Below are 71648 nucleotides of genomic sequence, written 5' to 3' on the forward strand. Positions count from 1 at the left end.
CAACATCCCCTCAACGGGGTATAAAAACACATTTATACAGCACCTTGGCTCACCTAATGTAAACACTTCACATGAGTTTTAAAATTTAAAATCTTAAACCATACCCCCTATTTTATTTGTTTTCTAATAAGATTATGCAATGACAAATATTGGTTGCAACTAGCTATGTTTCTGCACTATTTGTTGCATAAATGTGTATGTATGCATTTATGTGAGCCCTAAGTTGCTCTGGATAAGAGATCTCATAGATGCCTAAATGTAAAATTTAACCTTGCTCAAGGGTCACAAAAGCTGCGGCCAAACTAACAGGAAGTACCAATAGCATTTCTGTTTTTGAAGGAGAGTTAAAATAATGGCTCTGTTCACAAACAAAGTGTTTAAGATAGTGAATATTTAGAGGAATGCAATGAACGCAGGCACCGGTAGGCTACCGCAAGATCACACCGACAACCACCACAAGTGCGTTCTGTAATCCTTTTTGTCATAATCACTCCTCATTTGAGGTGATATGGAGCATGACGACAGTGCTTTTAAAGTTCATCCCCCAAAAAAGAAATCGCACGTACACGAATCACTTCTATCCGGACCACTTATGCATATTTTAAGCACCACTAAGTCAGTACGCATTCTCGTACTATGCGGCACAAAGAACATCGTTCGCCACCGGTTTGTGGAGCTGTGGATGTCGCTCCTCTTTGAAAACGCAATTTAAAATTGATCATGCATGAAAAGTAGATATTAACGCACAAACACATAGTGCAGATGCTCTTTGTGTTATATGAAGCCGACAAAACAAAAATAAAACGGCGTGTACCCGCAGTAAATATTACTAAGGGCCAATCAACTGAGCACGTATGCAGTCGTGCGAGGAATCGTTTAAAATTCAGCCTATGAGGATGATGTGTTTGTTTAATGTCTGCGTCTCGTAAATGATTTACCAGAACAGGAAAACTCATCTTTAAAAGGCACTAGAAACGTAAATAGATTATATAGAACAAGGAAATAGCGCAGCCTTTCACACGCGTTTCCTGCAGTTATAGGACCAACCAAGCGGTCCGTTTCATTCAAATCCAGGTGCATAATTTGATTTAGAAAGATGACGCAGTTCTATGGCATTCCATGTCTAAAGTCACAAAATTCATATCACTATCTTGCATGAATGGAAAAGGAATGTCACGAGGGTATGGTTATATGTATTCATTTTGTGATCGTACGTACAGATGTGCGCTCATTAATGCCCTACGTTTTGCAAACTCAAGTAAGACAAACAAAACGCATACTTAATTCGAAAATACATTGCAGATAACAGTTGTTGACTTTCAGTTAGCTGCCAGCATCGCTTGATCTAAAAAAAAAAAAAAAAAGAATAAAAACAGGAAAAACGTATTTAGGAAGAAACACCAGCTGTAGCGTAGCCCATGATACAAAACACTCACTTACACGTAAACAAACTCCTCCTGTGGGAGGGGTCCCGACGGAACTTGAAGTATTTAAAATCTTGCAGTTACTTTTCAGGTGTCCACACAAGAAGCTTGCAGTGAGTTGTCCCGAAAGTGGAGAGACTCCTTTGCCCACATCATGTCTTATTTTGAAGTAAGTATGCCTCTGAAAGGTTGTGTAAAATGCAACTATGTGAATATATCTTTTATTAAATTGATTTTTTTTTTTTTTAGATTTATGTATGCTTAAGATGTAGTGAAGGAAGTTTAATGTATTCAATTTTTTAATTTATTTCAGTTTTCGCTAGTATAAGGCCTATGCTATTTATGATATTTCTAGAACGGTTCAATGTAAAGCTACAGCCTACGTTCTATAACAAGTATTGCAGCAACAAATCACTAAAACGTTCGGTCGTTTTTTGAAGTTGTGATTTCTCTTTTGACATTGTAAGTCTAGGCAAGGGATCATTTACTATACATTCATATAATCGGACGACTATGTTTTACGGGTGGTTTGTGAACTAGGCTATGCAACGAAATCCATCTTCGCTGTTCATTTAATTAATTTGCATTTTTTAAATTTCTTTTTAGCACATCGTGTTTGAGGATGAGTTCAACAGCTCTGAATCTGGATCTGGAGAATTTGAGGTCTTTTTGGAGGAACCCTGTGATCGAGCTCGCAACAGTGAATTTCAAAGGATCTTTCTACCGACGGTGTTTGGAATAATATTTGTTTTGGGCATCGTCGGCAATGGACTGGTAGTTGTGGTGATGGGCTACCAAAAAAAGTCGAGAACTATGACCGACAAATATAGGCTTCACCTTTCTGTGGCAGATCTGCTGTTTGTCCTCACTCTGCCCTTCTGGGCTGTGGATGCCGCGAGCAGCTGGCATTTTGGAGGTTTCCTCTGTGTGGCTGTGCACATGATCTACACGGTCAACTTGTACAGCAGTGTACTGATTCTGGCCTTCATAAGCCTGGACAGGTACTTGGCAGTGGTGCATGCCACCAACAGCCAGGCTCCCAGGAAACTCCTGGTGGAGAGGGTGATCTACGTGGGCGTGTGGCTGCCTGCCACCCTCCTCACGGTGCCGGATCTGGTGTTCGCAAAAACGCAGGAGGCGGGCTCCAGGACCATGTGCATCCACATATACCCCCTGGAGACCAGCTCCATCTGGATGGCTGCGTTCCGGGTCCAGCACATCTTCGTGGGCTTCGTCATCCCGGGCCTGATCATCCTCATCTGCTACTGCATCATCATCGTCAAGCTGTCCCGGGGCTCCACGGGTCAGCAGAAGCGCAAGGCGCTGAAGACCACGGTCATCCTCATCGTGTGCTTCTTCAGCTGCTGGCTGCCATACTGCGCCGGCATATCCGTGGACACCCTGATGATGCTGAACGTGGTCCCCCACAGCTGTGCCCTGGAGCAGAGTCTGCAGACGTGGATCTCCATCACCGAGGCCCTGGCCTACTTCCACTGCTGCCTAAACCCAATCCTCTACGCCTTCCTGGGAGTTAAGTTCAAGAAGTCTGCACGGAATGCATTGACTACCGGCAGGGGATCGAGTTTGAAAATACTTCCCAAAAAGAAAGGTGGACATTCATCAATCTCCACAGAATCTGAGTCTTCAAGCTTTCACTCTAGTTAACAGTGACTTATTATTTGGGGGGGCAATTCTGTTAGGGAGGCTTAAGCTTTCTTTGTACAAAATTGGGGGGGGGGGGGGGACTAGCCAACACGTTTAACTGTAAATAGTTCTGTTATAAAGTTGTTGTTTTTTAAATTTTAATTTCTGTTCTTTGGTCTGTTTTTATTTAAGATTTTCTATCTCTTAACATTCACCCAAGAACGTGTGGAATGTTCAGGCAGAGCCTGTTGGCCATTGATTGGCCATGTCCTTTTTGTAAAATCTGTAAATACTGTATGGATGTCAGCTAAGGCCACTTTTAAAGGAGTACCATGGTGATTTTCACACTTTCTCTGTTTTATGTGCTATTTGCACAAGAGGCATTGAAGAAACACAATGAGCAAAGTATTAAATATGTCCGTTCTGTATTTTTGGAGAAATATGCGTTTTAAATTCATCGTCCCATTTTCAACCGGTTGAGAAAGTTGTCATTTTTCTACGTCACGAATACAGTAACCACTCCTATTTCCACGCCCCGTAAAGAAATCTGACAGGACACACCATCCTGCTGTTCAGACAATGCAAATATTTGACTAACGTTAGGTTCACTTAAATTAGAGTTCCTTTAGATTATTTCTGGTTATATTCATTTAGCTAGCTAGCTAACGTTAGCTAGCTAGGAGGTTTGCTTTCATAAGGCAATGTTATCGATAACGTTAGCTTGCTAGTTCGCTTTTATGAGGACGTTATAGTTGTGCTTTTATCTTAACTTGGCTAGCTAGATAGCAAAAATTGTAACTGGATACAAGTCAACGTCCTTACCTTAGCTATCTATCGATACTTGATATACTACTAAGCTAGCTAGCTTGTGAAAATTCAGTCTCCCAAAGAGAGCGCGTATCATGGGGGTAGCTATGGTAACGGGGAACGGTCTGTCAATCATAGCTAACTGACAGTTCTCATTACCACGCCCAGACGGTTCGGGTGAATTTTTATAGTGGGACATTTAGGCTTAGAAAAATACGTTTTAAAGTACATTGAAATGACTGAAGAATAAAAAAATTATGCACATTTGTTTTGTTGTTGCCTGAAGACAACTGGGAAGTGTCACGTTCAACCACCATGGTACTCCTTTAAATCAAGCACCGCAAAAGTCAACAAAGGAAATCAAGTACTGTTCAAGTGTGGTTGATCAAACAGGCAACACTTCTTCAAAGCTGTGGTCTAATTAAAGTGTCTTATATCCACTTTATGGCACGTGTGAATAATTAGTTGTTTACCCTACTTTGTATGTTAGCACTTGATTGTCTTATTCACTTAGAATCAGTTACTTTTTAACACAATAGTTGACCCAGTATGTTTGATGGAGAGGTTTTAGAAGAGTGCCCAAATCATTTCATAATGTCATTACAACTCAAACATTCAGAATAAAATCCAAACCTAATGATTGTGTCAAGTGTTTTTTTTCCCCCCCTTTCCCCTCGAAAAAACGAGGATTCATCTATACGCTGCCCTATAGAAATGTGACCGTCAGATTTGACCCGAAAGGGGGTTCCCCCATGTTTCCAGCATCTTTGCCAACTGTGCCATTCACAGTCATTTGGTGCACTGAGGCACAGAAGTTTAACCACAATTCAGATCCCCAAAGACATGCATTGTCGGGCTGGAAAGCCCATCTTCCGTACAGCTCACAATGAAACCAATGCTACCTTTTTAAGCACAGGCAGCAGGCATGGGAAAAAAAGGCATAGAGGTTTTCAAGCATGTTCATCAGTCTGTTTTTTTTAAATCAGCTTTATCTGCAGGAATGCAATATTCACCACATGTGTCTGTCACTATGTGGCTGGAAAAGAAAAACGGAATCACACTGCCCTCTGTCATGTTGCTGTGGTAACAGCATTTTTTTTTCTTTTGCTGTCGCACTAGCCCTGAAAACAATAACAACTTAAATTAATCTATATACTAATGGGATTGATATCGATATGATTGATGTCATTGCCCTCAACCTGAATGTGCTCATCTCTAATAGCCACAAGGAAATAAGTCAAATCTTTGATGAATATCAACAGTGCATTTGATGGTAAGCCCAGCAAGTCGTCACCACTGCAGTTGTCACATGAATATACAGATCAACTACCAAACAATGCAGCGTTAGCATTTCTTTAGACTTAAAAAGGTGTCAAGTCACACACTTATCAGGCTTAGATGGTGTCTATTGGACTACAGTGTTCCACTTGCTATTGTATTTCTGTAAGTGGTTGTAAAGAGGAGGAATGGCCAGGTGGCTTTCATTTGGAAATGCAGCATGAGGCTACTGTCAGTAGCACAAAAGCTCAGTGGTATGTCCGTGCAAATTTTTATGCTTATCGTTAAATCTCAATTGAAATCAGCGGTGGTCACTGCTGTACTCTTACAGTAAGACCAGATGCTTTGATCCCAGAACCAATCCAATTTAATGACTTTGTCTGAAGACCCTAGAAACATTTAGTATGATTTGCATGTAAAAGACACTCGATGCTGATATTTTCCCACCAAGATAAAATCTTTGAATGTGCAATGTATACACTTATTTAATCAGACTGGTTTCCTTCCGGGAAAAACCCCAACCCTATTCTGAGAGATATTTTTCTGACTGCCAGTCTTGAGATTGCCCAGCCAATTGGTACCACTGCCTACTGTACAGAAACTATCCTGTTATCCTCTCTACAGCACAACACAAGTGCAAACCAACAGACATTGCATCGGAAGTAGCCTTGCTATAGCCAAGGGGAGGTCAATTTAACAAAGTTTCATACGGCTGGTATGAACACACCCGAACACAAAGACAAAAAAGAAAAGATAGACGCAACATGTGCTTAACAAGTGATAAATAAGTGAACTCCTGGTGCTACAAGGTGCGCTTGAAGAATAAGGCTCTCATGAAGAAGAAATTGGTATAAAAATTAAAAAAAAACTTTATTGCAAGTGAATTAAAAACGGCACAAAAATGCCAACCGGTTTCGACCACAAGGCTTCTTTAGGGCATGACTAGAAGAGAACTCAAATGGATCAACCCGATCATTTATATATGAAGTCATCACAATCGATTACACACCAATGGTACATCATTTGACGTGGTTATCCAGTACAATGCATCATTTTACAAGGAACACATAAAAACAGTCTGAAATCAATTTCTTCAGGCCTGGATATACCATGGCATCAAGTCTAAAATCCAATAAGTTCCTCGCTGTAAAAGACTGTTTAACCGATCCCTGCCTCTGATTTACTACTCTATAAATTCAATGCCTTCAATAAGCCATCATTATTTGTATGTTTATCATTAAATGGCAAGCCATAAGACAATCTAAACTTTGTGTACTAATGGCATATATAGGAGATGTGATTATGAAGTGACTTCCCATTACATTACATTATAGACATTTAGCAGACGTTCTTATTCAGAGCGACTAACACAACTTTTAACATAGCATTTACATTGCATCCATTTACAGCTGGATATACATTCACGCAATGCAGGTTAAGTACCTCGGGGATACAACAGCAGTGTACTACCCAGCAACCTTTAGGCTACAATAGCAGTTTCTTACTCATTACCCAACACTCCCTTCCCAAATATACACAGCTCATCTGTATCATATAGTCTACAATTTCTAGTCTGATGAAAGCCCCCACATTTGCCTCATGAACATTATTTTCACATACGGCACTATGAAACAACAACAATGCTAAAAACATAGCTGAAAGCAGAAATACATGGGGTCCAAGCACACAGCAAACATTAAGCCACTTAAACTGCCAGTGTATAGTGCCCTGATAGTGCATTTCAAAAGGTAATTGTGTTGATCTGAGACATCAACATTGGACATCCTTGAAAGTTTGGTTAAATGTGTTGCCATCATATTGTGTAATTATTTTCATTGCGTAGGACTATGTGAAATCCTTTGGGATTTATAAGCATTTGTGTCATAAGCCAGGATAAAAAATCTGACTGCAGATGAGTGTTTTAATGCATATCCTTTTTTTTTTTTTTACTTTAGCACCTCCTATTGGCTGTTTTTCAGGAAATTTTGCAGGCTGCTACAAGAGTGGAGACAGCACTTTTTGGAGGGAGAACTTTTGTATCATATTTCAATCAGATTTTGATTTCAATACTTTTAATGACAGACCTATATTTTGCCAGTTTGAATTAATGACTAATAGACAGTGCTTTGTATGTGTGAGTAACTTGGCATTTTTGTATGTTGATGTATGTATGTATGTTTTTCATCAGATTATACTTCCCAGTGTGGTTTTCTATCTTGTTGTGAGAGGTTGGAAGCTAAAGATATCAGCAAGACAGGAAATAACTAATGTTTGTGTCCATTAGCAATCAGCATTACCATCTAACTGAGGAATCTGTTGGCTTCACCACAACATCCTTGACTGAATTAGTTTGTAAGCTTATTATTATGAGGACATTTACCCAAGTTGAGCTTTGGCAAAGGGGTCTTACAAAATAATGATAATTTAAAAGTGTTTAAGGCGGTATTGTGAGATGGGGCCCTCAGTAACACAAAAGGTCTGAATTCCTACAGCCTATTGGCCTATTATTAAGGTTTACATTGTTTAGTACAGGAAGTGAGCAGTAAGGCAGTTTCCTGCTTCAACAGCTCCTGAGAGTAATGCTACACACTCCAAGTTCCTAAAGTAAAGCCAGATCCCAAACAGGAGCATCTATATCAAACCAAACATTTATTTAGCCTTTCAGTACTCTTTCCCAGTTTGGTATAAGCTTTTTTCACACCAAGATATGAAAGAGTGTTTGTGTAGTCCACTTATTTTCCTGACATTGGCATTTGTGATCACAGCTCAGAAGTTGGCTACGTGAAAAAAAATAAAACAGGTTTGGAGCATTATTGGCTAAAGTGTATCACAATTTCTTTTGTATCCACAATATGACACGATCAAGTTTTATTCACTCCCCAAATAAGATACATTACAGGAAGATAAAAGTGAAACTTTTTGATTATTTTTGGTGGACCCAGGGAAATAAATGCATAAATATTGTCATGGCTGCAGATGAACAAAGACAAGCAGGTCTTATTAAGTCAGTCTGTGAGCTATTGCAAAGGTCTAGACAGCAATAAAAACAGGCTATAACACTCCCACAGAGGTTGGTGAAATGTTATCATTATTATTATTGTTGTATATGGCATAGGACAACACACAGATACACTCACTGGGGTGCCACTTGAATTGCTTTAATTCACAAACATAATGTTAAACTACATTCCACTTTGCATGAGTACCTAGACTAGTCTAGTTAGCTAGGTAGCTTAATGATTGGACAGGCAAAATTAATGCTTTCGATACCGTAATGCAGAAAGGAGCGCCGGCTCATCAACATGGTTGACAAAGGCCGTCAGATCCGATTGCAACTGACAGAGATGTGAATGTTGTATGATGTATTCCAGAATCTGTACACTATACATTCTTGTGCTTTGTTTTTCTCAGCATTTGGCAATTTTGTTAAAGTGTGTACAAATAACACAAAAGGCTAGCATAAGTTAAAGTTGACAGCTGTCATCCAAAACTGCCCAAAAAAAATGGCACTAAAAATGGAGGAAATCAATGAAATGGGAAATTAATAATTTGAGAAAGTCACTGAACAACCTACGGGCGGCACAATGGACCTTTCTGGGTGGAGTTTGCATGTTCTCCCCGCTTCCTCCCACAGTCCAAAGACATGCAGGTAGGTGAACTGGAGACTCTAAATTGCCCATATGTATGATTGTGAGAGTGAATGTGTGTGCCCTCCTCTTACCTGTTCCAGGTCCCTTGGTTGCCTTGCAAGCTCAAGTTTTCAAGACTGTGTCCTTCTTGTCTGTTAACCATTGGACTGTGGCCATTTCACTCTTAGTCGACCTCACTTTCGAGTGTTTGCACCTCAATCACATTGTTGGGGCCTGGTTAAAGAAATTACAAAACGGAGTCCAGCTGTAGCTAGTTGTTACTATCACTGCTTATTTTTAACGCATGACACTCAATATGTACATAACTGAGGGTGCTAACCTAAAAAGTTGCAGTTTTGAAAATCCCGACGGTTACAAATCCTGTGAAATGTCTCTATACTTTTGTTTCTTTGGTTTCTTAAATTCCTCACAGCCAGCACAGATTAACTCAAAATAATACTGAATGGCAATGATCATTATTGTTTAACCGTAATCACAATAATCAACACTAGCGGTATCCATTTCATATAATTACATATAATTTAGGTAAGGCTTATTTTATCCTGAATGCACGGCTGACCTACCTTTCTCACATTTCTTCTTTTTTCCTTTTCCCCAGTTTGTACTATGTTCAACCACATAGGAACGTAGTGTCTGAGTATCTGTTTCTACAGGAATATACAGGACGTTGTTCCGTTGTGTACCAAATAAACAATTCCTTCCACCTTCTTTCTTTCCCTCATGCTCCTGCAGCAAGAGAGGTAGTGGAAGAAGTTATTCGTGAAGCATTTTGAAATTTAATAGTCATATATTTGATATTTTTATAGTGTAACAGCTAAAGCGAATATTTTGTAGCTATGACTAATGAAGAAATCAAAGGGTAAGATTTGTTTTGGATTACTTTTAATTTGTCTCGTTTGTAAACTAGCTAGCTAGCTAGCTGTACTATTTCTTGCACTTTATTGCATCATCGTAAGTTTGCTTGCTATCAATGAATAACGTAACGCTAGCAAGTTAGCTAACGTTAGGTAGCTAGCTAAATGAGATTTGCTGGTTAACCGATTTACGTGTGTTGTTCATGTAATAGTATGCTAACCTCAAAGAGCGGATTGATGTCATGTGTAGAAATTAGCATGCTAACCTTGGATTTGGTTTACTCTATCTTACAGCTAGCCGGTTGTCTTGTTAAACGTCTGTAATGTTAGTTGGCTAGCCAGCTTCGCTTTTATTGCAATGTTGTTGCTATAGCCCATAAGTGTGCCCATAGCTTTGCAGACTGTTTGTAGCTGTGTAAAAAATCCTGTTTTAGCATTCATCCCGTTGCATGTGGTTCCTTTGCCAAAAAAAACCAACGTTTTGTCTTTATATATGTTTATGTAACATTGGGTATTTGTTTGTTCATCCGACCATTACTACTGAAACGCACATTCTTGGGTAGAAACAATGTTTACATTTTCTCTTTCTGATGATGCAAAGTTGATTTACTTTGAATTAAACCCAGTACTTGCATGTACATGTGTGTTAGTGAAAAAGGTTCAAGCCTCTAGGTCTGACTGAGAGGAAATCCGATCCTGTGGTGCGAGTTTCACTTTGGGGGTTGGGGGGGATCTGCTGTTTAAAATCAAGAGATAATTATTGAAATTAGAATTTGTTTCTGAAACTAATCACTCAGAAATCATTATCGCATGGCCTCTGGGCTCAGATGGTGCTGAATATTAGTTCATCCCTTAAGTCAAATATTTAGGCTAATGCAGCAATATCTGCTTAGGGCCCCGACTCTGCTTTGACAGTTTGTAACAAATGTCACAAACTGTCAAAGCAGTGTGTGTGTGTGTGTAAAGCATGCTCTTGACACCAGCTGTCCTCAGTGCCTGTTACAGTGCCTGCAACACACTGAAGGGCTATGTGACATTCAACAGTATCATACTTTAGAAAAGACATAAGACAAATGTGCATAGGCCTCCAAAACCAAACAAGAATTCAAAGCTGACAGTTCACTTCCAATGGAAACTAACACTGGTGCTGTGGCCATTGTTACTTTGCCATCCTCTTGCCTGCAGGTCCTGGATCTGTGTTTGTGGGTTTTTTTTTTTCCATTTTAGTTTTTCCCAGACTTCCTCCTTCCTCCTTTCAGAAGGAGGCCATACCAGCATTGGCGATTAGTCACTCGAGGGCCATGGGATACTGGAGCAGCTTGAGCAGTTGTGCGATTAACTGAATGGTCTTTGCTCTCAGCAATGCTCGCCAGTCACTCACAGCATGACAAGCACTACAAACTGAGATAGCAACTGCTGAAGCAGCTTTCAGTTGCGCATGCTGTTGCTGAAAACGGTCCTGTCATTTTCTTCACTGGTTATGCGGCCTGAGCGAGGCCTTGGCTGACTCCTGCGTGGTACTACTTGTCCTTCTTTATGGCGGTTTGTAAGGAAGGCAAAGTGCAGTGCGTCAGTGAATGCTGATAAACATGTTTCCAAACGGCCTGCTGAAGCAGCCTTTGGAATGTGAAGCATGTGACCTATGCCTAGATGTAGAGTCCTTGTTCTTAATTAATGTTGCTAATAATTATGCAGATGGAAAAATCTGAAATATTAAGCAGGTTGCAACAGCAACAAGCTTCATTTAAAGGAACAAGCAACAGCAACCAGTGGTTTTCAGATAACACAATCTGAGCCCTAATGATATTAACAGAGCAGAAGTCTGGGGCAAGACATTTGCATTTTACTTCAAGTGGTAATAAATCATTATGTATTTGTATCTTAGTCAGTTTTGATCCTATTACCTACAAAATTAGTATTTGTATACTTTCCTAGAGACAGCAGCCTGTACTTGCTTGACTCACTCTCAAAAAGGATGTTTTAAGGTCCAACACATTTTGAGTTACTATTTTTGAGTTTCAAATCTACAAATTGATGCGTTACAAAGGGAGACCTTTTAACACAAGACTGACTAAACTCACAATGTGTTGTCCTTAACCAGACATGGGGTTGTGTTGACACGTTATGTGTTTTTTTTAACACATCTGTTTTGAGTGTACAACTTTAATCTCCCTGACATGGCTGGACACTTGAGTGTCAGCCATCGAGCTCCAAGCACTCTTTTTGTTTGTTTGAATCTTGCGAAAACAATGGGATTAAAAGGTAAGGCCGACTTGAAACGCTCGCGAAGGCTGGGTGAGGGACAGAATTAATTTTCCCACAGGTTAAAAACTTCCTGAAGGAAGCGTGAGAAACAGACCTGGAAGTTTAGTCGGATAAGCGTTTTGTTTTATGGGGGGGGGCTTCCTGTTTCAGTGCGGAGGCAGAGGAGGACCAGCAGGCCCAGTCGAAGAAAGCGCTGAAGAAGCAGCAGAAGGAGGCGGAGAAAGCGGCCAAGAAGGCTGAGAAGCAGGCCAAGCTGGTCAGTGTGTCGGACGCCCCTCGCCCCCCCACCCCCCACTCACGCCCTGCGCAGCTGCTGACACCGATGGGGGAGGGAAACGCTTAGTGTTTACAGATGAAGGATGTGCATTGTTTCAGGATTCCTGTGCTTGTGATCTGTTTTTGTCATCCAAAACAACGACCTGTTTTTGCTGAAAATCAGCAACATAAACTAAGATAATTGGGTGAAAAGAAAAGTCCACTGTGATATTTTACATTGTTAGAAGTCATTTTATGTTACATATTAGGCTATGGCCTGTCAGTGTTACATATGGGCCTATATTTTCACTGGTTATCTGTGTCATAAAACTAATACAAACTAATTCACAACAAAATGAGGGTTGGCCCAGCACTTCTTGACAGTTATTTTTCTGATTTTGTGAATGGGCCTACTAGGCCTATATTCAAGCATTGTAGATGTATTACATCCTTACTGTGTAAAGAGTTCAAGTAAATATCACTACCCAGCTAAAAAGTATGAAGATTTGATGCTGTTCCAGAACTAAGAGTGAGCACAGACCATATGAGCCATTTCGTTCCCTCACGCCCCGGGTTGTGGAAACAGCCCATGATAATTGGGTGATGAAACTGCTCCTGTTTAAATGGCATCCGACGTTTCTGCTGTATATGAAGTCCTAGCACCAATGCAGTTTGGTTATCTCCTAAATAGCAGGAAAGGCAAAGAATAATGTCCAGCAGTAACCAATATCAAATGCATTCTTTCAGGCAGTATTCATGAGACCACTGCCCTGCAGGTTTGAGGTATAACACTGAGTAGCTAGTAGACATGATAAAAATATGGTAGCGTATTTCACAAAGCAAATTGAAGGCAAAAGGAAACCTCCACCTGTGTCTTTAAGTACACTAATAGGCTACTTGCAGTTCGTTTGTACTTGCGTTCGACTGCTTGACCGGTGGAACATCACCCCCACCCCCTCGCGTGCCCCATGTGAATGATTTTCCACGTTCACTGCCCTGTGAAATTGAGCATAACGGTTTGCTGAACGCGTTCAAATGAGCGCAGTTACATTTTTAAATTGGGTCAGTTGCAATGCGTATCTTAATTTTGTATCGGCCTCCGTTCTGTTCCCGTTAAAGTCTGTTTTACTGTAATACCTGACTGACATTAAAAAGGTCCAGTGAAAACAATACAGACATGATTTTGTAAGTCTATTTATACAATGCGTATTCTTTTTTTTTTTGAAGGCTTTGACTTTTCCCACCAAACTAAACACTGATTTCGCTCTCCAGTTAGGTGTATATGTTATATTGAATGATATGAATATGGAGTTTCCGAAGAGTGGCATCTTTTAGCGCAGAACAGCAGTTTAGCCAATCCAGGATGTCGCCAGACTGGTTGGGTTTGAGGAGCGCCTTCACCCTGGGAGGCCAGAAAGTGTCCGTGAAGCTGGCAGTAGCTGCAGCATTTATGGAATGTAGCAGTGAAAGATTCTTTGTTGATTAGTAGAATAAATGTTGCTACTCGAGTAGATTTCCTCTTCATAACTTCTGCACAAAACCGCTTTTTAAAGTCTTGTGGCCCTCGTTGAGTTGTTTCACTGAGCTTTTCTCTCATTTTGCTTCCAGGCAGCTGAGCAGCCCGGTGCAGATGAGGAGGTACGGGTTCCCCATCACGCATCCTCAAGCAAGCGGAACACACCGTTGACCTTTGACATTTGACCTCTCCCCCCCTTCCTAGTTTTCCGATACTTAGTCTTCAAATGCCTGCTAGTTTTGTAGAACCGTTCCCATCCCTCCAGATGCACAACCTCCACCACTGTGGTTTTTTTTGTATCCATCCATCTCATCTCTGGGGAGGGAGTGCTTTGTTAATCATTTGCCCTGAGCAGGTCTCTCAGGTTTAAGAGAATGCTCAAGCTAATGTTAATTACAGTTGCTTGCTGCATAGATCTAGATTAGCCTGTTTATCTAGATTATAGATTTGTTTCATGTAAACAAGGCCTAAATGCAATCTCTGCTTGTCCTATCTGACTAAATAGCTTTGCTACAGTAACCCAAACGTATTCCTTTACTGAATGGAAAGGTCTGCGGAACATTTACATGGTTGGACTCTGCACACTTCCAAAAGCTATGGTGCACACAGCTTAACTTTCTTTTCCATTCATGCAGGATTTTGCCAAGGACCGGTATGGAGTTCCACTAATGGTCCAGTCCAGAGAGAAACTGGGTCAGTTCTGCTCTTATGGTTCTTGTATTTGAATCCAAGGCATTTCTGAGAAATCCTAAAACGCATTACTGTCCATGTAATGCTTTAGTCGAAAAGCCGTAGGACGCATCAATTATATCTTCGCCATGTGAAGACTTGCTCACAGACACAATTCCTCTCACGTTTGTGTTTAAAAGCTCCCGTAGTGAGACGTGGATAATTGTTTGCGATGGTCTGAATGGGTTCTATTCCACCAGCCTCCCACACTGACACCGGGGCCTGTCTGCTAATTGTGCTCGAGTGCCACAGAATGAAAGGCTCACATTTTCCCAGACAGAAACAACGAGACAGACCAAATGGGTAACTGGCCCCTTTAGGGTGAATGAGATTTCCTAACCTCACACTGGTAGTAGCACTGATAGTAAAGTTAAGCTCCTGTCAGTGCGTAACACAATCGCCTCCGCAGGCTAGAGTGAAATTAGGCCGTGTACACATTTTCAGCTGGATGGCTTTTTGATTAACTGCACCTGCTGTGGCTCAAAGCGAGAACACATTTGCACTTTCAGTATTGACTGCGCTACACAGTCTTAAGTCGTTCTTGTATTCGCCACAGGAAGCAGTGATTGTGAGACTTAACACATTGAACAGTTTGCCAAACCGATAAGATGCCACAGCTAAAGAAATTCCATAGCAACGTTAAAAAAATAAAATAAAATATTTCGCTCCCTTGCGTGGTTTTTGTACCACACTGAAGCCTTGGCAAGCAGCGACACTTCCCCTTAAATGGTCTTGTGTCTCTATGAGCATAGTTATTCTTATACTTAATTACCCTAGGCCCTTAAAGATAACTTTCAAACAACCACTTAATATTAATACGCTGGATACTTTTCTGTTGGCACAAACACTCTCCAAATGACATGTTTCTTAGTACAAAGAAGAAAAAAAAAAACCTGTCCAGCGATGCCAAGATCCAGATTCGCTTAACAGTGTCCTCACAACGAGCTAATTAAAAGCTCAGTTGAAACTAATGCCAGCACAATCCGCGGTGCTGGGAAAAGGCCTCTCCACAGAATGAGAGGACTAACGGCTGCTCAGAGAGCCTTGTGTGTATTTCCCCCCCTGCGAAATGACAGCACACAGTACTGATGATGAGCTCGTTGATGCGCCAGTTTGAAAAACAACGCTTCCTCTCTTTGAGACAGACAGGGTGTTGGTCCGTGTCCAGGACCTGACCCCGAAAAAGGCGGACCAGCTGATCTGGGTGCGCGCCAGAGTTCACACCAGCAGGGCCAAAGGTGAGTCCTCATAGCCTCCTCAACGAGCCAGGCCGCATCCTCTCAGCACAGCCAACTGTCCCAGAGCGTCCCGTCTCAGCCAAACGGAAACGCCCAGACGAGACGCTCATCCAGAACCCTCTCCCAGCCATTACTGTCTCTCAGAGCTCGAGGGCTGGCAGCTTGCCTTGGCTCTCTCTGCAGGGCCACTCCAGGGGCAGGGAAGACTGAACAGCGTGGGGTAGGGGGGGTTGGGCGGGGGAGACAGCCTGCCGGTGCGAAGCCCCGCTTTCTCGCGCGCGTCGAGACGAGGCCGCGCTCGCCTGTCACGTGTTGCTCCGACACCGTTTCGGCTCGTCGAACCCTCGCCCTTTAGCCGCGCCTGCTAGCGCCGCCTCCCTCGTGAAATTTCCTTCAGCCCGTCAGCGCCTTTCCACCGCGCTTAAGAAAAACCGTAGCCCCGACAGCTTGCGTCGATGTCGGCCGAACAAAAGCCGGACCCCGGGCTCGGTTCAGGCGACGGGCGAAGGTCATCGGTTTTGATCTCGTAATCGGGCCGTTCGGCCAAGCCTCAGAGCCTCGCTGCGCGCCCCCGAAGCTACTCGAGCGGGCACGTACGCCGCGCTTGTTTTTCGGGCGCTAAAAATAATGCTAATGATTAAACCATTCCGATTGCGACCCTATCACAATGGCTTCCTTCCCGAGACAGCTTCCGTGTCAGGGGGTGATTTCCTGCAGCTCCATTCAGTCGCTCAGCTGTACAGTGGAGGATGTCCTTGAGGGACGGCGGAGTGTCGTGATTCACGCGCTGGCCGAGTCGCGGTCGCGGGCTTTTGGCGGCCCCCCCGAGCCGCGCGGCTTTAGCGGAACCTGCCGGAAGCCTTGGCCCAGGGTCCGGGGGGGGGGGGCAAGGAAAGTTCCAGCTCCGCTGAAGTGCCTAGCGCACATTGAGTGTGTGTGTCACTCAGCGCTAGCATGGGCGCGTGCTAATTTTGAATAGTGCGTGGGAGTAATTGTGTGTTTGCGTTTGTGTGTATGTTTGTGTTTTAAGTGTGTGTGCTTCAGTGTTTCTGTGTGTACTGGAAAAACCAAAAAATTAGTCTCAACAGTGTTAGTCTTATATTTTTAGACCTATTTCTGTAACTTTTCTTTTGCTAAATAAGATGATTATATTGCCAGATTTGCCAGTGGGGTTAGAAAATTTCACAAGTAGTTACTTAAAACAAGCTAATACGCTGTACTTGAGGGGGGAAAAAAAGACTCATTACAAGACTTTGCAGTGTGTGTGTGTATCAGCTCGGTGCGATGACTCTCAGGAGCAGGCGTAACAGGTGTCTTGCTTGTTGTTGTTTCAGGGAAGCAGTGCTTTCTGGTCCTGCGTCAGCAGCAGTTCAACGTGCAGGGCCTGGTCGCGGTCGGCGACCGTGCGAGCAAGCAGATGGTCAAGTTCGCCGCCAAGTGAGTAAGCGACCGCGCTTCCTGCCGCCCCCCCCCCCGGCGAACAATGGTGGGAAAAAGCCGGGGCCTCGCGAGCGAGGGCCCCATTTTCACACATTCGCGCCGACCCCGTCGGCGGGACAAAAGCGCCGTTTTCCCACCCGGGGGGGGACGCAGCGCCCTCCGTAATGGAGCTGTTCCTGTTAAGAAAATAAACAGCAGATGTGGCTCACGCAGAGGAGCGCTTAAGAGCTCATTGACTTGTCATTACCGAGGGGGTGGATTAACTTGAGGGGGTACTGTGCGTCAAAAAGGAAGATAACGCTGTCTCACAAGAGCCAAGTGCGCCAGGGGGCGTTTCTGTAACCGTCTGCCACATTGTAGAGTAAAATTTATGCCAGATACACAGCACTGGGTTTGCATCGCATATACATGCAGCGCAGTGCAACATAGTGTGTGGCTCTGTACTCAAGCACAGTGGATTTGAAATTAAACCCTTAAAGTACAGACTGTCAGCTTTAATTTGAGGGTATTTACATATCAGGTGATCTGTGTAGGAATTACAGCACTTTTTTATACGTAGTCTCCTTAAATTAAGGGGCCGAAAGTAATTGGACAAATTGACAATCTTTAAATAGTCACCATATTTAGTACCCTGTTGCAAGTCAAGTCTGCAACCCATAGATACACTATATGATCAAATGTATCTGGACACCTCTTGGGCTAGGCCCTTTAGTTCCAGCAAATTTTAATGCAACAACATACAAACACATTCTGGACTATTCTGTGCTTCCCCAACAGTTTGGGGAAGGCCCTTTTCTGTTTCATCATAACAATCCCCATGGGCACACACCGAGGTCTATATAGAAATGGTTTTGCTGAGAACAGTGTGGAAGAACTTGACTAGCCTGCACAGAGCCCTGACCTCAACCCCATCCAACACCTTTGAAATCAACACCTATTCACTCAATCAGTGCTCGATCTCACTAATGCTCTTCTGGCTGAATGGAAGCAAATCCCTGCAGCAATGCTCCAAAATCATGTATAAAGCCTTCCGAGGAAGAGTGGAGGTTGCTATAGCAGCAAAGGGTGGACCAACTCCATATTAATGCCCGTAATTTGGGATGAGATGTTGGATGTTGGTGTCCACATGCTTTTGGCCGTGTAGTGCATCACACTGGGTGTCTTCCCTGCCGATGCTCTGCCAGGCCTGTACTGCAGCCAACTAACGATACGACGGCACACCGCCAAGCAGCCAATTGTCCAGTTACTTTGGTCTTCTAAAATGGGAGGAAATATGTGTAAGAAGAGCTGTAACATGGATCACCCAATATGAACGACTTCAAATTGGAGCTGACAGTTCTGCTCTTTAACCTCACAGTCGTTTCATTTCAAATCCAATGCGCTGTGGCGCTGAGACAAAACAACAAAATTACATCACCGTCCTAACACTTACGGACTGCACCGGTCAGCTTTCCTCCGAAAGCAGAGATTCACACCGCCTGCACACGGGCCGCCGTATCCTTCATCTCCTGTGACTCGGGGAAAGGGGAAGTTGCATGTAAAGATAATGGCCGCTAGCGAAAGGTCACGTGGATGCGGGCGGCAGTAATTTGTCTGGTTTAAGCGCTCCGCCGTTCGTGAGATCTCTGCGGCCGGGTCGCACAAGGGTGTGGGGCGCTGGGTGTTTCCCCACGTGACTTTGGGCGGCCCAGCCGATTTGAGGAAGCTGCCCTCTCGTCGAGCCGAGGTCAGAGAGAACACGGCTCGCCCTTTTCCGCGACCTCTCTTGGAAGAGTCGCGGCGTAACGCTGACGCGACGCGGGCACAGACTCGATATTACAGCACGGTCTTTAAGCACGAGGAAAGTGAATTCTGGAAGTTGCCTGAAGCGGAGTGAAAGCACAGCGCGCTTTAATGGCTGTGCGACGAAGCTCGGCCGCAGATTTCCTTTGGTTACAGGAGCACTTTTCAATACGAACCAGAACCAGAGGGTTTGCTTCATGGTCGTCACACCAGAAGTAAGTAGCAGTGTGCTACTGCGGCACATGCTGTGAACTGTCCACAAAGACGGAGGGACGAGGGACCGGATAAATAAAAGCAGAAGAATTAACCCTGAATGGTTGCCGCTCGACGCTTCGTGCACGATGATGCAACCTGTTTGTTTATGAGGTCAGCAGCGAGCAGCGAAACCGGCCAGTCATTCTACTCGAGTTCAGGTGCTGCACCCTGGGTTTGTTTTTAGGAGAGCATCTGGAAATCGCAGAACCACGGGTTACACGTGCGAAATGGATCCGCTGCCCCCAGTGTCAGATAACCAGCGAACAGACGCCGAAACTTCACACTTTGAATAATGTCAGCGGTATTGCACTCTCTGTGGCAACAATCGCTGCCGTCTGCAGGATGTGCTGGCAAAGTTGTTTACAGTCGCAAGTTAGGAAAATTTTTTTTAAAAAGTATTTCAGGTACTTTCCTGCGGAGAGCCATTCAGAATATCAGTAGAGAACCTGGTGGGGTGTAGAGTGAGCTCTGTCAGTATATTATTTCTAACACTCCTGCCTGGCAGAGCTCCTCGTGGAGAGAGCTGTGTTTGCCCAGTGTCCAGGCTGATCACTTGGCCTACGTTTAACTTTATCAATTGCATCACAGGCATTTAGCAGACACTCTTAGCCAGAGCGACTTACACAACATTCTACTCAGCATTGACATTGCATCCATGTATACAGCTGGATATATACTGAAGCAATGCAGGTTAAGTACCTTGCTCAAGGGTACAGAGGTAGTGTCCTACCCGGGAATTGAACCCGTGACCTTCAGGTTAAAAGACCAACTCCTCGCCCATTATACTACACCGCCGCCCCCGTTATACATTTCCCAGTGTTGCTCATTTGGCGCTATTCTTTATTCTCCTACTCGTTTTTTTAAGTTCCACATTCTGCATCAGCTGAACGGGTTTTATTTTACCGAGAACATTTGAGCTCTTTTTTTTTCCTCCTGTGCTAATTGGCTGGTGTGCCCTGCAGTGCGTGAACCGGCGCTGAGAGTTAGCTATTTGCTAAAGGAAATCCCCCCCTCCATATTTCTGTCAGCTTTAATAAGAGTGAAGTGAGCTGCTTCCGTTTGTGTGTGAGTGTTTACAGTATGCGACGGTGTTTGTGAGTCGCGCAAGCGCGCTCATATCCACGAGTGTTTACTCTCAAACAAACCTGAACGACAAAACAAATTCTCTCTCATAAACGCATTTTTATAGACATGCGTAAACACATGCCAGGAGTTCCCCAAGCACCAGCTGTCAGCTAAATGGTTGACTACAGACCTGTTTGGTGGCCTACTTTTAGATTAGAGCAATCACTACATTCTTTTTACCTTTTTATTTCAATTGAGATGTTTTGCATACAGTACATATTCAAGGTTTGCTAATTAATTCGATATGAAGTCATCTGAATAATTTCTCTAGCTGACTACTTTTCTCAGCAGGCTGACCACTCTACACACTCCACACCTACTCTACACACTCCACACTTACTCTACACACTCCAAACTTACTCTACACACTCCAAACTTACTCTACACACTTTACACTTACTCCACACACTCCGCACTTACTCCACACTGACCACATGCGCTACTTCACACACAGGAGCGATCGGGCGAGCTCACCTGAGCCTGCAGCCCAGCCGACAGTGTGGAAGAGCCTCCAGGGCTCCACCAGGTTTCCGTGGAGACCCCAGAACAGGGGGAGCTGGAACACATGGGTCAAACTCACCATTAAAGGGAGCAACTTAGCAAGCAGTCTTGCAAAATGCACATTTGACTACGAACCTGTGTGTATATGTTTGGTAGTCAAGCGCATCAATAGATTGCGAAAGATTGTGGTTTGTCTTCATAATCATGATCTGTTGATCTACAGTAGCGTGAAGAGGAACAAGGAGTTGTAAACATATAAAAAGTGCAGGATGAGACACTCATTGTAGCCAGAGTTGCACAACACCCTGGCCACAATGTGAGAACTTTCCCAGCAGATATGATCAATGATGCGCTGTTCCTCGCCCGATAACTAATGTGGTAATTTCACGATGTGGTTCAAAGATGCGAAAGTCAGCTCTTTGCTTTTCGAAAGAACCCCCTCTCCATTTGACTATGCCATATCTTAGGGACAGTCTACAAAATGTCAGCGGTGTAGCAATGCTCGATGCAGTGCTGTTAAATCAAGGCAAGCAAAGCTTAGAGATTCAAGTTATTTTACAAGATGGGTCTCAGGGATTGTGAGGTTAACGGTAGTTCAGAGACTAAATGAAATTCCATGTAGGAAAGCTCAGCCTCACTATCCATTTCCGAAGACATTCTAGCATGTTTAATTGGATAGTCGGGAGCCTAGGTCGGTAAAATGGCCTGTTCTCTTCATTATGCTTCCTCACCTTCTTACGCAATGTATATTTATCTCATTTTTCCCACGGCAGTGGACGTGCAATTGCGGACCTGCAGAAGACTGTAGATGGTTTATCCCTGTGGGATTCAGGGTTTTTTTTGTCTTTGGGGTTTGTCACCTTGCTTTGTTGCTTTCCCCAGCATCCCCAAGGAGAGCATCGTGGACGTGGAGGGCGTGGTCAGGAAGGTGGAGCAGAAGATCGAGAGCTGTTCCCAGCAGGACGTGGAGCTGCACATCGAAAGGGTGCGGACATAAATGTTGATAATTATGAACCATGAGTCTAAAAATGAAACGATTGTTATTTGAGTGATAATTCCCCTTGATACAGAATTTCAGTTGTTCAGTGCTGTCCCTTTAGGGGAAATGCTCACGTGAGCACATTGAGAGAGAGCGCGTTCACAGCGAACGCTGTACGGACGCTTGTTGTTGTTTGGGTTCTCAGTTGGGAAATGCGTTTAAAGATGCCCCCCCCCCTCCCTCCCTCTCTTTCTCAGATTTTTGTGATCAGCCAGGCAGAGCCTCGTCTGCCCCTGCAGCTGGAGGACGCGGTCCGCCCAGAAGGAGAGGGGGACGAGGTGCGGAGCGCTAACGTTTTTAACATGAACGCACGCCATTTCACTGCCAGCACGGCAGGCCAAGGCTGTGCCAAGTCTGTCACACTGACCCGCGTTCCCCTCCGGTGCCCCTCCCACTCACACCCGATTCTCCTCCCACTGACTCCCAGTACCCCTCCCACACACCCCGATGCCCTTGCTCCCTTTCATGTTCCCAATATAGCTCAGACTGAAACAGTCATAACTGCAGGTGTTCCTTATGTAATGTTGCAGCTCTTTTTTTTTTGGTCGCACGGGCACACAATCTGTTTTTTGTAATAGGACGGCTACGTTCGGCCCTGTGAGACATCTACAATGGTGGAGTCACTGTTGCGTCCTGAGGCCACATCTGTTAGACTGCGCTACAGTAATCTGTTACAAATAGGACATGTACAGCATGACCGCGATAACATCCCATCAAAGACTGTCACAGACAAAAAATTCTCCCAGCATCCTCTCGGGGATGTTTGTCACCGAGATGTGAGCCCTTCTCAGCTGCAAGTGTGGACCAGGTGTTTTCAGTGGGGAATTGTCCTGTTTTTCAGTTATCGCACCTGCCACTGGTGTGTGTGTGCGCGTGTGTGTGTGCGTGTGCATGTGCATGCAAGAGCGCAAGGGCATTCTTGCGTGGAGCAATGCGTGGAGCCTTGCCCATCTGTGCCCATCAGGTGTCAAAGGGGGAATATTTGAGAAAATTTAGCACTTTACTCAAACATCCAGCACTCTGGATTTGTGAAAATCTTATTTCAAAAATACATTCAGTCCCCCCTTTTTGTGCTTTAAACATCTCTATAGTTATTTTTTGTCTTGTGAATCCATTCAGTCAGAATCTGAACATTGCACCTGCATGAAAGCTGTGAGATTTTCAGGTAAAGTTGTAAATTCACAGACGTTAAGTGGTAGGATCTAATTAAGGCAGTGTGGTTTTCCTTGCGTGTTAAAATATAATGTCGTGTTTCAACTACCTCAGGAGGGAAGAGCGACTGTCAATCAAGACACCAGGCTGGACAACCGAGTGATAGATCTGAGGGTAAGTGTGTTCTGGCCACTACAGGCAAAATCACGCTTTTATATTATTTGCGCGGCTTATTCGCGAGGCAACTAGTTTGTTTTTAGGCGCAGTCCACTTGTTGAGCCAGATGTTTTTAGCTTAAGCGCCAAGCTCCCCGCCTTTTGACGGCAGTGCCCCACCCAGGATTTGAATACGTTAGCCCCAACCTTTCGAGCTGGCGCCTACAGGTTAATACGCTGGTCTCCCCTTTAGCACGTGGGAAGAAATCACGGGAAGGTGCGCGTTGCGTTTGAAGCGGGTTAGCGCGCGACGCATCTGATCCCGAGGTTGCTAATTAGCGCCGTTACAGCGCAAAAGCAAAAAGTTTCCCCCGCCTCTATACGGACACGGGCTTCCAGACAGCGTCTCTTTCTCAGCGGACCGAGTTCGGCGGGCGCGTTTCACCCCATTGTGTTTAACGAACATTAAACCTGCCCGCAGGTTTTCGCAGGCAAGGGGCGTCTGTCTACAGGGCGCAGATTCACCGCGCAGTTACGAAAATTGGTGTTTTTGCCTTCATCTTGCGACACAGATAATGCGATACTAAAGCGGAATGACATTTCCATTGTGTTCGGGCTCAAGGATTCAGTCCTAAAAAGCCCGAACGGCTGACTGACCGCAGGCAAAGTTATAGCTTTTTCCCAGCAATTTTTTATTTTTATTTATTTTTTTTTATACAGCATTTTTATATATTGGTATTGTGACTCGGGCAGGAGTATATCAGATGGCAGTACTCAAACGGTCTGGAGATTTTATTGATTTTATATGCGGTCGGTTATAAAAGCTTATTTACCAGGACGCCGGTTTTAAAACAGCTGCAGATGTTGACGCGCTGACTGACGATTCTGCCGTGATTATTAAGTGCTTTATCTGAGCTGACTATGTGATGTCAACGCACAGCGCGGTTGAGTTATTCAGTGTTTATGGATTCAGTGCAGGCACTGTTTTATCCTGGCAGAATGGTCACACCCATGCTGGATGACAGAACTGTGAAATAGTCCATAGAAATAATCATCAGATTAATGAAAATGGAGATTCTGCCTTCTCCTTTATTTTTCAGAATGGCCTGAGGGGAAAAACTGTAAAAACAAAAAAACAAAACTGAAAAACAGCCTACGCACTGAAGATGAGAGAGCTTTGTATGAGAAAGTGCATGAAAGTGCACCTGTCTTGTGGACTGAAATGTTTATGCTTGATAATTTGCTTAAGTTACCTCCAAAAAACTTCAGTGTGGCACTTGAGCACTTCACACTTTTCCTTTTCCTAAACTGGGAAATTCCCTGTTTACAAATGGGTTTTGCTCTTATAAAACATTCCTGTTAACTATTCTCCCAACAAAAATATTTTTCCATTATAATTGAAACACTTAAACTCTTGTGTACTGCCTCAATAAGTTAACATTTGTCATTTATTAAGATACTTAATGAGCACAAAATTGTGATATAGCAATTTCGCTTCATTTCCATGGAAATATTTGATTAAAAAAGAATAGATAAATAAATCTTTGGTCTGCATTAGGGTTTGAGTAAAAACATCAGGAACTACCATTGTGTGACATAAATGCATTCGTGCAATGTATCAATTTTCAGATTAGTATAATGACTACTTCTTACTTGAAACCTCGTGCAGACATAAAAGGTGAGAATAAGCGTCTCGCTAAATCTTTAGAAATTTGCGTTTCTCAGCCTCGAGCACCCTGACAGGTCTAGACTGTAGCGTTAATTAGCGCGTCGGACGGTATTTTTTGTTTTTGCCTGTGGTCCTCTGGGCGCGTTGTGCAACGTGTGCGGTGACGTTACGGGCGTGTGTGCGCTTCGCTCGCCCCTTCCACAGACGACGACCAGCCAGGCCATCTTCCGCCTGCAGTCGGGGGTCTGCCAGCTCTTCAGAGAGACCCTCACCAACAAGGGCTTCGTGGAGATACAGACCCCTAAAATCATCTCTGGTAAGGCCGGTTATTTTCAGCGCTCATTTTGAGCCCCCCCCGCTCGACATTTCTCTACAGTACCCAGGCCGCGCACCAAGGCCCCAGCTGTCAGAGTTGATTATCACATATTCTATGGAAGTCACACGGGGATACCCGGAGTTGTAAAAACAGAACAGAAAACAAAGGATGCTGAACGATGTCTGAGAAAGGAACGGGTGTCAAGGAAACCCCCTCAGCCCCTGCTGAGGAAGATGTATGTGCTGTAAATGTAATTCTCTCGCTCTAAATCTGGTTACACCCCCCATGGTAATAACTTGGGCTGCTTCTCGTCCACAGCGGCCAGTGAAGGGGGGGCCAACGTCTTCACCGTGTCCTACTTCAAAACCAGCGCCTACCTGGCCCAGTCTCCTCAGCTCTACAAGCAGATGTGCATCTGCGCGGATTTCGACAAGGTCTTCTGCGTGGGTCCAGGTGAGGCCCGCGCCCGTCTCAACAGCGCCCCCCTCCTGTCCTGGCGGCGGTATTGGAGCGCTGGCCGGATCTCGGAGCATTGTTCCGGTTCGCTGAAAAACTACTCAAGGAAAGAATAACCCCCTCCCAAAAATCCCGCATAGACATGAAAAACAAATAATTTAACTCTTGGTTAGTCAATTGTGATTGTTAGAAAAGCAACAACTTCACCAAAAGCCCCTGAAATTTGTGATGGGAAATCCCTTTGAGTGCAGAATTGGAGGGAAACACAAATCTAATTGCCTGGTTTTAATCTTTTTGAAAGAAAATGACTCAACAGCGCCCTCTTCTTGCAAGGTCATCACAGAACAAGTATCCGTTTCCAGTGCACGATTATGAGCTGTTCAAATCCCATTTTCCTCCTTTATTTTATGCCTTAGTCGGACACATTCATCTCAGGTCTTACAGAGTACTGCCCCTGCATAGTAAGATCCCTGCCTGTTAGGCTTTTTCAGCCATTTGCAGAACTTCATTAGTGCTTATTACCTTTCCCTAGTTTCTTTATATATGGTTCATCATCGTTGTTATTACTGTGTACAGAGTAGCTGGCCTAATTCTTCCCTCAACAGTAATAATTTTATTTGAACATTTAGGTGGCATTTGGAAAACAATTTTTTTATTAACAAGTTTTTTATTTTTAATTTTTAAACTTACTAATTATTATCCACTTATCATTAAAGTGATAAGAAGGGAGCCGGGGGCTTATACCATACTGTAGATAGTTATAGCCAAAAATTTGAAATACACAAATGACTTATGTGCAGCTTGGCTTTAACCTCTCAAGAACTAACATTTTGAACTTTCTGAGAAACTGGTTCCCTCTCTTTCAGTGTTCAGGGCAGAAGACTCCAACACACATCGGCACCTGACCGAGTTTGTAGGTCTGGATATTGAGATGGCGTTCAACTACCATTACCACGAAGTGATCGAATCCATCACTGAAACCATGGTCCAGATCTTTAAAGGGCTGAGAGACAGGTAATACTCAAGTCCTACCTGGCTGAAAAGTGAAAATGGAATTTCTTTTTTTTTGGTCAGTGACACTCAAATAGTGTATTTTACATTGTTCTACTGCCATCTTGTGGCGGAAAAGGATCACTGTATGTTTGGCAGCAGGAAAAATCAATGACTGTCCTGGATTCATTTGTCCTGTAGTTAAATGCAATTTGTTTTGTTCTCAGGGATTTTGAGTTAATTTTCATTGACAAGAAACTGAAAATTCTCTTTTGGAAAAAATACTCTGGAGTATGACTGTAGCTATCGTCTGTTACTCTTTCACTTTGACTGAGAGTCTATGTGACATCACAAAGAGACCAAGTACAGCCAGGGGGGAGTATGTTATAGTCAGCTGTACTTACAATCTTATTCAACAGCAAGGGAAACAAATGTAACAAATTGTAACAATAACGGTGACTTCCTAACAGCGGAAGAGTACTCTAGTTCTCAGCGACACTCTGGCTGTGGACTGTGACTACCAATCTCTCGATGGTACTGACCTTTGCCTCAACAAGTAGCTACACGCAGCACTAAACAGGGTTTGATATGAGGCAGAGCCCTGCTGACGGAGTTGTGTTTGAATAAAGGTAACCCTGAGCATATTTCCGGGGGCCTAACTTTGACTTTGTGGTCGTAGGTTTCAGACGGAGATCCAGACGGTGAATAAGCAGTACCCCAGCGAGCCCTTCAAGTTCCTGGAGCCCACCCTGAGGCTGGAGTTCACCGAGGGCGTGGCCATGCTGAGGGAGGCCGGGGTGGAGATGGGCGACGAGGACGACCTCAGGTCAGGAGGGCATCGATCTCACACTGAATTTGCTTCTGAATTCTGCATGTCCTAATTAGAAATTACATTTACATTACAGACATTTAGCAGACGCTCTTATCCAGAGCGACTTACACAACTTTTACATAGCATTTTACATTGTATCCATTTGTATACAGCTGGATATATACTGAAGCAAGTTCGGTTAAGTACCTTGCTCAAGGGTACAACGGCAGTGTCCCACCCGGGAATCGAACCTGCGACCTTTCGATTACAAGCCCAGTTCCTTACCCACTGTGCTACATGCCGTCCTATGATTCTCTGATTCATTTCCATGAGAAATGATTTGTATGTTTGTCTGTATGTAATATACATAAATCATAGAGGGAGTGACCATGGAGGTTGAAACGCCATGAAGTCACTTAACAGAGCAGCGGGTTACCACATGCTGCCACGTGCAGTGAGATATAGTCTGCTGGCATCAGCATTTCTGCAGAACGATTCTATCACAAGAAAGCCTGTTAAATCCTGCCTGGTTGGAAGTGGAGAACTCAAACGTCATTCCAGGATCTCCCGTTCACCCATTCTCAGTTGGGTTCAGGTCTGGTGACATGGAAAGAAGTGTTGTGACGGAAGGGATGGGATAAAGGTTGGTCGCTCAATCGTTAAGTAGTCATAGCCTTGGCCTTGCTTTCCAAGGGGGATGAGCACACTCAAAACTATGGCAGAAAAATGCACCCCCAACCTCACATTTCACCACTGCTGGCTAGCCCTGCACTCTTTTGCACTCACACACGTGCATTAGCACGTAATAAGTCGTTTTTGTGTAGTGCAGCCTCGTTGCAGTGTCCCACTCTGTAGAGTTCTCCACAGACGGCCTAGCTCACACCCTGGGCTGAAATTAGCAAGGCAGATGATTTAGAGTCGCTCACCTTCAGCCTCGCGGCTCAGGCTGATGCACGGACGTCGTGATCCAGGAGTTTGCTTCTTGCCTGTTGCCGATGACGTCCTCCCCCCCCCCGTAGTTCCGTGCTGTCATCACCCTACACGCCGTGGAGCATCTTCAGAGTCTTCACTGACGCTCCTGACAAACGAGCCTGAACAGCCACGCCTCTTTCAGCATGGCTCGTCTCCTGGCCAGGCTAGCCGTAATTACAGCCGCAACCAGGCCGTTCTGTACAGCCAAGAGCATGCTGGGATGGTAATGGGCAAATTGACTCGGGAAGCAGACCTGTGTGGAAGCACTTTATTTCAATGTACTTTGTGACGCACGCACTCACTCAAGTGCCTCCACTTTTTTGGCCACCGCCTGTGTGCAAAATGGTGTCATCGTGGTTTCGGAGCTGTACTTCTAAGTCAGAGGTTGTAGTTCCAGTTTCAAGGTTGTGCAAATGGTTTGTATGTAAAAGAGTGTGAGCTATGCAAATGACTCTGGATTTAATTTAAATGTGAGGTTTGTCAGTTCCTAAGTGATGTTGCTTTTTCTTTTAATGCAGCACACCCAATGAAAAGCTCCTTGGTCGCCTTGTCAAGGAAAAGGTAATCGGTGCTTAGATCTTTTCTATGATTAGGACCTTTGTGAAGTATATGGCAGATAGCAGAAATTTAAAAACAAAGTGACCGTGTCTTAGGATGCAGTGTATTAAAGCCAGTTCTGCATAGTGTAATGATAATGAGGATGGTCAGGCCCTTAAAAAATCTCTGGTCTTACCCCTCAGTACGACACCGACTTCTACGTGCTGGACAAGTACCCCCTGGCGGTGAGGCCGTTCTACACCATGCCGGACCCCACCAACCCCGTAAGTGCGCCTCACCACGTGCCCCGCCTACCTCAGGTCACGTGACCACCGTGTTCCCCGTCTCCGACGTGACCGCCTCCCTTTCGCTTGGCTCCCTTTTTCCAGAGGTACTCCAACTCGTACGACATGTTCATGAGGGGGGAGGAGATCCTGTCGGGGGCTCAGAGGATCCACGACGCCCAGCTGCTCACCGAGAGGGCTGCTCACCACAGCATCGGTAACCACGGGCAACCACCTACTACTCCCATAGATACGCTTACTGCTAGAGATAGGGAATGCTGGGAGATTTTGTTCTGCTCAGATTAAAACCAAGGCTGTTGCAAATTGGGGTAGCTGGCATTGTGGAACAAGGGGAACGTGGAGACTTGGGAAGGCGTTTTTAAGGGGCTCGGAATGCAAGGTGTGACCATGTGACCTCTGTGTCTCTGTCAGACCTGGAGAAAATCAAGGCGTACATCGACTCCTTCCGCTACGGAGCCCCACCTCATGGCGGCGGCGGCATAGGTAAGGCATTTCTCCCTGTAGCTCATATTTACAGAAATAAAGTAAATAAAAACCGGGGTAGTAAGGGAATGGGGGAACTCCTCACACAGAATAGCCTGGTAAAATCATCCTAATTATTCCTTCAAGCAATAGTCCTTTTGAGAGTAATGTTCATTCATTTTGAATTCTGTCTCAGTGCCTTTCAGGTAGTAAATGTAGTTGGAGAAAGTCACGCACCTCACGTTAAAATGTGCATTTTGTTTGAAAGCTATTATTAACCAATGATTCAGCATTACATGCCTTCATTCGGGTGTCCTTACTTTTTAGAAACCATAATAAAATGCACGGTTAATTAGAGAAGCGTGAGACTCTTAGCTCTGAGTGTACAGCATTAACACCTCCCTAGCCTTGGGTCTTGCAGTCCACACCACCCTGTACTTAGAGCACTGAACAGTCACACTGACGTTGGTGCTAAAGATGGACCCCCTCGTAGAGTCATGTGCGGGAAGCCCTAATGACCCGAGCCCTCTCTTCCAGGACTGGAGCGAGTGACCATGCTGTACCTGGGGCTCCACAACGTGCGCCAGACGTCCATGTTCCCCCGCGACCCCAAACGCCTCACCCCGTGAGGTCGCAGCTGCTGCCTGGGAAATTAACCATCGTCCTCACAGCCAAGAAAAGCTCAAGTGCCACACTCATCCACAAACATTAAACCCTCTAACCTTAGACGGAAAATAAAGATAATATAAATCTGACTTAGGAAGTTGGTGTAATGAGTAATATATTATTAAAGGTTTACAGGGAATCTATTGAAGGGGAAAAAATGAGAACTGCAAGATAAGGGCCATAATCTGAGGTGATGCAGACCCATGTGTAATAATGATCTTTTGTTGTAGGTACCTATGTGCTTTAAGGCATCCTCCACTTGATAATTTGCGTCTCACTACAGGGATTTGGTTGTTTAATTAAGGACAAATATTCTACAAATCATCCCATAGCAATAGTTGTTGGTCTTTTTTTTTTTACTAATTTGGAAAAAAAAAAATCAGCAGGGGAATAAAAGTATTTCAGATTCAGCTGCACGTTTGTGTGTTTATGTAAAGAGCCTGCGTTTCATTGGTTGTTGCTTTCCCTTGGTTATTTTTTCTTTTTTATAAGAACTGACATCAAGTAAATATTTCACCAGTTAAGCTGCTTGTATTCCCAACATGTCTTGTCAGTCTATTGTAATAATAAAAAAAACTGTGTTACATCGAAGAAATCATGACATGACAACTGGGACCAAACTGGCAAATGGCCTAAATTCAAGTGGCAACAGGCTGACAATTGACAGTGAGGTAAATGCCATTTGTCTTGTCAGTCATTCTTTGTAAAGTGTATGGTGACGATTCAATGTGTCCTAAAACAGATAGTATGTTTCTGGAGAAACAATACAAAAATGCTATTTTAAGAATTCTGTGTAGGACACACAAAGAATGAAGTCTGTTTTCACTGTGTGCAGTTGGTCTCTTTCTACTGTACACAAAAGTGCAGTCTCTGGGTGTTTGAAATCGCGAATGAAACGGACAGAGTCTTCGGAAAATTAGGTTTGCAGCGCTTTATCCAGACGCTACATTACAGATACATTGGTGCAGATACGCGGATATATGAAGCAATTTCTAACTACCTTGCTCAGGGGGCGGAGTGTCCTACCCGGGAATCGAACCGCGACTTAGGATCGGAAGCCAGATCCACCACTGTGCTACACGCGTCTCTATTGAAGGGCGTAAGCCGACGCTGTGACGGCGCGGTGAGAAAGAGGAGATTAATGGCCGTTCTCCTCAGGCCAAGCGGCGCGAGAAGGCCTCTCCAACGGAGGTCCAAGACGTAAAAAGCCAGGGAAGAGACGGAGATCCAGAGGCCTTAAGCGTACTATTCAGCCGGGCTAGCATTTAGCTTTGCTCCGGCTGAAAAGCGAGGAAAGAAATACGGCACGTAGTCTCCAGCTAACCAGCAACTCTAGCTTCACCAATGATGCAGTAATGTCAAGTAGCCAGGCGTGCCTAACGAAGCAAATTGTCGCTGCAGATAGGTTTTTAGTAGTGGTATGAGTTCAAACAAAAGAAGGCAAAAAAGTAGTTATTCCATTTCCTACAGTGAATATAGAATACAGTGCTTAGGGCAGCAGTGTAGCATAATTGTTGGGCAACTGAACTTACAACTTAGGTTGCAAGGTTGTCTGTTTGATTCCCAGGTGTTGCACTGCTCTTGTGGCCGTGAGAAACTTGACCTAAATTATTCATTAAAACATCTGCCTAATTAAGGGATTCTATATAAACATAAGTTGTCACTCTGGATAACAGCATCTGCTAAATTCCTGAAATGTACATGTAACCAATTTATATTTTTAGGATCATTTGAATTGTGCAGTTTTTTTTTTTTTTGCTAGACTCTCGCACTGAGCCACTTAATGGATTGAATAATCTGGTTTGTGTGTAATTTGAATGCAAACGGGTACGGCGACTGCTAAACGGCAGTGTCTGATTTCCTGACAAGTAACCTGAGGAAGGTCTTGCCTATAACCAAAACGACAATGTGAATTATTAAAAGGAAGCGCACAGGGAGAAAATGACATAGTGGCTTCACGTTTCTTTGAGAATGACTGGGAGCAATGATTCACTACATTACCCACATGCCCTGTGTGGTTAAAGAATCATTGTGTTTGTATCGTTGCAATGTTGTTCCTAACTTTCCTCATGTAAAACCGCTAATACTGCTTGGTCATAACTTAAAGACACACAAGGAACTAGTTAATATTTAGATCCAGGGAGAGACTAAATGATAACATGCTCACATTTGGGGAATTTGTATGAATTCAAAACTACTATTTTCACATGGTTAGATACGCAGTTTAAAATGAAAATGGAAAAAGCCAGTGTACAGAAGACTGAGTGACTCAGACACTGATGTGTGTTTGGGTTGGTGTTCAGGGATGCATTCAGCACATGGAGAATTGTAGTCACAGAAGCCAAGTCAAATTGCATAAACTGAGAATTATAACTCAGGTTGAACTTCATGAAAATTCAGTTCGGCTAAGTCAAAGGGGCACTCCACCAAAAAAATATGTTGTTACACTATTAACAACATATTTTTTTGGTGGAGTGCCCCTTTGACTTAGCCGGACTGAATTTTCGTGAAGTGCAACCTGAGTTATAATTCTCAGTTTATGCAATTTGACTTGGCTTCTATGACTACAATTCCAACAATTGGTGAAAGAACTAATTCATTATTTGTCCAATTTCTAAGGGAACAGTAATGTTGTTGTGTGCTAAATGTAAATTTCAGACTTAATTTCACTCTTAAATTGCAGACGACCATGAATCTGGCCCAAAGAAAAATGTTGTAATAAAGTTGTACCTGAAGGAAATGGAATCTTGAAATTGATTTTGGAGGAAGGGCTAATTAACAAGAAGACAATAATTGGGAAAAAGTCATCCAATGACTGGTTCATTACTTGAAGCGAACACGCTGTTTCCATTACTCCTCATTGCTATACGGTTCTGATTCAGTTGGCCCAGTAATTGGCTGGCAATTGTACCCAAATGGAATAATTGTTTTCCCTTTCCGGGCTACATCAACCTGACAAACGCTGGACCTGAAGAGCTCGGGGGCAGCCAAGTTGCAACAGGAGGGAGCGACCCAGGCGATTGACCACATGTCAGTTCCTGCTGATGGTGAGAGAGAACGGCACCATGGACAGAATGTGGGAGGAGCCACCACGTTCTGCTATAAACCAACACACAAGTTAATACACAGACTTATTTCACAGTACTCCACAGTAGAACACTGATGAATTCAGATTGCTGAGTCGCCGTTGATAATCTTTGGATTTCACGAAGCCTCATTTTTCCATTATTTTCTGGCATGCCAACAATTTGCCCACTTAAACCTGAAAGAGTGACTTTCTCGCTGTCCTTTCTCCAGGCATTTTTCAAATTACTAACAGGAATGAAACATTTAAGACTTTTTAATTATCCATAATAACACTGCGGGGCTAATTGCTTGCACACATTTTAAACGCACTCCGCTCAGGAAGGCTAAAGGTTAGGTAAACGCAAAGCTTTTATTTCTGTACAAAGAACAGGTGCTCCTTGCTCATGTTTTTATGTTCCCATTTCTTCAAGCCTCTAACATGTAAATTTGATAGCAAGGTGGTTTTATTTTAATTTAACAGAGTAATATTTATATATGCTGGACCGGGTCAATGTTTCTAATTTTGTATGTAACGATATCTTGAAAGGTCACAATGAAATCATATGATATCTCTTTGAAATAAATAGCCTGAAATAAGCTTCTCGCTACTTTCTATAACTACATGCATGAAGAATTACAATTAAAGAAAGGTCATGACCAAATATTTAATCACTATACATATTCCCGCCTTTAAATGAAAGCCATTTCAAATGTAATTATTTAATAAAATTACGATAGGGCAACAGATCAGGCACTGCAAGCTGAACATGCACCACAATAAAACAGTACAGTACAGAACAAAACAATTAGCATTTCACTTTCTTGACTTTCTTAATTTAGAAACTACATTTCTGAAAGTGTACATATGAAGGGCACTATATATACAAACTCTGTCAGTAACCAAACTTTGTGTACCTTTTTAAAGGGCAAGGCACCTCCAATCCACACCTCCAAACTCACTGATTCGAACACCTGACTCCAATTAGCTTCTGGCCATTAGCCTCGAGGTTCACACACTGTTTCCAGCCTCAACTGTGAATGTTTAAATCATCCATTCAGTATTGACATGAAGAAGTATATTATTATAACCTTAAGCAAATTGTGTTAGTCTATTATTGTGATAGATGAAGATCAGACCACATTTAAGCAGTTAATACAGAAATCCAGGTAATTCCAAAGAGTTCACAAACCTTTTCTTGCAACTGTATATAATTATACATACATACGCACTCTCACACACATAAACACACGCATCACTTTCCAATTTGGATATCAAGATAAATAAATCATCTCTCCAGTAAGAAGTAATAAAATTGTTTCCCACTGATCAATAGTTATCCTGGCAGGATCAGAAGCTGGATCTTGCCAAGCACATCCAGAGCATATTTCCTCAATATCACGAACACACTTTAGAGAAACATCCGAATAAACACGAATAAATAAAACGAACGCGTCTGTACTTCAGTCATTGCTCGAAGACACCGAAACGATCTGCAGGAGGAACAGAAAGATCTGGACGACGTCGAGGTAGATGGAAAGTGCAGCAAAGACGTACTCCTCAGGGCTAATGGAGTGCTTGCGGTTTCCTATCAGAAGCTGGGTGTGGAGGGCGAAGAACTAAAAAGAAAACACACCGAAATGTCAGTATTCCTTTAACCCGCTGCGGCACCACACACGAGGGAATATTCAGAGCGACTCACCAAGGTGAAAACAATGGTGCCTACGGCTGCCAAAAGCATATCGAGCCACGGGACCTGTGAGTGTAAGGACAAGCCTTAAGATTCAACTTCAATACAAAATTTGAATCAGCTGACAAACAAAACTGAAAGGAGTCACTCCGGCCTGTTTCAAAGTTCAGTGCTATATTTGCTATAAGTATAAGTACTTGCTGTGCACCTTATTCAAGGCAAATAGTCATGAAAGTGAATCCATGTGTATTCTCACTGCCCTTCTGAAACCATATTCAATGCCCCCGTTATGAATCCACTGCAGGCTTACTTTAGCCCAGTGAGAACCAGCCGTTAAACTGGTCACAAGTTCTGATGGCTTATATTCAAAGGGCCCTGCCACTACAGTACTGCAACAGAACTCACTCCTCCAACTCACAGCTGAGCTCATCAGCAAACTCCTGCTAACGCTCCAGCCCTGCTCCCCTCACCACCTCCTCATGACATATCATAAGGACAGCCAGCAATCCTTGTTTCTCTTTTCCACCAATAATACTTTGGGGCCTACTGGCTGTAATGGGAATGATTTGTTTGGAAATATAAATTCAAATAATTTTTATAAGGCCATATTTTAGTCAAATAAATTCAGCCATGAAGAGTCAGCAAACAGACACCATATGACTTTTGGACATTTTGACACTGGCCAGGAATACTTACATAATGAAATGAGAGCACAATGATGGAGATTATTCCTGTGACTACGAAGACCATACCGAGGACACAGAAAAGACCTCTGCATTTAGTAAAATCCACCTGAGAATGGACACATACCCCAGTCAATAACTGACAGTACCCCTATAAACACCAATACTACTACTACTAATAATAATAATAATAACAATAATTACAACACAAATAATAATAACAATAACAACAATAATAATTAGTAATAACAACGATGATAAAAACAACACCAATAACAACACCAATAATAATAATAATAATAACAATAACAATAATGTACCATCTCCTGCAGAAGAGGAGGAAGAGCTAGAACCCTGTCCATGATCCCTCTCTCTCTTACGAGAGTGGGATTACATCACACATATCGATGAAAGGTGACAAAACAAGAACGAACCTACCTTTGTCCATATCACCGAGAATACATATTGTTAGATGCGTTTTAATTGGTAGCTGGCTGACTATGCATCACAGTATTAAAAACAACTATTGGTTTATGCCATAGCAGTAATTTTAACATTTTGCTCTGCAATTAAATATAGTATAATAAATAATTATGGGCCATTTTATCTTCTCTTACAAGCAATTTCAGCTGTAATATATTAGCACGTACACTACAGACTGGCCGTGCACTGCATATATCGGCCTAGTTTGCATGCAAATTCCTTAAATGAGGAAAAACAATATGTTAATATATTAATATTATTATTAGATAATATGTGACAATAATAATAACTGATCCCCAACACAGAGGCTCCCCCTTGGTGGTGTTCTTCAAATCTATCAAATGGAAGAAGTGGAGTCATTGAGCAGATTTATTTCAAGCCACCTTTATGTCTGCTTTGTTGATCTTCTATCAAGACTTATGATGGGTACAGCATGTTAATCTGATTTATTACCTGAAATAGCCTGAGGTGCACTTGCATTTAGAACACCATCTGAATCTGCTTAGTCAGTCTATAAGACTTAATTAAGATTTGCATGGCAAAGTGCTTTTCCACAAAGACTGTAAATGCAACGTTGCGGGTGAGGTGTTTTCAACCGTGGAAAAAAATGCACATCCTTCAAGATTATGCACCTGATTATGCATTTATTATTGCAATTATTTATTTATTTTACTTAAAAAAAATTTTTTTTTTAATTCTTACCTTGGTCTGAAAGCAGAAGACAGTGACTATGATGCACACTATCAGTGTGATTCCAAGAGCCAGAAACACTGCTTTTGTGTCATAATAACTATAAAACAACAGAATGTGATGATTAAATGACTCGCCTGCTCACATACCAAAAACTGCATGAAACAGTAATTGTAGATCTATTAATAATTTTGTATTTTATTATGGACTGAAAAATGGTTAACTGTTAAATAAATTACTTCCTGGGTTGCACGGTCTGAAACAACAATAACATTGGACAAACCTCGATATCGTTCCTGTCATGTAGGACATGGCCAGTGTCTTATGAGGAAAGAAAGGGAAATGTCAGCTTGAAGTTTCACAATTATCGCAGTGAAATCAACAGCTATTATTAACAGGAAACCATCTTGTCACAATTAAGTAAACAAATAAATTCATCACTTTCAGTACACCACAAAACTCCCACTTTCTCTAATACACAAAGAGGCAGTCAGGGATCTCGACTTACGAGAACTGCAAGGAATATCAGATTTGATGGAAAGCGTCTCCTAAAAATAGAGGAAGTGATTTAGCACTATAAGAAAACGCTCTGTTTTGACCTTGAAAGCAGCATTACTATTGTCCAGTGGCAGGGGAGATAAGATTTGGATTAAGCTCACCTAGGTCCTTCAAAGCAGGCCAGTACAATGTAGCACACCAAGTACACAGCGCTGGAGAAAAACAAGCAATTACAGCCGACAGTCGGTGAGCACTCAGAATTGAACAAATGTCTATTTTGAATGAAGTTTTATTTCCCTCTGAAAACAGTCATTGAACGGTTGTGAACTCAATCATGTTTTTCTGCCACTTTAACAAGGAACGCTGCACACATCTATTAATTTAGGCTACAGGGACAACTTCATTCAGATGCTTCGTTTGCACAGCTCGTTAATACGGTTAATTCTGTAGGTTAGGTAAAAAGGATGGTTGAAGAACTTATGTTAAATGGCCCAACCAAATTTACAGAATGTCAAACCAAGTGATCATGCGATACAAGCAGGTGAGAGTTCTTACTATGACGCCCAATATACGCCTGGGTTTCTGACCACGAACAGGCGAACTGGTTCCCTGCACAGGAAAAAACACGCATACATTTTCCACTACATTAACCCTACATCATTCATTTAAGTTTAGCATTTGACCCAGACACATTCAGTAAAACAAATGATTATAGCATGCAATGAATATACAAATGTCTTTGAACACACAAGAGAGCTACTAACTTCAACTCCCAGACAATTAAAAAAAATATTTTTAGAAAAACATCTACAAACACCATTACCAAGTTGATGATGCAAAATGCATGCACTGTAGACATCATGATTAGATTCAGGTCCAACTCGGACACTATTATTTTTTACCCACTTACACAAATGTGAAAACTGCCACAATGGAGACCGTGACGAGAAGTTGAGCCGCCAAAATAAGGTAAACCTATCGGAAGAGAGCAGTTGTTATAGTCTTATCTACTGTGAGACAGAAATACTACTCAAAATCAGTTCTTTTCGAGCTTGCAAAGTGACATGATATAATTGCATTTTTGTAAAAAGATCATAACCTCCAGAAAGCAAGACATGCAAACAAACAAAACCTAACGACATATCTATTAAACATATTCCTGCATATTCATTTATTTTCGCTTCAGATATACTGGAATGTGAGAATTAATTCCAGGGAGGAGCCACACACAGATCACTTATCCTAACAGAAGCTAATATATGGCAGAAATGTCAGTGTCAGATCAACTCTTCAGAAACAAATAATCATGTACATAAGTGTTTATTTACAATCAACTATAAAATGACATGTTCACTGAGGTGTGAAAGCCTAAGAGATTACTTATTACGCTACATAAGTCATTTAATTTAGCCTACATAAATAAAGGGCCACTTACGCATGATATTATGCACATAAGGTGCACAGATATTCCATGTTCTGCCCCCTCTCAAAGTTCAGCATCAAGATAAGGGGTGTGTGTCAATTTGGTGGCAATATAAAAGTGTATTATAGCACCAAAACCAGATATATGGATATCATTGTCAATATAATTACTGTATCCATACAACTACTGCAGTGCCAAATTAACAGAGCAGATCTCAGAATTGAAACGGTGTTCACTATCACTAGAAAAATCATCGTTAATTTCCCGTAATGGCACAGAGTTACGCCCCCGGAAAGCCTGGCGTGAACTCCGAACGAATAAAACGCCGGGACTCTCTCTTACTTTTTGGATGAATGCATGCCGAACAGCCGTGCTGTTCCAGCTGCCAGCCGTGGCGAACCCCTCGGCGTCTCCTGCGGGCCAGAGTAACAGCTCAGTTAAGCCCGTGTTTCTCAATACCGGTTCCTGGCGGAGCACCGGGGGTGTGTGCCGGTACCGATTCATCAGACCTGACCGGGCTTTTAACCGGACGGCGGCGTGGCCGTTACACCACTCGACAGGTTATCAGCTACAAGTTCCCAGTGAAAAGCAATGTGCAGTCTGATATCAGGCTCCAGCAAATGACTTACAGCAGGCAATCATCAAGATATGTGAAATCCAATTCGCAAGTTCAGTAACATTGATTAGCCCTGATTAATTGAGGCCAGCCGAAACTAAATCCACCATAAACAACACTTCCTCAGTAGCCTGTCGGTTCACCAGGTCTAATACTGAGAACCGCTGCAGTGACACATTTCCCTCCAAACACCGCAGATCTAGTCAGACTGCCACTCTCTTATCTGCCGCTTGTATCGTATTATTTCATCCATCAGACTGTGATGGGAAGCAGTTCTGTCTGTTCCCAACGGGATTCAGAAAGCGTGTCTTGAGCCAAAAACTGACTGCTATGTACTTATGGATCCATAATGCTTCTGTAATAGACCTGTGTGATAGACATTAATTCCCATGAGGAAATTCCCATGATTTTAAAAGAAGTAGCACTATGTGTAACCCCCTCAACACATTTCCGTACGTGGACACAGTATGTTGCCCAACGATCAGGCCATATGGATAAGAAAACAACTGTAATAATAGGAATCATTTTGATCCCTTAATTAGAGATGCATGGAAATGACACCTTCCTCATCCATTCCACATTTTGGCCACACTAATGGGTGTGTTTCATGGCATAAGTATTAGAGGCAATTATTGACACATCTATCAGTATCACAAAACGTTATTGCAGAGATCCATATTAGACAAAAAATAAATAAAACATCATAATGTTAGACGGCATTTACCGGAGTCTGGGTGGGTGGTAGGTGTCACTGGAGGAATCACTGGGGGCATGATGTGTGGCATTCTGGGGGTTTGGTACCCTAGGTCCCCACCCCGCCAAGGCTGAGGGTACAGGCCTGGTTGGGCTGGGTACGGTGTGGGATGCTGAGGCTGGGGTCCAGGGGGGTACGTCCCTGGATATGGTGGGTACGGCGGGTACGGGGCAGGCTGGGCCTGGTCTTCATAGGCAGGGGGAGGGTACGGTGGTGGCTGCGGGTGAGACCCAGCCTGAGGACCAGGCCAGTCATCGTAGCTCGGGGGCAGATCCAATTTGGACATGGCGGCCTGGGAACTCGAGGCACAGAGGAAGACTGAAGACAGAAGATGTTTGTTAAAGTACTAAAAATGACCATCACTTCCTATTTAAAAGAAATTTCAGAATGGAAAGTCCTTAGTTCCCCTATCATCTCAAAAGTAAATCTGTGACCCAGTCAGCCTTCTAAAATGTGTTACGCTTGTAGAGTTACAGAAGCATTCCGACAGGGTGCCCTGAGGCGGATACCATCACACATGATGATGAAGATGAAGATGAAGATCAGTTCACACTGTTTTCATGTCAGCACACTTCACTGGCCACCCCACTACCATCAGTCAGCCTTCGGTCACACACCATGACTGCAGTCTGGACAAACTGACTATGCACAAGTTCAGGCAGATTTAGACGGACTTCAAACTCCTTTAAATGGTCCTAAAGCAAACCCTTTTTCTCCCATGGAAGACATTATAAACAAATAAGGAATGTATACGTTTCTGTTTCCTGCGCAGTCTCGGAAAGACTTAGCAACAGATCTTCTCACATGACCGAACTACACAGCTGGACTTTTATTTTTTCAGTCCCACAGTGTGATAATTCTACCATCATCTACCTCAGTGGTCTCCAACCCTGGTCCTGGAGAGCTACAGGGTCTGCTGGCTTCTGTTTGCACAAAATCAGTACCCAACTGAGACCCAAGACACCAGGTGAGTTGAGTTAACTGTGTAATCAACTGCTCTAATTCAAGTGCAGAGTCACTATGAAAACCAGCAGACCCTGCAGCTCTCCAGGACCAGGGTTGGTGACCACCGATCTATCTCTATTAACCATTCTGATTCTCAAACACTTTTATTACTTTTATTAATTCATCAACACTTATCTTCTAGCTCCCAGTAGGCCTAATTGTTGGGAAAATTATTTTATTCTAATCTAAACACTCAAATCCCCTTCTATAAAAATGAATGGGAAAATTAAGGACAAAATAAATGCTTATAAAAGTTGCAAAATAAAAGTTCTGAAAGAAACGGTCAACATAAAATGCATGGTCCGCTAAAGAAACATGGAAACAATTTCACTTCAACTTAATCCGAAGAAAACTGCGCGTGATTGCGACTGCATGTTTATTCGACTATGCGATTTTTAAAATTCAGAAGCCACAAGATTCACAATTCATCACAAAATGATGGGCTCTCAGTGGCAGACCATTACTGGCTATGTGTATTCCTTAGAAAACGCACAATTGTTCGTGTTCGTTTCAATCGTCATTGCAGTTGGCCTACGAAAGAAAAAAATAAACTATATTTGGGCCTTAAATACGTAAGTCATAACATGATAGAACCCTACGCAATTCGTTAATTACGTTCATACAATTCAGCACGTTCCATGAAATTAAAAAAAGAAAGTAAATATCAATAGCATTTCAGTACATAAATAGCTTACTTTGCTGCGCACCTGTGTTCTGTTCTGCCGACCACAGGTGCGCAACCAAATAAGCCATGATGTATTATTAATGAGACCATTTGCAGGTTACGTTTCAGAACGAAGAATGGAATCACGAGTAATCAATTCTTTGAACATTCTTGCCACCTAAACACAATGCCAAAACTACCAAAAACAAAGCCGTATTGATCGTTATTCAAGAATTATCACGGCAATATAACTTTTATGGCGCGATAAACCAGGTATGCTTTTGAAACATAAACCGATAACGCTACTCTAGCCTACCCGAGAAGATCAGTCTCTCTTCCTCGTACGATGCCATAAGAAGTCGTTTTACAGTCAAGTTCAAACCACATATCAGCATTACATCATAACGATTGAACCTACCTGGCCTACTTACAGACGGAAATTTACTCACCACGCGTATGAAATTTGACGGTTCTTGGCAAGGGACAGGTTGACCTTACGCTAGCGGTGTTGCGCTGGATAGTTTGCTGGATAAACTACCGGAGCTGTCCGGTGGCACGTCTGTAGGTGGAGTAACTGGACGAGCTACTGGAAATTTCCCGGACAATGTGGTAAATCACGTGTCATCACAATTACATCGCTTAATTATTGATGAAAAGGCCTAGATTGTATACTCAGCGATGTATTAAATCAATGAATGGCCCACACATGAGATGTCCTGTAGAAGTGACTAAGATTACAATGGTTTCAGAGAGCTGTAATTACGATATAAGCAACGTTATTTATTTACCTCCACCACCGTTTATTCTAATATAGCAGGGGGTTCCCAACGCCGTCCCTGATCCTGGAGCGAACCTCAGCGTATTCTGGACTGGTTTCCGTTCCAAGTAATCACTTAATTAAGGTCATTTGAAACACTGATTTAAGTTCCATAAACTTGTACAGAAAGACATTGGAACACAATACAAATTTGCTTCGTTACCGATCGGTTTTACATCAAGATCAATTTCCCACAAAATGTTTGCTTCAATGATCAGCTGCTGTCCACACTATCAACATTTAAAAAGTTCACCGATTTCAACTGTAGGTCCCTCAACTATTGTAAAACAAATTGTAAGGGCTTTTAAAAGGAACCATTTCCATAGCTCATTACAGAAAATGAAAGCACTTATCTTACTGATTAAAATCTGTAAATTGATATGGAATTGCCATTTGTTAAATTCCTGACATCATAAGGCATTAACAGAGAGAGCCATCCCTCATTAGAATTAAGGTTGGGGAAAAAACCAGGATACACAGGTTTTCTACAATGCCAGAGCTGTGAACCCCTGTAATATATGGTTGCCACTAGGTGGTTGCCATTATTCAAGGTAAACAAACACAAACAGCAAACCCAGCATTTAAGGAACTTCAGATTCATGGTGTATTACATTTATCCCAGACAGCATTATGACCCCAAGTATGTATACAAACAGTTCACATAATGCTGAAGATTATCAGAAGTACTGTCATGCTCTTTGGGTTAGAATGTTGTGAAATAAACCTGTACTAGTGATTATAATTTAACCACAACTTTAACAGATTCCACTGAAATGCTCACAAATGTGTAACCGGGCCAGGAAAACATTTTTACTGTAAAACATTAGCTGCCAGTTCTGATGACTTTTTATAGTGCAATGTTCGTCAGTTTGTAACTTATAATGTTAGTGAAGAGACCGAAATGAAAATGAAGGGATTGATTGGCAGCACAGGAGCTTTGATAGACGGAGTCCTGTCCGACAGGTGGACCTGCACAGTCAGGCCACTTCCTGCCACACAAATATGCTCCAAGGCCATGAGCAGAGGCTCTGCTCAGAGGACTGGGGAAGATAAATTGCCGTGCTGCACGTAGTTTTGAAATACAATCAATATCCCCGCTCTCCACGGAGCAACCCAGCATCCACTGTCCATTTAATCTGTTCACACCATTTTGTCGACTGAACAAAGTGTGCTAGTCACAAGGCAACAAGCAGACACGGATCTCCAGAAAAGTTAGCATCTGCGGTGTACCAAATGCAGATGCATTCAGATATATTTAACCAAGCAGGTACAGTCAGTGCCCTCTACTTTCCTCTACGTCAGGAAACCTCCAGAAGATCCAATGCATGAGATAGTAGTTTTGTCATTTTTGATAATGGCGACATAAAAAAAATAAATTCTGCGGTCGCACTTCTATTGCTGCATACATGTGCAAAACACACCCGAGGAAATGACAATGTGAAGAAAATATTGGATGCTTTTGACCTGAATGAGTTTTCAGGTTTTAAAGATGACAGTGGAGTAGGATGACCCATCTCTTACAGAAGGTGTGGTGTTTTAAAAATTTTATTTTATTAAATTTTATTTATTTTTACAATCGGGCTCTACTGCTGTATTCACAGCATTACGGTTACAGACAAGAGTGGTGCCAGACCAGAACGCTAGGTAAGTCATTGTCACTGAATCTTATCAGGGCAACTCTTCAACAGAATCTCCTTAGTAAACATCCAGATTTATAAATGTGTAAACTGTGATTAGCAAGGTATATCTATTTTGATTTATGAAATTTTTGCTAGACGAAGAGCACACATTTTTAAAAAAAGGGGGGGGGGGGCTTTTACGGCACAGCCAGAACCAGTGTACGGCAAGAATACCGAAAGCGGTCCTCATTATTATTCCCAACCCCGTGGAGGAGCAGCTTATCGGCAGCCCACAGGACCTGCTCGGGCTGAAAGACTCCTCATTAGCACTCCTGTGAAAACCCCTATCATCCCCAGGTCTCACCGCCAGCTCCCTCAGTCAGTGTATCAATTCTGAATATTTCACGGGAGAAAATCGCTCCGTACGCCGCCCTCCACCGCGTGTGTGCGAAATCAAAATATGCCCCGGCTCGCTCGCCCGCTCGCTCTCGGACGGCCTCTTTGAAGTCCGCGGAAGCGGGATTTGCGGAGAATGAAAGGCACGCTAGATTACAGCCGGGGCGGGAGAGAGGCCGGGCGGGTGTCTCTTCTCACAGTCAGGATAAGGAGTCTCCCGCTTCGGATGAAAGCTGCAGAGAGGGGGGGCGGTGGGGGGAGTGGGGCATGATCACCGTTTGCACAGGGTGAGGTCGACTTTACTTTACTCAGAGATCACTGACGCTGCTGAGAGGCTGACTTCAGCAAGAGCCACCCCAAACTACAAGACAAATTATACATTTTTTTCCCCCCAATAGAGGCAGAAGCAGGCCTGTGTTTTTAAGAAGCAATTTTCTTCCGTTTTGCCCAAGAGAGAGAAGGTCTTGCATTTACATTAGGAAGGAGAGGGCTGTCAAGACTCCAACCTGTAAAATGCAAACGAGCAGTAATACCTGTGCAAAATCCACAAAGTTGTCCTGGACAGATTCTGCCTGATTTGTGCCCAGGTTTCAGTCGTTTGTCTTTTTAGTACCCCAGACCTGTTCTCTGCAGCTCCAGAGCGGGTGCAGCATCGGGGAGGAGCAGGGAGCCAGCCGGTCCCTACTTACTGGAGCTGCACAAGGCAATTGGGCTCCTCTAGGACTTCTACACGGACAGAAACCAGAGTTCTGGTAGAGCTCTGGAAGTGCAGAGAGATATACAAGGATGGGTAGTGACCCTTTCCTCTCCTGCAGATCACCTGGGATTGGGATTAGTCAATTTCTTTTTCCAACACCGTTTTCTCTGTGGTTTTTTTACTTTTTTTTTTTAGAACGCCCTGCAGTGTGCTAATTCTGGACGTATACAACACCAATATGATACCCCATGCCCCAGGATGAGACATGACACACAATCCTCTCCAAGGCCACCACAGAAGACAGGCAGCTGTGTGTGTTTGTATATACAAATATTAATAGATATATGATACATTACAAGCATTACACTCTTTCTAGCTTCTACAGCCCTCACCACTTAATCTTGTCTCTAAACCAAGAAACTGAAAATGTCACAGTATGGCATCTGGAGTCCTCAACAGAAGCTGTGACTTCACATACAACTGCTTCTCGTCGCCACCTAGTGGTTAATCTTGCAAGCTCATTTTGAAAGATTATCAAATCTTTACATGCAAATGCATACATTAAGTCTGTAATATAATGTCTTTATATTCAATAGTCTTAATTCCAGTACTGTAACACATCCTAAATTCATAAACTAATTTACAAATTTTGTTAGAAAATGGAATATACTGCTATTCCTGAAGCGTTACATTAAAATAAATAATTTAAAAACCATTTCACCACGCTGAAGCACTTCGGTATTAATCACTAGTTCATGAAACCACAATTACTGATTACTAATTATGAGACAATTAAAACTGCAAACAATTGTTTAAAGAGACATTTAGTAGCACTTGTAATTAAACAAACAAAAAAAAAAAAAAACGGATTAATTAAAAACAAGGTTAATGTGTAATCCCAAATGCTTGACTTTAGGGGACCTTGTTATTTTGACAGGGTGTGAAAATTTAATGAACTCCCACCGACCTTTCTGTCTGTTAACTGACAATAGAAGTTTTATTCATACGTCAAGCTCTGCTTGACCAAAATGCCCCAAATATTTTTCCATCTTTTTGCCAGACAAGTATCAAAGCATAATCCGGTCCATAATCCATATTTCAAATTAAAATCCACATCAGCAATTGCATTTGATTTTCATTTGATGTGTGCCAGAATCATGACCAACTTCAAATTCAAATGCATAAGCCTTCTTTGTGTTTTCATTTTCAAATTAATGTACGTACTTATGACAATTAAAATTTAAGTCCATTTCATGTTTAAACTTTCTCCCTCTCTATGACACAACCCAGTCACAATTTCAAATGAAAATGAGTAGAAAAAAAATAAGAATTCACATCTTCCATGACAAAAAGGAAATAATTCAATCTTCCATTTAATATTTCTTTTTCGTGTTTTTGTTGCACACAGGTGACTTATCGAAACCTTCCATTTACACTACCCTTTGCACATGCTCACACATCTACATGACAAAAGTCAAATGCGAAATGCAATCCACATGGAACGCACATGCATACTAGACAGTTTGTGACCAGGTTCTTGACTTTTTCCCAACAGCTGTGTCACGCTGCTCAAACCATGGTCATGCAGCATTTTCTTTCCCCGTCAGTGGGCATGAGGGTTCACATACATCAGCCAGGTGCAGTGAGAACTTCGATAAACAGCTGACAAATCAAAGTAGCCGCTGTATTGATTTCACATCTTTTGGCATTTGGGTGTTCTTTGATGAAACTGACTTTCTCTGGGCCTGGACAGAGGCCTTTTGTGGTGAGGAGGTGGCCCACATATGATATAGACGCAAGTTTCTGTCGGAGTTTCTTTTTGCGTCCTGCACAGGAGACTGAAGAGTTTTTAGTTGCGATCTTCCAGTACTTAATCATCGGTGTCACCACATCCGTAGACCGAAACGGCATCAGCAATGACACTTACCCTTGTGAGTCCATGGAGTGCTTCATGTTCATGTACACACTGATGTGCTTCAGCAGCTGGCATGAACACAAAAGGCATTAGCAACCGCTTAGATTAGCCTAGTGGTGTCCAACATGTGGTGAGGTATCCGCTTTGTGTCCAACGTCACCTGCTTATAACCATCCTTGGCATCCAATACAGAGAAGACTCTGAAATGCTTGGCAGCCTCCTATCAATGGTTTGCATTTGATAGTGCAACCTCCAAAAGGGCACTGGGATCTAAGCATAGGCAGGCTTTTCAATAACGACCATGTCACTGATCCATGGCTTGTGTGATTCTCCCTTTAAGCAGTATGAGAATCCTTCTAGGGAGCTGCTGCATGGAACAGATGCTTCATCAACTGTTAGGTGCAATTCATCTGGGAGGTAGCCAATCTGCTTATAGATATGCTCATATTCTGCTATCATGGCTTCTGTTGTTGGGTATGGAGGTGTGATGGTTGCATTGCCTATGTGATGCAACACAAGTATGCTTTTTTTGTAGCAGGCAAAGCCTTTCACAGGTCTGAGCTGGAAACTATGGAGACAATGGTCAGCAGTGCCTGAAACTTCAGTTTGTAAATGTTACTATCATGATCTGCCTCAAGTTCACATCACATTCCCATTTTGGTTTCATCCATGTGCCATCAGAGCATTAGTTTGGCTTTAGCTTTGCATTTCCATCTTGTATGATTCGTTGTACATCCCAGTATCCAATGACATTCATGGTGGATTCTGTATCTAGTTGACATTTAATAATGTGAGCAGGGTCATATGGAAGAGCTTCCTCACTGTGAAATGAACCATTTGTTAGGTGTGCTTTGGGCTGAGTTCACATGTGATATGTACAGTATGTCATCTCAAGGGTCTACCTCTGAGTTTCTTTTAGTCATGTTCAGCTGAGAATTTTTTGAGCTTGTTTGCATACTCTACCAGTTTCTTTTGCGGATTTCTTTTGCCACAAATTCTGCATCTAGCACTGTATGTAGGGCATTGAGATTTAAGCCAGCGAAATAGGGGGCTCGATTAGCATGCAAGCTCTAGCATGTCTTTTGTGCCAATCAAAAGCCTCTCCCAAATTAAGTTCTCTCAGTGCTCTAAATTCTCAAGGGTCTGCCGGTTTCCTGAATTTGGCAACGTACTGCTCTGCTGAGTCATTTTGGCTACATGTATTGAATACATTTCCAGTCTTCCTAGGACATGTGGAGATGCCGTTGCTACGTGACATTCATTCTCCATTACGGTAAGTAGTAAGGCAATGTGAATCTTCACATCTTTCGTGTCTAAGCTGGTTGCTATTTTGTGGTTTTCCAACTGTTTATTATTTCAATCATTATGAAATTATTTTTAATCTCTATTTATATAGCCGGCTCTAGTATTACAGAGAATTTTAATAGACATGCAGGATTTGGCTAAATGGAATGTCCACCGGCATTACATTCTGGTGTAACCATGCACATCGGCAACCCCCTATTTAGGGTTCTGTCACCATTGTGATGTGTTGACCCCTTATTGGATACAACACTATCACATTTTCATTTAGGACATTCTTAGCCATTAGGAGTGGCAATGGAGGGGGGGGGGGGGTGCACAGAATCAGGGGGCAGTTGCCGTTATAGGAACAAATTCCAGTAAAATGCACTGATAGGCCAGTGCATTTAACTGTTTTGGCCCATCGTGGGAAGAAAGAGCATGCTTTTTTACCTTTCTTTTTTTTTTGTTCAAAACATATGTTCAAGTTGCATTAAGCCCACTAGAATAATAAAACAGGGTGGGGCTACAGTGTGTCCAATTTTAATTTCTTTAAAGTTTTTTTTGGCACAACATGTAGTACATTCCAAGGTTTGATGAGGTCTTTGATGAAGCACCTGCTGTCACTGACGTTACCGTAACTGGGCAAGGAGAGCTCAGCAACAGGTCTTGACAGGGGTCATCTCACATTTCATTATAACAGCTGACAACGATCAGAATCTTGATCCCAGAACATTCTAGAATCTAGATTCTCACACTTTGTTTCTCCCAGCATTTGGCAGTATGGTTGAAATGCTATAGATCTAGCCTATAGGCTACAAACCACACTGTAGGCAATATTACATTGATACTCCTCATCCAAAACTCCCACGGGAAGCAGTAAAAATGGAGGAAATGCAGAAATAAACAGGGAAAGTCAAGGAACTGCCAAAAATGGCAAGAATCACCCACAACCAATGTGTGACACCCACAACTTCCAGGACAAACACCCAACCATATATTTCATTGATTGTAAAAGATTTTTTCCCCTCCGGTATATATTTTTATTTTTTTTTGGCCACCACAAATGGAGGTAATTTAAATATTCCGTAAATAAGTCATTTTGGTTGGTTTATCACACCCCCACCCCCCACCCCCCTCAATTTGCATTTTAATTTGAAATACGACCGGATTATGCATCCATAGACAAGATGCAGTAGCCAAAGTTTCATTTTTTACAGCTGCTACCTCAGCTAGACCAGTACTGGATACCATGTACACCAAGCTTTTCTGTGTGTGCATATTAATGACCCAATTATCAGTGATCTCTACACCTTAAGAGTCCCAGTTTTGTTACAGTTAGTGACATTAACTAAATTGGACCAGTCTCAAGTGGTTTTCAATGCAGTTTTATTTCACAAATGCCCCAAATAAACCCCAGTGCTCAGCTCCCTTCAAGGAAGCCCAATGCCAAGTGAAAATGATTCTACCATACAATGGATGAATGGTCTCACTGAATTCTGAACGCAGTGCATTCAATTGCAATAGGTAGAATACAATAACAACTGAACTGCAGGGTTTCCATCAGTTCGATCATTAAGTGCTGCAAATAAATACTTTGGCACACCATTCAAGTTACCCACATAGAAAAAGAGTACCCAATATAAGTCTTAGTGATCCATGCAGGTTATTCTGTGATCCACAGTGACATATAGAAGATATAGGCAATGTAACACCATCCACAATTTAACACGGGGTAGAAAGTCTAATTACAGTACTTAATTAGCTTGGAGAAGTAAAGAACCTTTTCTTGCTCGGATCAGTCTTGCACTTGGCCCTGTGAAAAAGTACCATCACACTTAAAATTGCTTGTGGCGGTTAGTACGTTTACATTACAATTACTGATCCAAACTAAATTATGCACTACAGTACAGTACCTGAACTGTTAGGCCAACAGGCTTCACAACTTGCAGTAGGGATATTTCTAAAAAATAACAACCACCACCCCCCCCACCCCCCCCTTCCATTACATGATAATTAGTGTGCTTACGGGTTGTTAAAGGCTGTGCCCAGGGTCTTGAATTTGCCCTTCAGAGAGCCACTGGCGGGGGTCTTTGGGTAGTGGCCGAGCTCAGGAGAGGTCAGCGGTTTGAACAGTCGATCTAAAGGAGGCGATTCTGTTAGAACTGAAAACACCCAAGCAGATGATGATGCCAACGTCAATGAAGGCTAGATACTTAGCATTCCCCATTCGGCCTATCAACCTCTAAACCTTAAGGTCTTGTTAAGATGTTCTGGTGAGATGATAATGATAATAATGATAATAATAATAATAAAGTTGCCCAAATGTTGCCCCAGCCATTGTACTACAGCAGCGGAAGACATCTATTGGGTCGTGAATCATCGAGTGAATCATTCGACTATGCTTTCTGTTATTAACCGCCTGCTAACCTTGTCCTTTCATTTAGCTGTTAGGTATTGTCAGCAGTTCAACCATTATTTGTTAATTAACGTTTATTAAAGAAAATGACATCAGTTTAGGTCATGAAAAGCATTGATTGATATCTTTGGGTCATCCCTGAAAAGGTACAGCACTAAAAACCGTACAGCTGAGGGAGATAGATGATCAGTATGCACCCTGAAGGTTGAGGTAGCTGGAAACTTCTACACAGTGACTCTCGGGGGCTAACGGCTACGCCGATCACTTCTCACCTCGATCCTTGCTGTTGCCATCGTTATTGATGTTGGCGTCGACCACGGAGGAGATGACCTGGTTCCTCTCCACCATGAGGAGGTTCTTCCAGTACTCGCACGGGAAGGACAGCATTCGGGCAACCACCTGGGAAATGAACCATGACCATCAGCACATCAAATCAGCCAAGAATGGCACAAATAAAAAAAATGGAGTAGAATAAATACATAATAAAATTTAAATTTAAATTGAAAAGACACATGGAATTTGAAAAGTTGAATAAAAAGACAACTGTGCATTACATACTTTCCAATAATATTTGCACTGTGATTAAGCATGCAAATTACAGATATGGCTTTCAGACACCAACTTTGGGCTGGATGTTGGTGTCCTTCATGATGGTCATGGGGGAGGGTTCTGGCATGCCGTGTCCGACAACAGTGGGTCCAAACACCCGGGCCAGGTTGTTGAGATCCATCTTACACAGCGGGCTCTGAATCACCCTACAGGGAAGTCAGAGGCCATATTCACAGCTACTCAGATTCATTACAGGGAAATCACATTCCCATTCCTCCTAAAGTTCTCCTGTAGACCAGCCTCATCACGCTGGAACTTTCTAGGCATTCTGTGAAGCTACACCCTACATTTCTGTCTTTGTAAATATGGGGGGGGGGGAAGAACTAATTTCAAATAAGTTTGTTTTCAGTGCTAGGCAAGTGAGCAGGCACTGTATCGAAGAGACAAAGTCAATCAATCAATCAATCAGCCAGTCAGTCAGTCAATTCCATCTTGAGAAACCACTGAGGAAGAATCCTCATTTACAATGGTGTCAGCTGACTGTGATTGAAACACGAAGACAAAATTGAACGACAAACAAGTCAACAGATGTGGCAACCCTCCAGGAAGAGCACAAGAGATACCTGGTGGACGTTGGCACCACTGAGTCACTCTCACACATGTGCATGCACACACGCACGTGCTCTCACACACGCGCACACACACGCACACCTCTGTAGGTGCAGCATGAGGAAAGCCAGTGTGTCCCTGTTGGGCTGTGGCAGGTCTCCAACGGCCTGGTACATGGCTGCAGCGCTGTTATCATCGTCCAGGATCTCTGAGGGACAAACACAACCCCAGCACCTGTATCAGACCCACGGCCCTGCCACAGCAGCCTGGAAACAGGCCTGGAGAGAGAGCTGCAACGAGCACGCACACGATGACAGCGCTAGGAACCTGAGTCAATCAGAGCCTTCTGATTTACACGAGACAACAACAATTTTCTGCCAACCGGCAATCAGCACGTTTAGCAGGCCGGCTACACTCTTTGGAAGAGGCGCTGCAAAGACGCCTTGAATCTCTGACACATTTGTGCGCGACTGCCAATAACGAACAAGGAAATGAAACATCACAGCCCCCCTGCCCCCCACCCCCCACCCCCCAGACACCAGTTTCAATTTATCATTTAAAAGGATGTGCGGGGGCCCGGGGGTCAGCCTGCTGAGAAACAGATTTACTTAGGATAATGCGGGTCATGCTGGCACATCCCGATCGCTCCTCAATTCCACATTTATACTGCTCGAGTGCACAGACGGGCCCGAAATTAATATGCTGAAACATGATACGAAATCCGGCTGGGCGATAAGCCGTAATTGTTCTGCCGTCATCGGGGAAACGGGCAGATATCAGTCAGGAGGAAATGACCTGTTGGCCTAAACGAGGGTTAACCGCACACGTCTTCCTCCTCAAATGAGAAAATGATGTATTCCCAGCTAGCAACACAAGCCATTACTGAAAATTCTCATTCAAACCATCAAAACCATTTCTCTGTTGTGTGTGATATACCCGTATTACGCTTCAGTAGCATTTTACCAATACATCCAGTAAATGCAGCAAAACTTGATGGATGTAAAAGGGAAACGTAAGAAACCGACGGATTCAAACAGGAAACGTAATCGAGGGGAAATGTAATTTTACAGCTGACAGTAGCTTCACAATCAGAAGCGCTCTTGCTAAAATCTCCATACATCCAAAGCAGCTTAACTGAAGGAGTGCACGGTTGCCGGAGTTGCTGCTGATAAAAATTTTTAAAAAAAGAAAAAAAAAAGCGGAGGCCAACCGGAAGCTTCCATGAAGGCTCTGTGCAGCCTGAAGGTGACGAGGGGCTCCCTGAGCTTCCGCAGGAAGTCTTTGAGGAGCCCGCAGACGACGTGGATCTCCTCCACTTTGCCGAGCGCCAGAGGCCCTTTTCCCAGGACGTACTTCTCCCTCAGCTCCTTCACCGCGCGCTCCCCTCCAGGCACCCGGTAAATGCCTTTCTGCATCGCACGGGCACAGAAAACACCAGCGGTAGGCAAGATGGTCTACGGTTGGAACGACCCAAGATGGGCAACAGCAGAGACAACCAAAACAGCGATTAATGCTGGAGACAGGGCTGTGGTGGTATCAGAATTTGCAAAGCTGATTACACCGTGCTTAAAATAAGAAACAGTTAAACCAAGGCAGGGGACACGCATTTTCCTTTGATTCAATTTTTATTCAGACAATTTTAACTCAGTGTTGCACACATTCGTGTGACTGGTCCACAGTGTTGCAAATTACACATATACACTTTCCATTACAAGCAGTGTAAACAGCAATGCTGCATTCAATAATTATAATAATACCTCATTTATACAGTGCTTTTCTCACATTGAAACTGCTTTGCAGTGATGAGGGGCAAACTTGACACAACCACCGCCAATGTGTAGCACCTAACCGGGTGATGCATGGCAGCCATATCAGCTGAGGTGGAGAGTTAAAGAACTATTTTTTAGCTAAATAAATAAGGGGATGATTAGGTGGCAGGTTGAGAAATCCAGGTTTTGAATTCAGCCAGGCCACTGAGGAACCCCCTATTCATTGCAATGAGTGTTGTGGGATCTTTAATCACATGACCACAGTGAGTCAGGACCTCAGTTTAACATCTCATCGGAAAGATGGCGTCACCTACAGCACAGTGTCCCCATCACTGCACTTGTGCATTGGGGTTTATTCGACCTGTGGGAAGAGCACCTCCTACAGGCCCACCAACACCACAGTAACTAAATTTTCCAAGGAGGTCTCCCATCCAAGTGCTAACCAAGCCCATACTTGCAGGCTTCAAGTATTCTATGATGGAGGCTAAAACATTGATTGGCCAATAAAATGCTTTTACGTCCACTGCAAAAGAACTACATTTGGTTCAACTTGGTGAGACACTTGACAGCACCACTCATGTTTCACTGATGAAAGACCAGCCTCCTGGCAGTAATACTTACTTCTTCAAGTCCCCTCTTCTCAATTTCGTTCACACACTGTACAATCAAGGGAGGGATCCGAGGCTGAGTGGCAGGAGCAAAACTCTCCAAAGTGTCCTATATGGGGGGGGGGGGCAGGGGGGAGGAGAACACTTGACAATGTACATATCTGAGAAAGCGTGTGAAAGAGAGAGAGAGAGACAGAAAGGGGTATCGGCGGTACCGTCAGAGCGTTAGGGTTGGGGACGGCAGCGCTGGGACTGCAGGTCTGCGAGCACATGTATTTACACTCTGGATGCGCCACCAGGCGGCAGTCCCGGCACTTCGCCGCAATCTTCCCGAAACGGATCCTCTTCCCGCAGGGCACGCACACTTCGGGCCGGATCACCTGAGGAGGACTTCAAGGTCAAACAAGCTGCCTCCTCCCCCTAAACAGGCTCAAATACCCACAATGTACATGCGGCCAGAATTCTGGTGCGTGCTAATGAATTTTACATGCGGTGACTGCAATGTGGCGAATCCAAGAAAAAACCTTACCGTTTTGGATAAGAAGACGTGGTGCGCTGCTCTGTCTATGGTTGGAGTAAACACCTGATGAAGTTTGGGGTCCGTGGCGGTTACCTCCATCTCGGTGACGATCTCTGGATTCATCTCTTCCGCTGGAGCCCAAACAGAGGTTTGCTCTGAAAAAGGTGCAAATGAGCCATTTATAATACAATTGTATAGAGAACCGCACATTGACCAGTGTGCAAGGCATATACAGTGTAGCTGAAGTAGAGTGTACACACCAGAACTCAAAACAAATATTTTTAATGGGATCGAGCTACATTTCAATTAATAGCAGATCTCAGTCAAGTCAAAGGTTTGATCTGACAGAGATCCACTATAGATCAAAACATTCTTCTGGTGTGCAGGCTCTACTTCAGCTCTAACAAAGGAGTCATTTCCCACAGGACACTGGGCTAGTTTTCAGGGGATGGGGTTTAAGGTTTGGGGGTTGGGGCTCCATTACCTGCAGCGGAAGGAAGGCTCCCGCTCCTCAAAGTCTTGACTGTTTTCTCCGGGGTTTCTTGGGTAATGTCTATGACCATGTGAATCTGACCTCCACTCTCAGGCGTCGTCACCGAGGCTTTCACTATAGTAGATTCGATTTCCTTAAAAAAAAAAAAATGCATTAGTCTCGTTGAAGACATTCTGTTTTGAACTCTTATGCCCATACTGCAAAAACCAAAACAAATAAGTCTTGTCATAACAAGTAAGACTTAAAATTCTGTCTTAATGAGACTAAATTAATTTATGAATTTCACCCTCAAATACAAAATATTAGCTTGTTTTTGAAATTACCATTTGCTTGGCACATGAAACTCTTACCCCATTGGCAAATCTTAAAATGAGTCAAATTGCCCCACCTCTTAGGGAATCTTTTTTTGTCTTATTTAGCAAAAGTATATATTAATTAAAATAAGATTAATTAATGTACAAGACTAAAAGACTACATATTTTTAGGTTTTTACAGCACATTGGGTTGAGCATTTCATCATGTGGCCACAATGTAAAGACTGCTTTAGTGACAGTTTGCCTGCCATTGCTCTCAAGGAGCATGCCCAGCAAGTCTGTGGAGAGCTAAGACTGAGGAAAGGACAGAGAGAGCAAGGTGTCAACCATAGTGTTTCTATCTGAGCAGACAGAGTGAGAGAAGACCACACCCAGCAGAAGGAGTGGGGACTGATGAATGAGATCTCTGATAGGAAGTGACATCATGCCACCGACAAACAGGAACTTCAGGGAGGCCTTTATACACTGGCACCATCTTAAATCCAGGAGCCATTTCCCCTCCCCCCCTCATGTCCACCTAAACTACCCGGACTGCTCATCATTCCTTCAACACTTCCATCTAAGAGGAGCAAATATTTAATTTAAGTCAGAGTGCGCTCACCTTCTCCACCGGTCTCTCCCCCAGCACGTCTCCAGGGCGGCCACTGACTCTCCCCGTTTCGCAGGGCCCACACGCCCATGGAGGAGCGCGGTGGAAAAAGCCATCAGGCACAGTGGACAGTATTCCGAACTCTTCTCATGAGCCGGTGAGCTTAGACCTCTGACTGCGACATATTGAGATATTAGAGTAAGGGCTAGATCATCATTTATACACATAAAATATTTTTTTTTTGTAACACAATTGAGGTTCTTATTTTATGGCTTGCTGAACAATTAATTTGTGAAGAAATTCCACAGTGATTTTTTGCTTTTATTTGGCGGTGAATGTTAACGGCAGCTATTGAGTAAATTCAGCCCAGCGGTCTTACTCACAAGTGCAAAGGTAATTCCTCCAGATAGCCACACGCTTATTTAACCAAACCCAAGCTCTAAATCACATCCCTAACTCACTGCAGTACACAGTACTGTGACCCCAGTGGAGACTGTGGTCTGTGAAAGAGGAATGATGGATGGGTCTCACCCTTTTCTCCCTGGCTCGTGACTTGAGTGGCTTGACCACAGTTGAGTCCAGGTCCTGTTTCAGATCAAACACATGCATTTCTTCTTCTACACAATCTTTTCCTCATTCTGTCAGGAGCACTTATTTTTGTTAACATCTTTTTATTTATATTTTCACTAGTACACATCAAACCAGAAGGAGTTAATGCATTTTTTGTATGTTTGCAGGCTTTTACATGTATTATTATTATTATTATTATTAGGAAGAAGAAGATTTTAAATGGTATCATACCAGGTCATCATCAGTTCTGTCATAACTAATGTCAGTGTGAGACAGGAAGGAAGACTCGTCAATTACAGATAATCTGGGAAGGAAATAACAGGATCCATTCCGATCAGTAAAAAAATGATAAACCGTTAAAAATGTAAAGAGAAGAGGGAGCAGTAGATGCACGGTACCTTCTGCTTTTGTGCTGAGTCGCGTTGCCTCCTCTGTGATTGAAGTTGGCCAGCATGGACCTCTGCTCGTCGTTCAGGCAAGCGCTGGACTTGGTGTCGTGCACCAGAATGTCGCAGATCAGCTGCATCTGCCGCTCCTCGAAGAGGCACACACAAAGGGCCCGTGGGTAAAGTAAAAATTAACCTAATTATCTGAATATGCCGTTTCCACCCGGGATTTACCAGGTACTGGTAGTCTGCCTCGGCTTTGTGCCGTTTCTTGATCTCCACGTCCACCTGGTTGCGGGCGTGTTTGAGCTTGACCTCCAGCGCGGTGCGGGCCACCTCCGATTTCACCAGGGTCTCCTTGTGCTTCTTCAGCTCCTGGTCCGCGAGCAGCCAGCGCCTCCTGGTGGCCTCATGGCGCTTCACCACCTCGATGAACTCTGAAAGGGAGCAGCGGTCAGTTAGCGGCACACAGTGGCTCTGTCAAAACTGGCCTTCGTTTGTATACAGTACCATTGCACAGGAAAGAGGATGCAATTTCAACATGCCTAAGTTAGACTTTCTAAGAGTCCGTACAAGAGTACCTGGTTAGGCGGGGTGTGGGGGGGGGGTCCTGTCTACCAACAAGAACAGGGTTTAAGAAGATTGTGCGTGTGTCTCTTTACATAGTTTGAAACGCATTTGTGAAATTCCGTTTCAGAGGCATATATAGCAGTAAAAGACACTATTCTCCACTATAATATGCTATTTAAGGTCATATGGTTTGTATTCCAGTGGATTCTGTCTCAGTGCTTCTTCCAAAGATTTTTCATATGCCACGGTTTCAAATGGTTCTCAATGACCGCACCACAGAACAACCCACGGACCTGAGCGAAGAGAAAATGACAAATGAAGGTACGCCAACATTTAATGCCAGAGTTGAGCTCCTTTTTTAACAAAAGCAATGCATACATTGCTTCCCATCCCAGAACACAAGCCTCTGGCTGCTTCAGATGGTAGGTCTGGGTCTGGCACACGGTGGAAAATGGCTCCATAAAAAAAATGATTTGAAGGACTGATTTTCTGCAGTTTCAGGGTGAGCGGACATAGTGGAAGAATGTAATGATAAAACAAGCTTAGCATGATGTGCGCTAGCGTGCTAGGTGCATAATGCATTGGGAAATGGAGTTAGTCAGCGGCACAAAAGGCACTTCAATGCACCGGTAACTCTCTTCCAATTACAGCCATCCAAGGAAAGTAGACATGCAGAATTAAAAACATACATCTTAAGAAAAGGAAAGGGCCATTCAAGTTCAAAAGACGATGACTGAAAGGGAAGTAATAAATAAATTGCATTTTAATGTATTTTGTTGCATGCAAATCAAATAGACCAAAAAAATCTTGAAATGAAATGCATAACATATAAAAAAATTTAAGTCAAAAAGCAATATTCAATATTAACCACGGTGTTTAGAACGAGAGGTCATGGATTACTGGTTATCCAGTAATGCAGCTCAATAATGGTCAAATGAACGCATGTTCTAACTAAGAGCCTCTTAACAGTCTAGTTGTGGTTGCATTTGCAGTCTGTATTCACAACTTAACGCTATAATTTCTGCTTTATTAGTAGAAGCTAGAGCAAGTCCTCGTACATTCTGCCTCATACAGGAAGGTCATAAAAGATGCAAGCACTGGATTTACATATACAGGCACATTCAATAGTGACTGCAGAGTTTGCATTTTAGCCGCAGGTAGTTCCACCACTGTAGTTCCAAGGTACCCAAGGCTGTGACTCTGCCTCGCCAAATGGAAGGGCTTTCGTTCAGGGCATCCTAACTCACCAAGTTCCACATTCGTACTCTCAGATATAGCAATCCTCTGGAGACACAAGTTCAGAAGCTGTTGGATGAAGACGGACTCCATTCGTCTGCAAGAAAACGGTAAAAAGGCTATGGTTTCATAAGTCCTCACGCTGTAATCTGGGAGTCATTAAGATCACATCACAGTGACATGAGTATGCAGAGGACGATTGCTAACGTGACAAATCGGTCCATTCACTCATTGGTTCTTCCAGATCAGGGGTCCTCACTCTTATCCAGAAAGGGCCGGTGTGGGTGCAGTCTTTTGTTCCAACCAAGCAGTGACACACCTGATTCCATTAAGGTCCTTAGCAAAGAATACTCTAGTGGTTGATTAGTAGAATCAGGTGTGTAACTGCTCAGTTGGAACAAAAGCCTGCACCCACACCGGCCCTTTCTGGATAAGATTGAGGACCCCTGTTCCAGATTGTAACACATTGAGTCAAATATTAAAAACACAATTCAGTCACTACCTGCCAACACAACCAGAAAATGAATATTTTTGACCCAATCCAGTCAGATTTGTGACATTTTCTACAAAAAAAATACCCATAATCATAATTAATCCTGTAAACTTGCAAGAATGCAAAATTTAAGAATAAACTGCCACCAGAAATTAAGCCTTATAGAGAGGCCCGTGCACATAAATACAGAGAAGCAGATGCTTTTTTGGGGACCACCTGCATTTAAGCAACCAAAGCAAACATTCCAACAGGGAATGTAAAATAATAATAATAATAATAATAATAAAATTTTAAAAATGAAAAGTGTGTGGGGGGGCACACGTGGACTTGGAAATACATCGAATCAATACATATATCTACATTATGAAACAATTAATGGTTTAAAGTATTAAACAACTCTAGTTAGTAAATATAAACAGGTTTGTTTCAATCTGCCAGGTATAAAATTACAGACAGTGACAGTCAGGATCACGTGACACACTGTAACCAATGTTAGCAAATAAAAAGGGCTCAAGAAATATGACGCTCCCGTTTAATAGGAATGTCATGAGCCTACTCATTACTACTGCTGGCAGTACGAAAGCGGTATTTGTTTGAATAAAAGGAATAACCTAATTTCGACAACGCCAGCATGCTAATGACTTTAGACCAGTTCAAAATGTAGCTAATGGATGCATGTGCAGTACATAGGCGGTGCAGGGATCTCGTTTTTCAATGAGTAAGTAATGTTGGGATAAAATGTATCAGCAAATAAAAGACTGTTTAGCATGGAGAGATGAGGCCGATGCCTATGGGCTATCTCCCGGAGTGGACACAGATGCCCAGTTCCTTCTGAACACCTGTCGGCTTGTAAACTGAAACTAAGAGCTTAGACTAGTTATTATTCAGCACAAATAGGCTACTCAAAATTATCACAATATACATTGTCTGAATTTAAGCGTAAGGTTAACACAAGTAATCGGAAAATAAGGGTGCCACACTGGTCTTTGTTGTGCGTTTTACAAACACGCATTGTTATTCAAAATAAATAACTTGGGTCTTCAACAAAGTAAAAAAAAAAAAGACATTTAAAAAAGCAATTGAATGTGTCCTTACGTTTGCTAGATTTTTCTCCCGTTTCTCAAGCAGTCTCTTCGTGCCTGAGTCAAGATCCGCCAATACCTAGGCTACACCAGAAAATGCGGAGGTCTGTAAATCATGGTCCGAAAGTGATTCGAAGGCGACATTGTTGGATCTCCTCATCAAGAGATTTAAGTTGATGTCGATTCACTCGCATGATTTGGGTTCTAATAAAATATCTACGTTTTCAGTATCATTAATCTAACTTTGTAGGCCTGCATGAACGCCCCTGAAATTACATTTTAATTCCAACAGTACACGATTCATTCTCTACTGTCGATTGAGCGAGCGAGGAAAGTAATGTCATGCGAGCTTACATGTCAGATATGATTAGTCATGCCTAGGCTGAAACCCAAAGTTTGAATTCCAACATATTAAAAACATTACTGAAGAAACCTCACCTAAATCTGTAACTATGGCAGTAGCCTCGCGAGCCAGTCTCTTTTTTCACTTCGTTCAACAGATGGCAGAGGATCAGGGAGCACGCTACTTCAGCAAATTCGAACCCAGCTGTTTTCTCCCTTGCTATAATACAGGCGACCTCACTGTGGCGTCACTGGCGTGCTTACGGTTCAGAGAGTTTGTATAGGAACCGGAGAGGGTGGGATGGGCCAGGCGGCGAAGGACCCGGATGTAACTGGAAACAGCCGACTAACAGAAGTCCCAAAAGTAGTCCATACCTATACCTCCGAGCTTCAAAATTCCAGTGGTCAAAATTGATTAAGTGATCATCTCCACTGAGGTAGACTAGGTGAAGTGTGTTTTTTTTTCCTTTATTGAATGGATGGTATTTCATCATCAAACTCAAAGTGAATTGTTTGTAACAGCTAATAGTGGATACAATGTTGTTTTCCACAAGTATTAGTGTTTGGCTATTTAGTAAATGGAAGATGATAGAACATGGCAATAAATAATTAGTATATGTCACCATACATAGGCCATGACATATTGCAGCAGATAATAACTTGCTATAAGTAAATGCTAGCCAACTTGAAGCTGATTGATTAAAATATGAAATCCAACACTGAAGCTAGCTGGCAATATTATTTAGCTAGTTGGCTGAAACATTAGAAAGGTAAGCTAGATGGCCTAGCAGCAGCCACACTGCAATATTTTTGTAAACATTTTCTTCAGATTTTCATACAGACCTATCTTATGTCCCTTTCTGCAGTTGTTCCTACGACACACGAAGGCACTTTCGTCTGCTGGCCAGCTGTCCCTCCTTTCTCTGTCACACAGCTAGGAATGCACTGAAATACAGCATGAAGGGGACATTTCATTGTATTTGTAGAAAATTCCAAATTGACCAGTTCAGCAGAACAATTTGGGCAAATGGGACATTTGCTGCAAAGCAGACAGGCCATTCTCAGCAGTGCAGTTTCTATGTCTTGGAACTCCAATTACTTTATATGGGGAAGACCGTATGAAAGTATTGATTTACTGCAGATTTGCCTGAGAAATTAAACCTATTTTTACAATCTGCTTTTATAATAATAAACATAACAACCGTGAATTGAGATTCAAAATACCACGAGGGAAGTTTTATTTTGCCAACAAAAGTCCAGCATTCCCCACTGACTAATCGGGAGCTCCAATATTCTGTGCACACAGCCACTGACATGCACAGTACACAAAGTACAGGCTTACTTCTGGGTGTTCTACAGCTTAAGTTAGCTAAGGATGTTCTTTTCTGCCTTCTTATATATATATATATATATATATATATGCATTTAGTTATGAAGGAAGCTTACATGTGTGGAAAATGTGTGAAAATAGTCATTTGCTTAAGTCACACCATATTGAGCCACAGGCATGATTGGCCTGTAAATTGAGGTCTTTCCACAATATAATTATACGCTTTCACAGTTTTTATACTGTCATGCTCAGTTAGAGCCAGTTAGAGGAGCACTGCCGCAGCAGGCAGCGCTTCTTCACAGGAACAAACAACTGGAGTTATCATATGAAACAGTAATAGCTCGGTTTTAATGAAAACTCAAATGCTTTTAATCCTCAACGTAGACCAAAATAGTTTCAATGGCATACAGTGGAGTTCAATATTATTTCCAAATGACTGGGATGGGTAGAAGTATTTAATGCACTTATACAATATATTAATCAAGGAAACATTTCTATGAGGTGAATATTCTGTACAAATAAGAAAAACCGTGGCCTGTTAAAAGTTTGTTGAATAAAGATACATTCTTCGGAAATCAGCAGTACAAGAGATGTTTTATTTGGACATAGAATCAAGAATCCAGATGGAACTGGACACAGGATGAGTTTCACCATAGCTGGGCTGTCATCAATAATAGTTCTGTATTGTTATTCTTGTGGCTTTTATGTCTTATTTATTTATTTATTTGCTCATTTATTTATTGTTGTTTCTGTTTTAGTTTTCATACCTAGCAAGGACAATGTTGGAAAATATATTTTTGATGTAGGAAAAATGACAAGCTAAGATTCGCTGTTATCGTCTGTAATTTTCTTCAGCTTTTATGCATGCATCTCCGGGTTGTGCGAGCAATACTGAATGCTTATGCTAATTAATCTGGGGTTTGCTGAAGAAGGCTTTCTGCTGTCAGTCTGGATTCATCTTATTATCTTGAATTTTAGCACTCAGACACATTTTATTCAATTGCAGGAAGTTTCTCGCAGAGACAGGCAGTTTGTGGAAATGGAATGATTATGTATAACATTTTGCAATACGGCTTTTGCTGAGAATCACCACCAGGCCTTTCCTTTGTTGAAACCCCAGTAGGATGACCATATAAGGATTGTTAAATCAGAACTAATAACGACTCTTTCTCGCTGTATAATCAGCCTCATGCCCACATTGCATTGGTTCTTAAGTGCAGGTTGGCTGTTTGTGATGTCACTTTTCTCTCCAGTTGAGGGCACTGTAGGTATTCCCACACTGGATGCGTACTTGCTTCTTGTGTAGAACAGGCCTGCTGGTGATTAGGATACTGTTTTGCCATGTTTGCTTGGCTCACCACTGCTCTGAAGAAAATAAGCTTTGCTCTGCTATCAGAGGATTTAATTTGTGTTTCGGCCGAATTGACTCTATTAAACAACGTTCATTTAAAAAAAAAAATTTCCTTGTAGGGTTTTGTGCGTAAGACACCTGTAATCAAGCCCCCCTCCCTCGCCTCCCAGGACGATGCTGTGGAAAGTATTGCGAATAATCTCTGGACTACTGTACATAGGATAACAGACAGGCCGAACCAAACTTGTTTTTACAAATCCAGTGTTGGAACTCCAGTATGAATCCTGTCCTTGAGATTTCTTAGAGCAGACATTCATTCACAAGATTAATGTAGACTCTACTTTGCTTCTCAAATTACAAGGAAACACTCCGATTTAATACAGAATTATATGCTATTCATCTGCAAGTCGATTTTTGTCCTTGGATATTTAGCTCCGTGGCAGTACTGGTAAGATAAGCAATTAAATATTTTAGCCTGGCATTCCTATTACGTGTCTTCTCAGAGAATACGTTAAGCAGGCCGCAGTTCAAACAAAGTCATTCTGAGATTATCTAAATAAAGGAATTTGCCCTTTGAAGTAAATCATATGCCCAGGTCTGTCTCTTTATTCGTGTTAAGTTGAAAAAGTGGGTTTTTTTTTCTCCCTGTTTGGAGTGGCCAGTGAGTCTCAGAGGCCCGGCTGATTGCTGCTTCAGTCCTGAGTTGATTCAGAGTGCAGGCGGGGGCCGTTCTCGGAGGTGAGTGCTGCCCCCCCACTGCTTCCTCTCGCTCTCCGGTCCTCCCCGCTGAGCCGTACAGTCAGCGTTTCGGGAGTAGTGGGCCCCGGCAGACTGCGGGGACACGATTGACTGGTCGCTCTGGGACCGGAATACAGTAACCCAGTCTACCCCGTCTCTGCAAATTTACGGCTAATTATGCGACACTCTGGGTGGCTGATCGCAGTCATCTGCGGCAACAGTTAGCATTTGACAACAGACGGCGCAAGGTCCACCATTACACGGAAACCCGGTGTATTAGCAGGACAAGCCATCCGTAAACCATCTTGTAGATTTTCATCTGTTTCTCAACCTTTTCAGTGCAGTGCGGGCCTAGATACCATCTTGTGAAACCACTCAGTTAAAAAGTCTGCATTCTTTAAGATGGACCCTATACAACTGAAATAACAGTAGATTTACATTATTAACATAATTTTGGGTTGTCACCATGTTACATTCAAAAAATAGAATCACACCATAAATTAGAGTATTGGATTAAAGTTATGAACCGTTTATAAACTGAGAATGCAAACAGCATTCAGTGGGAATTCACATCATTGGAATAGAAAAACATTTGTGGTCTCAGATAAAAATTCTACTTTGCATTCGTTGCAGGATTTACAGGCAAGAATAGTTTAAAAGACGATGATCCAAATTCCATTTGCCATTCCTGGCTCACTATTCTAATTCAGAGAGGCGTGTTAGAATACTTTTTATACACACTGCAGAAATGTCACAGGACAGTTATGGGATTACTCAGCTATGTGCTACATTCAATTTGAACTGAATGTAATATAATTTGTATGCTGAATTCACTATGCAGTACAGTGCAGCAAATAAGTTCTGCTGTGGTTCTATGTAGGGATATATGAAGGTTTGGAAGAGGCGGCATTGACTCCTAAGTGCTTTCTTTATTCAGTTATTTGATCCAAATACAAACTAATAATGTTTTGCAATGAGTAAAACATGGAATTTTGCTGGCTGAAAACGCTTGCTTTCTAAAACAGTGAGTCTATTGAGAGTGAAGCAGAGCAGAAATATTTATAGCTGGCTATTTATAGCTAGCTGTTAATTTTTTGTATAAACCAATTTCTGGTTTGAGTCTATAATTTTCACTCACTCAGAATGAATTATCTAAGTACCTGTGTGTTTGGTTGTTTATCTTTTTGATTAGAGTTAAATTACACTGCAATGTGAGAATATTTCTGTATACAGATTCATCCTTGTTTACAGAACGTGATATGATATTACAAACAAACACTATGCAGGGTGTATAACAGTCAGTGCTATACTTGAAATCTATATTTGTTAGGCAAGCCACATAGCTTTCTACCTTTCCCCTTTCATGTGTTAATTACTGAAGAAATGTATATCAAGTACTTCTGTCAAGGTACAAACAGTAACCGATAACTTTTTAACTGCTATTCTGCATTACTGTCTCCGTATGAGTTATACCAGTAACAGTTTTTTTGGTGCTATAGACTGCCATTATCTCTCTTTCATTTTATGATTCTCATATATTCATCTACAAGTTGTAGAATAGGCCTTTTGTGTACTTCTATGAAGTTTTTATGTGATACCCCAATGGCTGAAAGTGTGTGGTTATGTGGTTCCTGGTGCTTTATAAAGGCTCTATAATTCCCTTTGCACTCTCCCTTTTTAAACTTAAGAGGAAGAGAAGTGTTGCGGTTGGAATCCAAACCCTCTAGAAACCAGACTAGCACTCATAGTCCCATTACAAAAACTTTAATGCATCTCTGCTGTTAAATTAATCTCAAGCTTAGTATTAGTCCTTAAAGTACTGTTTGTTCCTATTTATTCATGCTTTTCCTCTTAGAAATATCAACGTCAAGGCAATCGGTGAACTCTGCTGAGCCACTAAGCTTTGTTACCAATTTCACAAAAAATTCCATTTTGCTTAGGGGGAACAAGACACACAATGGCTTAACTACTGCACAGCCAGGAAAGCTGATGACACAACGCAAATGTTTGCACACGGGGTATCATGTAGTGTGTTACTGCTTTAAGTCTCTGAAATGATTTTGGAGACATGCGGAGCTGTTCACTAATCACACACGTTGCTCTACAAGGTCATCAGTAGGCAGAACAATTTTCAACATGTACATGTGGTGCCAGTAAGAGGGCTGCGGTGCTGTCCACCAGGGGGCAGCACCGGCCCCACACACAGGTTAGGCCACAGCTGCAATGCATTGTAATCACTGCAGCTGTGGCCCGTTGCCTATTCACCGGGTCTAATACAGGCCTGGTGCTCAGGCCTAAAGGGGGACAGCTTTGAAGAGAGTGGTGTGACAGACAAGTGCAGTGCATGGGTACAAGTTTTTGAGTTGTATTACTTTTCCTGAAAAGTTCTTGGTTGCCAGATTGGCCTTTTCCTTTGTTTGGTACAGAATTCTGTTAGGCTGTCATTTTTGCCCAATTAAAAGTGGAAAAGCCAAGAACTTTTGTTGTTTTTCCTGTCTGTTCAACACGCGATCAGTGGCCACCCCCAGCCCTGCATCACCACGGAAACATCTGAAATAAATAGCAACTTAACTCACCCCAGTATATGTGGAGGGACCTGTGAAAGTAATTTATTAAAATAGGTGATACAAAGCTTACATATAAATGTGCAGTATTATTACTCAACACCTCCTGTTCAAGATCATGTTAATAAGAGTTGATACATGTTTGAATGTGTGAAGAGAAATCCAACAAGGCCTAGTTATCATGTGACAGAAAGCTATCAACTGTTTCAGTTAACCTCTGTACAGCTCTAAATAAACCATCAAATTATCACAACAGCTCAGTTACTTCCTTAATTTCCACCTAAATTCAGTATAGTAAACAGATACTAAAGTATACCTTTTGCAATTACAGAGAATCTATTTTTTTGTTGGTGGTGGTGGTGGTGGTGAGGTATATATTATTGACAGGTCATTTGTCATATCCTTTTCGAAGTCACTTGCTGGTGCAGTTAAAAAAAAAAAAAGAACTCCTCTCCAAACTCCTGGAAGGTGATACTCTGCACAGCCAGAGATTTAAAGACTGTTTATTTGGCAGAAACATGCATGCCAGCGTATTTAATTTAGCAAATAGTTGCTTGTGGAAGTTTCCATCCCACACAAATGAATGTTTTAAGCCAAGTTAGGATTTCATGTATCATGTACATTCCCAAGTTCCTCATAATGTCTTGGCAAATTCTGGAAGGCCTCTTAAACAGCTAAAATCATGTTGTGTGTACCTGGCTTCACTGTGGCCAGTTTGGCAGGGAGGAATGGACAGACCATCACAGAGGGTCTCCAAGCTGTCCTGCAGGGAGATACTACGTGACTATATGACTACTTGACAGTTTGCGATACGTGCGTATCCCAGTAAACTGGGCTCTGAAGCAGATTTGGGCTGCAGTTGGTTATCAGAGGTAGGAGTTGAAGAGGATGGTATAGCAATGTGTGGACAACACATTTTATAGACAGGGACAATTTGGGTCTGTTTGAGTTTGAAAGTCAGATAACATCTGCAGGGATGTTGGGGGGGGGGATACTGTAGAAAGGTAAAAGCATAGAAGGAGATGGATGAAGTCCTTGATCGTTTTACATTTAAAAAAATGGAAATGGACCTCAATATGTGTATATCCACATGCAGTATGTGTGATAGCAGTTCAGTATTATACGGTAACACATTTGTTCCTCCATCGGCAGTTTAAATTAATTTATCCTGCTGGGTGCTTCCAATCTTCTGAGAGTCATCTGTGTTGTAATAAACATTAAAGCAGATGATAATGCTGCAGCAGGCATTAGGTAATGCTCTAAAAGCAAGAGGAAAGGAAGTTATTTGGATGCGGCAGTGCTCCTGTGTGAATACTTAAACCAAGCACACATTACAAAGATGCTATAATTCAGCCAGTCGTTCATGTTGTCGTAAAATACAAATTATACTGTGTATATTACATCGCATATTGGTAAGAGAGCAAACGTCTCCCATGACCGTAAATTTTAATAATTTCACAAACATCGAAGTTAGGACCAGTTTCTGCTTCTGCCTGCATTCAAAACACCATCTACTAACATGTTAAAAAGTGCATACATAGTTACTGATTGCAGTGTAGTTCTATATTTTCTTGGAATGGGGCATCTTTTGTGAGAAGCACATGATAGCTTTTCCTGGAAAAGCTTATGTTTTGATGGCGCAAAATATGCACTCGGCTGCCATATTGGACGGCAGTGATACTATCCATTTTGTTTGTGCAATATGTCCTCGTTCTTGATGTTCTTGTCTGCAGTAGGAGTGCTTTGGAAGATTTGTAGAAGCAATTGGTAAATGAGGATAGCTGACGTTAACTCCCTCTGCAGCCATATTGCAGGACGTTCTGGAGAGCCTTTTATTGCCTGTTATTCATACACACCAATTTCAAACTCTGGCAATATCGTCAGATCATATGTGACAGAAAGTAATATCGGCGAAAGCTCGGGATCCTTCTGTAATTATATTTTTAATATGTGGTTATTTTTCCCCCGACCAGATGAAAATCCATACTGTCCCCATCACCGGGGAAACAAAAATTACGTTCAGGCGAATTGATAAGTCGGGTTCGGATTTTGTTCCAGAGATTTTTAAGAGGGCCTTTATTGAGTTAGTTTGATTATTTCGGAATAAACTGGCTTATTTGCACCATTGGGTCTGAATTCAGTGCAGTGAACAGTGAGAACCACAAACTGAAGATGCCTATATTGTTAAAGCACTAGACTAAAGCCTGGAACTTACAGAATCAAATCCGAACACTCTTCATTTTTCAAAGTGTTACTTGCTATTCTGTCCTCTTTTCATTTCTCTTCCAGGTCTTTTGACACCCAAAATGGGATTCATCCCACAATTCTCTGCTACAGTGTGTAACCCATTATTCAACATTATGACACCATTTTGCACCATTCGTATACACCAGACTTATTATTCTAACTTTTGTTCTTAAAAATGTTCCTACAGAAAACCAATACGGGATTCATGACACATGTGCAGACCTTTGTTTTTTTTGCATATCCCAGGTGCATGAGATGATGAACGACTGTTAGTAAATTTTATGTGCAATCATGTTCATGTGATTAGCAAAAGGAAACGGCCAGGAACAAATCAGAACAAAAAAAATGTTCCTGGAAACGTTCCTACACACAGTTTACGATAAAATGTGATCGTACACGTTTTGTGAATGAGGCCCAACGGGCCCTGTACATTCGTTCTATACGCAAAATATAACGTACCCGTGCCTACACTTGCCTCCGGCTTTTTCACAAGAACTTTTAAATCGTTTTTTTTTACCCCGGATTTGTTATTTGGAAACGATATCCCTCAGCAGCTGTTCTCTTGCTGAGCGTGTCAAATGACTTCCAAGGTGGAGTCAAAGCAGGACGGTCCCACCGGCGACGCCAACATTTCCATTTGTCACATTTTCTTTTATTCGCACAAGATGTTCCTCCAGAGAGGAGCCATCACTCTTGTTAAGAAAACAATTAGAGGCAAAACGGGACCCAGGCGAGATCCGTGCCAATGGGGAGGCAGCCGCTACGAACGAAACATCAGATTGGGTAATTGACCGTGGATCTGACTGGCTGAGTGCATCTTTCCAAAGATTAGTCAAGGCCGTTAAATCATTGTTAACATCAATTTATTTGTGAATGTCTTTATGCGATCTTGAATAAGGACTAATTGGAAGTGTGAGTAGTAATAACAACATGCTTTGTGTGTTTTTGAGGCCCTTTCAGCAGAATACAAGCAACATATTTTCTTTTCTTTCTCTATTGCTGTACAGTATGGGCATAAAAAGAGTATTATCATCCCTCTCTCTGTCTCTGTCTGTCTATATATATACACTCAGTGGCCACTTTATTAGGAATTTGTTTTTTTGTGCCGACTAGGACACCTTTTGCCTCCAGAACAGCCTGAATTCCCAGCAGCATGGATTCAACAAGGTGCTGGAGACATTCCTTAGGGATTTTGGTCCATGCTGACTCGATAGCATCACACAGTCCCAGCCACACATTGATGTTGGGAACCTCCCATTCCTCCTCATCCCAAAGCTGCTTTATTGAATCTGGGGATCGTGCAGACCGTCAAAGTCACTTTTGTGTTCGTGGAACAAGCTTGAGATGATGTATGCTTTGTGACATGGTGCATTATCCTGCTGGAAGTATCCATTCAAAAAAAGCAGACTTTGGCCATAAAGGGATGCTCATGGTCAGTAACAATGTTTAAGTATGCTGTGGCATTCAAGTGATGCTCAGTTGGCATTGAGGGGCCTAATGTGTACCAAGAAAACATTCTCCACACCATTACACCAGCAGCAGCAGCCCGCACCCTTGACACAAGGCAGGTTTATGTCAAATTCTGACCCCATAGCCATATGATTCACTGTTTGGAGGAGCAGGCTATTTGTGTTAAGGGGCAGGTGTACCTAATAAAGTGGCCACTGAGTGTATGCTTCCTTCTGTAACAGGTTATTGTTATACTTTTGAAAGGCAGGAATCCACAATAATACAAACCAACCCATAAACCTTGTAAAGAAACATTTGGTGGAGCAGATAAATCTATGGAGCCACGCAGTTCACATAAACAGTTTGCCATGTGAGACTACTTTTTACGGCTCATTTGAATCGGCATCTTTGACACTTTCTCAGTCCTACTCTCCCTCTCCTTTTTAAAAATCGCACACCAGAATATTAACACGCTTTGTTCAAATGGGACTTGACAGAAACAAGATCTGCTTGTGTAATTGAATATTCCCTGCACTAGAGTGAGGTGGAGACTTGATTTCACCAGGAATATTGCAACCTTGAGCATCTGTCATTAGATTTCAAAGTAGTGATGGCAGAGTGAAGTTCATGAACTGCACTGTAGTTGGTGCAAGCATATGCTGTCAATCATGGACTCCTATGAACCAATCCAATGTTCATGCTACCCATAACAAAGTATTACATCTGCTTAAATGCAAGTTTTACTTCTTCCCCAAATAAACACAGTTTGGAGAGTGTGGTGCTTAACTCACCAAACTGCATGTGAAAAAATAGCTTGCATTTACTCGTTTTA

The 71648-nt window shown here is 42.6% G+C and overlaps 4 protein-coding genes across 5 annotated transcripts; 2 read left to right on the forward strand and 2 right to left on the reverse strand.

Annotated features, from left to right (window-relative positions):
• The first annotated feature begins 1443 nt into the window (after nt 1-1443).
• Nucleotides 1444-3170, forward strand: LOC135240854 (C-X-C chemokine receptor type 4-like). The gene is made up of 2 exons (XM_064310857.1): nt 1444-1593; nt 2031-3170. Exons 1-2 carry the CDS (start codon nt 1579-1581, stop codon nt 3087-3089), a joined length of 1074 nt encoding a protein of 357 aa, XP_064166927.1. The 5' UTR covers nt 1444-1578; the 3' UTR covers nt 3090-3170.
• Nucleotides 3171-9493: 6323 nt separating this feature from the next.
• dars1 (aspartyl-tRNA synthetase 1) lies at nt 9494-30703 on the forward strand. 2 transcript variants are annotated; one of them, XM_064310058.1, is made up of 18 exons: nt 9494-9662; nt 12073-12178; nt 13786-13815; nt 14329-14386; nt 15568-15660; nt 16995-17097; nt 21646-21748; nt 22000-22080; nt 23069-23128; nt 24983-25094; nt 25413-25547; nt 26417-26564; nt 27220-27366; nt 28842-28884; nt 29064-29144; nt 29250-29361; nt 29577-29648; nt 30165-30703. In XM_064310058.1, exons 1-18 carry the CDS (start codon nt 9640-9642, stop codon nt 30254-30256), a joined length of 1599 nt encoding a protein of 532 aa, XP_064166128.1. In that variant the 5' UTR covers nt 9494-9639; the 3' UTR covers nt 30257-30703. The 2 variants fall into 2 exon arrangements, with proteins under 2 accessions (XP_064166128.1, XP_064166129.1); XM_064310059.1 differs by lacking the exons at nt 9494-9662; nt 13786-13815 and having other exon boundaries at nt 12072-12182; nt 14303-14386.
• A 3360-nt stretch (nt 30704-34063) lies between these two features.
• LOC135241167 (protein lifeguard 3-like) lies at nt 34064-48904 on the reverse strand. Its single transcript, XM_064311327.1, has 12 exons — nt 42313-48904; nt 40165-40512; nt 39167-39237; nt 38312-38376; nt 37957-38010; nt 37563-37613; nt 37412-37451; nt 37187-37224; nt 36916-37003; nt 35744-35839; nt 35060-35113; nt 34064-34976 (listed from the first exon to the last, which is right to left on the reverse strand). The coding sequence occupies exons 2-12, from the start codon at nt 40478-40480 to the stop codon at nt 34821-34823; spliced, it is 1029 nt and encodes a 342-aa protein (XP_064167397.1). The 5' UTR covers nt 40481-40512; nt 42313-48904; the 3' UTR covers nt 34064-34820.
• A 1056-nt stretch (nt 48905-49960) lies between these two features.
• Nucleotides 49961-61394, reverse strand: si:ch1073-416j23.1 (rac GTPase-activating protein 1). Its single transcript, XM_064311334.1, is given in 18 exon segments — nt 49961-50404; nt 50618-50729; nt 51280-51406; nt 51630-51762; nt 52268-52373; nt 53376-53574; nt 54556-54651; nt 54758-54922; nt 55072-55217; nt 55547-55688; nt 56471-56558; nt 56990-57015; nt 57017-57043; nt 57260-57332; nt 57427-57563; nt 57649-57851; nt 59232-59317; nt 61234-61394. Coding segments are annotated over 17 exon segments (1917 nt in total). The 5' UTR covers nt 59314-59317; nt 61234-61394; the 3' UTR covers nt 49961-50349.
• Nucleotides 61395-71648: the final 10254 nt, after the last annotated feature.

Source organism: Anguilla rostrata, chromosome 15 (assembly GCF_018555375.3).
Source record: "Anguilla rostrata isolate EN2019 chromosome 15, ASM1855537v3, whole genome shotgun sequence".
In the NCBI taxonomy this organism is placed as follows: Eukaryota; Metazoa; Chordata; class Actinopteri; order Anguilliformes; family Anguillidae; genus Anguilla; species Anguilla rostrata.

Coding starts and splice junctions, on each gene's coding strand:
- dars1 (XM_064310058.1), top strand. CDS start 9,640: ATGACTAATGAAGAAATCAAAGG. Junction 21,749..21,999: donor TGGAGCTGCACATCGAAAGG/GTGCGGACATAA, acceptor TCTCTTTCTCAG/ATTTTTGTGATCAGCCAGGC. Junction 26,565..27,219: donor TTTAAAGGGCTGAGAGACAG/GTAATACTCAAG, acceptor TTGTGGTCGTAG/GTTTCAGACGGAGATCCAGA.
- LOC135241167 (XM_064311327.1), bottom strand. CDS start 40,480: ATGTCCAAATTGGATCTGCCCCCGAGCTACGATGACTGGCCTGGTCCT. Junction 37,004..37,186: donor ATGACAGGAACGATATCGAG/GTTTGTCCAATG, acceptor GTTGTTTTATAG/TTATTATGACACAAAAGCAG. Junction 35,840..36,915: donor TCTTCTGCTTTCAGACCAAG/GTAAGAATTAAA, acceptor GTCCATTCTCAG/GTGGATTTTACTAAATGCAG.